Source organism: Salmo salar, chromosome ssa10 (assembly GCF_905237065.1).
Source record: "Salmo salar chromosome ssa10, Ssal_v3.1, whole genome shotgun sequence".
Classification (NCBI taxonomy): Eukaryota; Metazoa; Chordata; class Actinopteri; order Salmoniformes; family Salmonidae; genus Salmo; species Salmo salar.
In genome coordinates, this window is record NC_059451.1 from 20585176 (window position 1) to 20657264 (window position 72089).

The following is a 72089-nucleotide window of genomic DNA, read 5'->3' on the forward strand; positions in this document are numbered from 1 at the left end:
GATGAATGGCACGACAATGGGCCTCAGGATCTTATCCAGGTATCTCTGTGCATTTAAATTGCTATAGACAATGCAATTGTATGGTTGTGCATAGCTTATGCCTGCCCATACCATAATCCCACCGCCACCATGGGGCACTCTGTTCACAATGTTGACATCAGCAAACCGCTCGCCCACACGACACCATACACGCTGTCTGCCATCTGCCCAGCACAGTTGAAACCGGGATTCATCCGTGAGAAGCACACTTCTCCAGCGTGCCAGTGGCCATCGAAGGTGAGTATTTGCCCACTGAAGTCGGTTATGACACCAAACTGCAGTCAGGTCAAGACCCTGTTTAATCAGCTTCTTGATATGCCACACCTGTCTTGGCAAAGGAGAAATGCTCACTAACAGGGATGTAAACAAATTAGTGCACAAAATTATGAGAGAAATTAGCTTTTCTGGGAGCTTTTATTCCAGCTCATGAAACATGGCACAAAACACTTTTACATGTTGCGATAATATTTTTGTTCAGTGTAGTTAACTATCCGGGATCCTTGGGACGTCCCAACTCTGACATTATCCCATTGAAGTTGACATTTAAAATGGTTAGGGTTAGGTAAGGGTTATGGTTTAGGGTAGCGATGTCCCAAGGATCCCGGGGAGCACTAACCTTTTCAGTTGTTTTGATAAATAGCATGACAAAAACCAAGCCACATTGTATATTTTGGGTTATGGCCAATTTGATTGCTATTGTTAGGCAGTTGTCAGGCCTGTCTCTTGGTAGTTACGGTGTCATCAATCACACTACACTGAGGTTGAGCATTTACTTACTGAACAATAGCTGTCAGTTCTGGATTCAAACACATAATATTACACTTTATCATAATATCTGAGTGTGTTTTCTCTGTATTCTGGAGGTATATACACACCTGTTCTGAGAGGATACACCCTTCGGTACCAGCCCAAAAACGCATTACAAAGCAGGGGAAAATGAAGACAGTAAAGCAGTCAGAACAGGTTCAGTCTTAATCTATGGAAAGTGAAAAAGACCCTCGTATGTGAGGTAATTCCCCCACCCCCCCTCTCTCCTCCTGACTTTTTTGGGGAGTGGTATGGGGGACAGATGTGAGAGAGCACTGGCCAATGGTGAGCAAAGGGGGGATGGATTGGACTGCTCTCTGGGTGTCTCTTCTTTTAAAACTCCTGTACTCTGTCTAACTCACAATCCTCATATGACTGGGTATAGGGACAGGAGCAGGCTTCCAAACAGCATCATCCACACCTGAGAACACTCAAAGACTCTGTAGCCGTCCTATTTTGAAAATAAACACATTTTCCTCTTGACTTGGCACTATAATACAGAGAGAAAGAAGTCATCAAAGTTTGTGACTGTGAGAGGGACACCATGTGGGACTTTACAGAGATGACCCTACTCCTGTCTTTCCTGGTGGCAGTGGCTGTGGCTCAAGGTACGTCAAGTTAATGTCCTCACAATGGCATGTTTATTTGAATTAATGATTGATTGCTATAAATTAGCCTACATAAATCCGAGTTTTCAAATATATATACTTTTTTAAATGTAAACTGTTTTAAGATGTTGCTTAATCTATCCCACAAAAAGTAACTTACATTCATTTGTGCACCTATCAGCAGAATATTTTCCACAATTTTTTTAATAATATATGACACTGTGTTTGTATCATTGCCTTTGTTTGGGATGCCATTTAACTGTCACTGTGGTAAGCAATGTCGTTAGTCAAATGAGAGATGAGAGAAGTCCATGAGAGCCAATTCAACCCTGCACCCTGAACAGCTTCATCGTTCTGACACACTGTCAATGACCCACCGTCTCTAGTAGCACACTCTTGGTTCCTACAGTATATGAGGAAAATAGCGACAGCTCTCACGCTTCGATTTAAACGTTTGAAAATGTTAGTAGAATGGTGTTTATGGTAATTCAATACGTGCACAGATGTCTGTCCCCCTGAACGTTAGAAGGTGAGAAAATAGCCTGTCCCAGTGGATGTCAGTGTTGGACCAACAGTGGTCCTGTAAAGGCTTGGACATACTGATGCTGCTTTTCGACTGTAACACTGGTGTTACATTAGTGAATACGCCCTGATGTAAAACTAGGGACGTTTTGTTCCCATAACTAGGGCTGACTGTGAAGAGCAGAATCAACAAACTCTGCATAATCAAAACAGTAGCTTTGTGAGAAGGTGTTCAAGTTCACAGTAAATATGGTATTGGCACTGACTCTGGCCCTGTATATAGCTTACTTCCATTCTTGTGTTCTTATTTTATTTCTCGTGTGTTTTTGTTCTACTTGACTTTTTTGATTAAAACTACTGCATTGTGAAAGCCAGCAAGAAAGGCATTTCACTGTACTAGCGCATGTGACAATAAAAAGAACTTGAAACTTGAAACAGTGAGCTATTGTTATGTAAATGCCATCTGAAAAGTACCAGTGGCCTGGCTTTGGCCCCAACTGAGAGCAGGTCCACCGGAGCCATGACCCAGTGAAACACGGGCGCCGGCCCGCGTAGATGGAAACAGAAAAGTCTGAGCCTTTTGGGTAAAACACTGGGGTAAATTCTTTATGGAAATGCACCACAATAGCTTTTGCCGGCTGAGAGTACTCAGCACCTCCGAACAGAGTGACGGACGTAATTCTGCGAACCGAGTGCAAAACTGATGTGAAAATGTCAGCAGTCAGACATTCACCAGCGGGTGGTCCCTAAAACACAGCGCGCCGAACGATCGGCAGACGAACAGCAGATCAACATTCAGTGTGCTGTGTGTGGTCTTTTAGGTGTTAGTGGTTTGATCCTACTGTAGCACCATAGGGATGCTGTCTGTCCCTGCAGGGTTATCCCACCTCTGGAGGTGTTAATCATGTGGTGTTAAGTAATCATGTGGTGTTAAGAATGCTCATTTTATTAACACGCTGTCATGTTAATGAGAAGCAGATGGATGTTTGGGGCTCGCTCTGGCCTAGTGGCAACACATGTTTCTCTGACGTTGACTGTACAACGTCCTTGTGGCTGTAGACTAGTTAGAGTATACAGTAAGGCCTAGATTCAATCCGGGACCGAGGAAAATTGACATTAAAAAGGTCATTGCCGATTGAGCCCACATATGCAGCGTTTACCGTGAATGCTGTCTCCGCGATGGGATTGAATCTAGCCTTAAATCTGTTAGAATGGATGGATAGCCCTGGGATTCTTTTAGAATTCAGTGCATGTACAGTCTTGTTTGTACAGAAAAAGTCTCACTCTAACTAGGTGTTTGATAGAATGGACAGTGACGAATTCACTCGCCAACACAATGTGGCAGACGTGGTATTTTGTCCCCATCTCACCTCAATACATTAATCAGTAGCTGCAGACTCCTCGTGGGACTCAATCTGCACTCACCAAGAAAACAAGTAACAACTTTTACTTTTAATTTCCCCTCCTGATGCCTCTCTCACTTTCCCTCCATCATTCTCTTCGTCACGCTCAGCATTCAGAGATTTATGACCTGTTTCTCTATTCGAGGAGACAGCTGCTCTGCTCCTGGATGCTCGGCGCTACTGAGGTGCCGAGACGGACCACTGTGACTGACATTACTCAGTCAGTCAGGCTAAACCTAGTCCTAGGTCTTAGTGGAGTGTTTTATATAGCCAAATGCCAAGAAGGCTGCCTGTAATGAACTGTAATGTTCCGTGGCCGTGCCAGTCTCGAGATAGAGGTGGAGGTGGGCCAACTGGGACCATGAAGAAGCCGTCTCAGAGCTCCAAAATCAATGTTGTCCCGGTGCTAATCGGCCTCATTCAGAGGGACTAGCTAATTCTCCAGATGCTGGCCACAGACTGACTGGAGAGCAGTGATCCAGCTAAACCAGCCACTAGGGAGTCTAGCCCATTGACTTTAATGAGAAAGGGAGGGAGAAGAAAGGGATCAAAGTAAGTCCCTTGTATTCCCATCAATCATCACATCAAGGCCCTTCAAATGAAATGACTCTGGTTTCTCTCCTACCGTTTGATCATGCTGATGTCTGCGTTTAAGGAGCTATGTGCACTAGCATTACTTTCTGAGACATAAGAATAGGCTAATGCTCAAGAAGCAGTTATTTCTCAAGCTCCTGTATAGCCACTGTAGAAGTATAGACAAGCACTTGCAGACATACTGTATTACTGGGAAAATACTATTGAGGCCATTAGTTGTTTTTTTTATAGCTCGAATTAGGACATTTAGTACGGTAGAATAAGTTGACGTGAAAAACACAAAGCCTCTGTTATCCTTTTTTAAATCCCCCCAAATGTTGTGGTTGATTTGCATCATTAGTTAATGTCAGGGGAAAAACTGTGTTCAGGATAATGGACCACAGATGCTGCTGACCAATAATCAATCAGTGGCTCCCAACCAGCCCTGCAGCCAAGAGGGAGGGAGGGAGGGAGTGGAGTGAGAGAAGCAGAGAGGGAGCGAAAGAGCAGACCGTCTGATTCTTCCACTACAGTACATCTCAGCCAGAGTATGGGCCAAAGAAACAAAACAGCTTCCACATGTTTGCAAGGCCATGGCATAAACACTCATTCACACAGACACGCACACATCAAAAACCCTTACTTTCTGTTCTGGGCAATCATTTATGTCCATTAATCCATACTGGAAGGCAGAATTGACTTTTCAGCCCAATGGTTTGCCACAAACCCTTTTCTAAATAAAATGCTTTTGATTTTGGACAAATACCTCCTTATTACCTAAATCCAAATAAGGCCAGGCTCTGTAACAGATGTTTCCAGGGCTCTAACGCTTCACTGCACATGCCTGTTATTACACTTAACTGTGGGGCTGAGGCATGGCAAAGCTGCATCAACACTGTGTGGAGAGATGCTCAGCGTTCAGCCCAACGCTCATCCGCCACTCCATCCAAGCCATTTCATAACACAGAAAAGTGTTTTTACATTTTCTTCTTGTAAAGGCTCTGGAATATTTTAAACAGCCTCCAGACCTGCTGAAAAGCCTGTGTCTCTGCCAACCCACATCTGTCTGGGCTGCCTGTCTAATCTGACTGAAGTCTGTCTCTGGGTAATCACACTTCACAAACATGTACTTTTATTTTCCTGAAACGTTTTATTAGCATGAGGCAATGGCCAAGTGTGCATGCTGCTCTGTCGAGGAAAACACCCTGCTGAGCTGCTGAGAAGGCAACAGGAGAATACCCCTTAGAAGGCCCTGCAGTATTAATAGATGGTTTTGTCCTTGTGTACCCTTTATCTAAAGCACAGCACCACATTAAAAGCAGCTTTATGACATGAATGGGAGAATGGTGAACACGCACCTCAAATAGCAGCGCTCCCAGAATAAGGAGCAGAGGCCAGTAGGTACAACAACGCCAGGCATACCAGACATTGGCACCAGGATGGCCAAGCCAAGGCAGTTCGGGTGCAGTGGGTTGCCAGCATTACAGAGACAATACTGAGGCTGGCAAAGAAATTCCAACACCCAGTTGAGAGTCCCCCTTCATGACTAATAGAACATTGCCTGGTATTCAGCTTTATTAAGATAATATAGCCTGTGTGTCTATAGTAAGGGGGAGAAAGAGGGTCTGTTAATAGGTCCAGAAACATACTTGGAGTCGTTGTTAATGTATTGTTTCCATTACATGGGACTATACTTTGACCTTTTCCAGTATCTTGTTACTGGGTTGGTGTTTTACGAGGGTGGTGGCGGGGTAGGAGAGAGGCCTCTATTAGGGAAGGTTAACCAGGAGTATAGACCTCAAACAGAGGAGAAAATCCGGTTAAGTTTAATTGTGTTTCCTCACACATAAGTGTGTTTTAACACATTTTAGATGAAGCAAAGCCACTCACGTACCATTATCATGAAACAGCGCAGATAAAATCAGTGGCTTTTTAAATTCACATATAAAGTGTTAACAAGGCACTCAAAGGAACGTTAACTAGTCAAAGTCAACCACTGGAACCGAGGCCAGTGCACTTAGACACCTGCCATAGCTGAATACAGAACATAATGTGGCCCTTTGATCAAATATGAATTCCTACATAAAATGCCCTAATGCACCTCATAAAACTACTCTTGTAATCTTTTAACGGTTGAGGTTGCATTATGGAACATCTTGAAGTGGTAAGTGTAAGCAATGTGTCCCTGTTGGAGTAGCCACAGCCTGTAATAGTGCAGCTCTCTGTCCAGTAGATTGTTACATCAAAACCCTGCCCCTTCCAACAACAAAAACCAAACAATATCTCTGTTTCTAATTTCCAAAAGCAGGAAGTAGAATAGGCACAACCCCACACAATTAACTAACAATGGCATTGGCACTTACATACACTCCCTGTAACAGACTGCTTTAAAATCGAATCAAATCAATGTTCATTTACTGCGACAAGGTCACTCGGACGTGTGTCCAAACCCAACATGTATCCACTCATTAATGTTGGAGTTGTTTTCCTCCACAGTTCATCTAGTAATGATTAGGAAAGCTACAGAGAGAGAAAGAGAAACTGTTAGAGGTAGTTTGCTGCATGGGCATTCACATCTGCGCTGCAGAGGTTGTGTGGAGAGACATTTGTTTCTATTTATCCAGTCATTCCATCATGTCAATGAAGCAAAACTGATATCAAGTATGAAAACCCCTGTCTATGATCTACAGTATCAAGCTAGATATGAAAAGCCCACCTTGCATTGACTGCAGCCCATTGCTTTCATGTTACAGATACACCTGCCGTATGTAGGCCAATGAGCGTAGCAGTCAGTCTGGTTTAACCAGGCTGCAAAGACTGACCTGGAACTTACTGTACGTAATACAACTTGTAAGACAAGTCATTCACTGGGGTGACCAGCATACTGTGAAAAAATGCTCTAAAGCCATCAAATTGGAAGAGAATCGTGTTGGTGTAACAAAAAAAGAGCCACATTCAGCAATAACAACCAGAGGGACTGGACTGACACGTCCAAAAACTCAGCAGTGTCACTCCTAAAGTGGTAAGCGCTCTCACAGACAGCCAGTCAGGCAGGCCATGAGACAGTCCATGGTGTGAATGGCTTTCTCAGGCCGCAATGGCTTCAGGCACTTGGTTGGGAACCGAAAGAAAGGACACCGCTGTTAGCCCTTTGATGCCTAACGCTGCCGCATATGTGGGGAGTGAATGTAAGTGTGTTTGTGTGTGTAATATCAAAGGGAATGACTGCTGCACTGCTGTCTGTAAAATTCAACCAGCATAATGACAAGTTCAGATGCAGATACAGAGAAGGAAAGAGAAGGCTGTCTTCCCTGTGGCTCAGTTGGTAGAGCATGGTGTTTGCAATGCCAGCATGGTGTGGGTTCGATTCCCATGGGGGGCCAGTAATGAAAAAAAAATAAAAAATGCATGAAATGTATGCATTCACTACTGTAAGTCACTCTGGATAAGAGTGTCTGCTAAATGACTAAAATGTAAAATATAAGGCAGATGTACAGATGACAAAGGGACTGATGGATCTGCTATGGTCAACTGGACCCGGTTCATTGGCTCCTGGTTCTGCTGGTCCGTGCATTCAGAAAGTATTCAGACCACTTGACTTTTTCCCAAATTCTTTACGTTACAGCCTTATTCTAAAACTGATCAAATTATTTTCCCCCCTCATCAATCTACACACAATACCCCATACTGACAAAGCAAAAACAGGTATTCAGAAATCTTGGCAAATTTCTTAAAAATATCACATTTACATAAGTATTCAGACCCTTCAGACTATTTTGTTGAAGCACCTTTGGCAGCGATTATAGCCTCGAGTCTTCTTGGGGTATGATGCTACAAGCTTGGCACACCTGTATGTTGGGAGTTTCTCTTATTCTTCTCTGCAGATCCTCTCAAGCTCTGTCAGGTTGGATGGGGAGCGTCACTGTAAAGCTATTTTCAGGTCTCTCCAGAGATGTTCGATCAGGTTCAAATCTGGGCTCTGGCTGGGCCACTCTGAAGGACATTCAGATACTTGTCCCGAAGCCACTCCTGCGTTGTTTTGGCTGTGTGCTTAGGGTCGTTGTCCTGTTGGAAGGTGAAACTTCGCCCCAGTTGGAGGTCCTGAGCTCTCTGGAGAAGGTTTTCATCAAGGATCTCTCTGTACTTCGTTCCGTTCATCTTTCCCATGATCCTGACTAGTCTCCCAGTCCCGTGCGCTGAAAAACATCCCCACGGCATGATGCTGCCACCACCATGCTTCACCGTAGAGATGGTGCCAGGTTTCCTCCAGATGTGACGCTTGGTATTCAGGCCAAAGAGTTCAATCTTGGATACATCAGACCAGAGAATCTTGTTTCTCAAGGTCTGAGAGTCCTTTAGGTGCCTTTTGGCAAACTCCAAGCGGGCTGTCATGTGCCTTTTACTGAGGAGTGGCTTTTGCGTGGCCACTATAACATAAAGACCGTATTGGTGGAGTGCTGCAGAGACGGTTGTCCTTCTGGAAGGTTCTCCCATCTTCACAGAGGAACTCTGGTGCTCTGTCAGAGTGACCATTGGGTTCTTGTTCACCTGACATGCACTGTCAACTGTGGGAACTTATATAGACAGCGGTGTGCCTTTCCAAATCATGTCCAATCAATTGAATTTACAACAGGTGGACTCCAATCAAGTTGTAGAAACATCTCAAGGATGATCAATGGAAACAGGATGCACCTGAGCTCAATTTCAAGTGTCATAGCAAAGGGTCTGAACACTTATGTAAATAAAGTTTCTAAAAACCAGTTTTTGCTTTGTCATTACGGGGTATATTCTGTAGATTGATGAGAAGAAAATATGTTGTATCAATTTTAGAATAAGGCTGTAACGTAACAAAATGTAGAAAAAGTCAAGGGGTCTGAATGCATTGTATAATATACCATATATACGTATACCAAAACAAAAAAATACTTGTTTTGTGCATGCAGCAAACGGTGAGTAGCATCTTTTTGTTACTTGTATAACTTTATGACCTGGGATGTCTGTCCAGCAAATAGTTTGTCAGAGACTGTATAAAATGTTCGTAATGCGCTCATTATTATTTAGTTAGCATTCTCTATTGGATTATACATGTACTTGTTAGCATTGGTAATCTTCGAATTACAAAGGCTCAGGGGGGGGTATGAAACGAGCGCCCCTTGTGTTCAGTGCCGGTATTACCAAATATCCCGGTATGGTACGACAATTTGGATACCACCCAAGCCTAACACACACACACCTACCTACATCACAACTGCTGCTACCAGACTCTTATTATAATTTCTAAATACTGCACAATTTAAAACACTTGCCCCCAGTCACCCTTTCCCCAAAACAAACGTGTAAATATTGGACTATAAAATGTGCCTTCCTTTATTATACTTATGCTAAAATGTTTATTCTATTCTACTGAGACATTTACTTTATGTTCATATTCTTATCTTTTATTATTGTTGTTGCATTGTCGAGATGGAACCTGCAAGTAAGCATTATGTTGGATCGTGTATCTCGTACATACGACTAATAAAACTTCAAATTTGCTCAAACCCTAGATCCCATTCCGAGCACTCCGTTCCCCCACCTCTGTTCTGTTGACCATCCCACCCCTACATGAGGGCAGCTCCCACTCAGCCCAGTCAAAGCCCTTCTCTGTCCTAGCATCCCAGTAGTGGAACAAGCTTCCCCCTAAAGTGAGAACAGCGGAGTCCCTGCCAATCTTTCGAAAACGTCTGAAACCCTACCTCTTTGAAGAGCATCTTAAATAACTCTCACGGAAATGCAAATGTACATTTGGATGGAGCTTTTCCAGACTGATTGCTGACATTTCCCTAGCTAGCAGGGGCAGTAAAATAGAGTCTGGCTTGTCTTTGTTTTCTGGAAACCCAGACACCCCAGGGGCAGTGTACTGAGATCGGGTAACCCACCCCAAGACTACCCTGTGGCCTTCAACCACGGCCCGCGGAGTGAGACGTAGACATTCCTCTCACATTCACAGACACTCAGATAACCTGATGAGAACATGCCGATCACCCACCATTCAGACACGTAGCTCCGCAAAGTAGAAAACCGTCATGCTTCCGCCCCCATAAATCTGGTTCTCCCTGTTGTAAAACGTGGTGGATCCATTGAACAGAGCTCCTGAGGTCACTGTTACAGTGTTACAGTATGGTAGTGGTGCAGGTAAGGTTGGTGGTCATGATGTAATGGTGTATTCATGGTGTAGTTTTCCCCATCCAGGACCCATCTGGAACAGCTCTCTGTTTAAGAAGTGGAGCCAGACAGAAAGGAGCAGGCAGCTGGCCTACAACACGTCGACCGAGCCACAGCAGACCACAGGTGAGTGAGCTCAATCCTAATGCCACCTGGTTTACCAATAGAACCTGGGAGGAAAGAAAACTCACACAACACCGTCTTCTGCACCAGACAGAGGGGTTTACCCCCTTTGATGTACTGAAACTCCTAGACTTTACACACCCATGGTAAGAGCAGAAAATTGACTGTTAATATGTTCAGTTTTATAACATACTAGTAACATTAATCCATACAACCATACAAAATCAGAGTTATGGGTGAAGTCCAATTTTTAGCAAAGGCCAAGGGTGAGACACCATGAGGTTTTTCCCCAATTTATCAACTGAGTTTGAATTGATTTCCAGAAATGAAATGACCTGCCTGTATTGTGTAATTAATGTTCAGTTCCAACTAGACATTCACATTCCATTATGCTTAGATTCAGTCTTGTTTCTTTGAGCAGTCTGGTGAAAAGAAACAATGGTGTTAACTTGTCAGGATCATAGCAGAGCATGGAAATAAGAGTCTATTTTATATTCACGAGTTCAGTTTAACTATTCATTACAAAGTAAGTACAGGAAATTAAAACTAAGTACCTAATGTCACCACAGGGATTAAAATGCACTGGATTTTGATAACTTTGCAAGTGTTTTTAATTGAACAAAGAGATTAGAGAGAGTTCACTTGGTCTGTGTTGAGATTGTCTACCTACAACAGCACAGAGAACACATCCTGATCATGTCCCTCAATAGATCATCTCACTTCGCTCTTGATCCCTCCCAAGGGTCTCGTTCCAATGAAGCAATCTATTATTCAGAGAAAGAAAGATCCATGGTATGTTGCTAATGGAATGTAGTGAGGTTGTTTCTTCACATCTTTGGAAATCCTCAGAGCTGAACATGTGGCAGACAGCGTGCCTCTATCCCTCCCTCCTCATCTGACTGCCTGAGTTGAGACCGCAGGGCTCGGAAAGAGTTTGGTCAACGCAGGCTCCCACTGGGTGACTCAACTCAGCAGAAATGGCAGTAGCAGACTCTTCTCTCAAACGTTGTGACCTTCCTCCTTGTTGTGACCCGTATCTCCCTGTCTTTGTCTCCCTCTAAATGTATGGCAGGCATGACTGAATGGACGTCCTGGTTCAACATCGACCATCCAGGGGGGAATGGAGACTACGAGCGGTTAGAGGCCATCCGGTTCTACTACAGGGAGAGGGTGTGTGTCCGGCCTGTGACCATGGAGGCCCGCACCACAGACTGGGTGGCAGCAGCAGAGACCGGGGAGGTGACCCACTCCAGCCTGGAGAAGGGCTTCTGGTGCATCAACAAGGAGCAGCCCTACGGACGCATCTGCTCCAACTACCACGTCCGCTTCCAGTGCCCACCAGGTACCCACAGACCACCATACTCCCTTCACGTGGGTTACAAGGGCCACTTAACACAGTAGCAGATGCATGGCTTATGGAAACTAATGATCTGTTTGTCTTTTCCCAAACTGTGAAAGAACTGTGCTTGTACATAGTTAAGTAATAGTTATTCTTGCAAACTTCAGGCCAGCTTACTTGAGTCCATTCTATCTCAAATGTGGAGAACTCACTCACCCCTGTCACTCTGTCTTGTTTCTGTGTGTCCAGTTCAGGCCTACTGGACAGACTGGGCCGCCTGGGGAACCTGCTCTGCTACAGCCTGTAATGACGTGGGCATCCAGGTGCGCAAGAGAAAGTGTATGAGCATCCAGCCCCTGCCCCTGCTGCTGGTGCCCCCATGCCAGGGCCACCACACAGAGAGGAGGGAGTGTGCCACCCCGCCATGCGAAGGTGCCCTCCCAACACAACCTAAACATAGACCTACAGCAGGGGTGTCAAACTCATTCCATGGAGGGCAGAGTGTCTGCTGATTTTTGGTTTCTCCTTTCAATGTGTCCAGTTAAGACCTAGACAACCGGGTGAGGAGAGTTCCTAACTACTGTAATCAGTGACCTTCAATCATGTACAAGGGAGGAATGAAAACCCGCAGACACTCGACCCTTCGTGGAATGAGATTGACACGTGACACCATGCCAATCTTTAACATCAAGTCAATCATTATCATGGACCTTTTACCTAATTCATCCTCTGCCAAGAGACATTCAGCTGATCAGAGTCATCACTGACATGAAGACAATCAGTATCATTCAACTGTAGCCAACAGATCTGAGATGTAGCAGTAGGTACATTAGCCGTTCGGTTGTTTAATAAGTACAGGGACTACGCCCACAGTAGAGCCTTTGGCAGCAGTATAGTTTCTCACACATAAAAGCCTCTTCTCTCTAGGTGTCACATTTTTCCTAACTTCTCCCGAACAGGGGCTTCTTTCAATTATCTGTCACTGTCGTAAACACACCTGTTGACGTTTTTAAAGCTCCAAGGGCTTTGATCAGGAGGAGGCTGTCACTGTGCACTTTCCTCGCTAAGGGGAATCAGTAGCAGCACTGTCTCTGCTCTATCCCATAGAGAGGAGGAAACTACCTGACATGTAACACTTTCATCAGTTGACCAGTAGCCTTGCAAAAGTACTGTGATAATACTTTTACAGTGCATCTTTCCTTCCTGCTTTCTTTAAAGCTACAGTTACAGTTCAGTTACAGTTGTGTATCATCTGGATCGTTAATGTTTACTTTCTGTTATATGACTAGCCAAGTGGACTCATTGGAGTCCATGGGGAGCGTGCTCGGTGACCTGTGGCAAGGGTCGCAGGATCAGGAGGAGGACCTGTGTGAGAACCTCTGTGACAGTGCAGTGTGTGGGACGAGCGGCGGAAATCCAGAAATGTGGGAAAAATCCATGCCCATGTAAGTTGTAAATATAAAGAGACAGAGAATATGACTGTGAAATCAAAATAACAATTCTAATCTAATGTGTAAAAGTATACTGAATGTATTGTGTGTGGGTGTTTATGTGTATGTCTGTGTATCTGCAGCCAATTGTAAGCGCGAGTGTCCCAAAGGTCGGCCCAGTGAGGACTGCAGTCGCTGTGTGTGTGAGGGCCACGTGCTCCAGGGAGAGGTCCTCAGTATGTCCGGTGTCCCTGTAGCGGGGGCCAGGATAGCGCTGGCCAGCCAGCCCAAGATCATCCACGCCCGCACTGACTCCAAGGGCCTCTTCAGACTCCCAGGGGTCTGCTCCAGCTCCCCCACCCAGCTCTACATTCACAAGGAGAAGTTTGCCCCCATTACCGCCTCCACCTCCAGCAACAGCACTGGGTCATCCTGGGTACGGGCGGTCCTAAAGTCTGCAGGCGAGTCACGCTTAATAAAATTAACAAACAAAAGGCCAATGATAAAGTATGTTCTCTGTGATCTTACTACTGGGTTGAGCCAGTCAGTCTGTCTGTATAGCCATCCAACCACTAGAGTCAAACTAGGGGAAGGACGTGTAAATCAACATTCTGGACCACTAGAGGACAGTCTGAAGTAGTTGAGACCATTACACGCAAATACACTATATATACAAAAGTATATGGACAACACTTCAAATGAGTGGATTTGGCTATTTCAGCCACACCCATTGCTGACAGGTGTATAAAATTGAGCACTCAGCCATGCAATCTTCATAGACAAACATTGGCAGTAGAATGGTCTTACTGAAGAGCTCAGTGACTTTCAACTTAGCACCTTCATAGGATGCCACCTTTCCAACAAGTCAGTTCGTCAAATTTCTTCCCTGCTAGAGCTGACCAGGTCAACTTTAAGTGCTGTTACTGTGAAGAGGAAACGTCTAGGAGCAATAATTGCTCAGTCGCGAAGTGGTAGGCCACACAAGCTTACAGAACGAGAGCGCAGAGTGCTGTAGCATGTACAAATCGTCTGTCCTCGGTTGCAACACTCACTACCGAGTCCCAAACTGCCTCTGGAGGCAACGTCAGCACAATAATTGTATGTCGGGAGTTTCATGAAGTGGGTTTTCATGGCCAAGCAGCCGCACACAAGCCATGTGCAACGCAAAGCGTCGGCTGGAGTGGTGTCAAGCTCGCCGCCATTGGACTCTGGAGCAGTGGAAACATTCTCTGGAGTGATGAATCACGCTTCACTGTAACGTATGGTGGAGGAGGAATAATGGTCTGGGGCTGTTTTTCATGGTTCAGGCTAGGCCCCTTAATTCCAGTGAAGGGAAATATTAACTCTACAATGACATTTTAGACAATTCTGTGCTTCCAACTTTGTGACAACAGTTTGAGGAAGGCCCTTTCCTGTTTCAGCATGACAATGCCCCCACGTACAAAGTGAGGTCCATACAGAAATGGTTTGTCAAAATTGGTGTGGAAGAACTTGACTGGCCTGCACAGAGCCCTGACCTCAACCCCATCGAACACCTTTGGGATGAATTGGAATGCCGACTGCGAGCCAGGCTTCATTGCCTAACATCAGTGCCCGACCTCACTAATGCTCTTGTGGCTGAATGGAAGCAAGTCCCTGCAGCAATGTTCCAACATCTAGGGGAAAGCCTTCCCAGAAGAATGGAGGCTGTTATAGCAGCAACGGGGGGGACCAACTCCATATTAATGACCATGATTTTGGAATGAGATGTTCGATGAGCAGGTGTCCTCATACTTTTGGTCATATAGTGTATATACAGTGAGGTCCGGAATAATTGGATCCATTGATTAAATATGAGCAAAAAACTGTATAAAATAAATATTGCAAATGTATGCCAAACAAAAAACAATGATTGCAAAGTTAAACAAACCATAGAACTCATCAAAAAGACCCCTTCTAACAATATCCGTTGAACATTTTACAAAAACATATTTACTTGAAAAACTGTGCAGATGCAAAGTTTGATAACAGAATGACTGTACTAACAGCACAAACCAGCATTCTGTTACCAAACTCAGCAGTGTTGTTCAAGTAAATGTGTTTTTGTAAAAAAAAATAAAAAAAATCTGGAAACTATTAAAGGTAGTCCTTGTGCATAGAGTTGCATGGTTTAACTTTGCAATCATTGTTTTTTCTATTTGACAAACATTTTAAAGTGAAAAATCTGAGTCTCAGCATCACTCCATAACCGTGGAATTGCCTTACGCTATATTGCATGCACATTTAATTTTTTTGAAATTATATTATTTTATATTAATAAAATTGCTAAGAGAAAGAGATATTTTGTTTATCAGGTAATAAAAAAAATCTCTCAAAATGATAGGGGTCAAAATGATTGGCTCCCCTGTTATCAATATTCCAGCACCCTTCCATTGCGAGGATAACGAGGGATCATTGGGAGGGATCTCAGACTGTTCCTCCATACAGAATCTTTCCAGATCCTTGATATCCTTCATCTGCTCTTATGGACGGCCCTCTTCAATTCAAACCACAGGTCCAGAAACTGAGATGGCCATTGCAACATTTTTATTTTGAGGGTCAATCAACAATTTCTTTGTGGAATTTGATGTGTTCTTGGGGTTTTTGCCTTGTTGGAAGATTACCTTGGGGCCAAGTTTCAGCCTCCCCTTGTTTAGGTCAACGGGCATCATGAACTTTACCAAGTACCAGGACATTTGAGCCAAACACCTGGTTGCCTCTGCCAGGAGGCTGAAAATTGGCCGCAAGTGAATCTTTTAGCAAGACAATACCCAAAGTACACATCAAAATCCACAAAGATATTGATATTTGACCACAAAATCAACATTTTGCAATGGCCATCTCATTCTCCAGACTTGAGCCCCATTGATAACCTGCGGTATGAAATTGTATTAGTCACATACACCAAAAACAACAGGTTTAGACCTTACAGTGAAATGCTTACTTACGAGACCCTAACCAACAGTGCAGTTTAAAAAAAAAACATAAGAGATAAAAGTAACAAGTAATTAAAGAGCAGCAGTAAAAAATAACAATATATACAGGGGGCTCGTAAGAGTCAATGTGCGGGGGCACCGGTTAGTTGAGGTAGTATGTACATGTAGGTAGAGTTTAATTAAAGTGACTATGCATAGATGACAACAGAGAGTGGCAGTGATGTGGGGGGGAGAATAGTCTCGGTAGCCATTTGACTAGATGTTCAGGAGTCTTATGGCTTGGGGGTAGAAGCTATTTAGAAGCCTCTTGGACCTAGACTTGGCGCTCCGGTACTGCTTGCCATGTGGTAGCAGAGAGAACCTTGTATGACTTGGGTGGCTGGAGTCTTTGACAAATTTTAGGGCCTTCCTCTTGTAACAGTGTAGGTTCCGTCCCTCTCTTCGCCCCAACCCGGGCTCGAACAAGGACCCTTGCACACATCAACAACTGACACCCACGAAGCATCGTTACCCATCGCGCCACAAAAGCCGCGGCCCTTGCAATGCAAGGGGAAACCCTACTTCAAGTCTCAGAGCGAGTGACGTCACTGATTGAAACGCTATTAGCGCGCACCACCACTAACTAACTAGCCATTTCACATTGGTTACACTCACCCCCCTTTTGACCTCCTCCTTTTCCACAGCAACCAATGATCCGGGTCAACAGCATCAATGTAACAGTGTAGGTTCCGTCCCTCTCTTCGCCCCAACCCGGGCTCGAACCAGGGACCCTTGCACACATCAACAACTGACACCCCACGAAGCATCGTTACCCATCGCGCCACAAAAGCCGCGGCCCTTGCAACGCAAGGGGAAACCCTACTTCAAGTCTCAGAGCGAGTGACGTCACTGATTGAAACGCTATTAGCGCGCACCACCGCTAACTAACTAGCCATTTCACATCGGTTACACTCTGACACCACCTGGTATAGAGGTCTGGATGGCAGGAAGCTTGGCCCCAGTGATGTACTGGGCCGTTCGCACTACACTCTCTAGCATCTTGCGGTTGGAGGCCGAGCAGTTGCCATACCAGGCAGTGATGCAACCAGGCAGGGTGCTCTCGATGGTGCAGCTGTAGAACCTTTTGAGGATCTAAGGACCCATGCTAAATCTTTTCAGTCTCCTGAGGGGGAATAGGTTTTGTCATTCCCGCTTCAAGAACGTCATGGTGTGCTTGGATCATGTAAGTTTGTTGGTGATGTGGACACCAAGGAACTTGAAGCTCTCAACCTGCTCCACTGCAGCCCCGTCGATGAGAATGGGGGCATGCTCGGTGTTAAGTTCATGTTTTAAGTATCCCTATATTTCTGTTATTACGGGGCTATCACTCAGTCAAGAGTGCGCCTGCGCAGGAAATTAGTTTGTGGATGGACCTAGCCGTGAGTGTAATGGCTACCTTGTAGTGTGTTCATACAGTATAGTAAACTTTGTTAAACTGTAACCTTGTCCGTTGTGTCATTTCGAGTTAACATTGGTAGCAGAGGATGGCTAATAACTACAATGTGCCACCTCGCTTCGACGAGAAGAGGTCGTATGAAAGTTGGAAAAATGAACTTGGAATCTGGACACGGGTTACTAATCTGGACGCGAAAAAGCAAGCACTTGCGGTGGTATTATCGCTCGAGGGAAGAGCAAGAGATACAGCACTGGAAATATCCGTTGAGGATTTGAACAATGATGATGGTATGGGAACTTTGATCAGAGCACTGGATTCTGTATTTCTTAAAGAAGAGAAAGACCGTGCCTACGAGGCATATTCAAACTTTGACAGTGTTTCGAGAGATATTTCGGTTGCAATGACGGACTACATCATTGATTTCGAACAAAGGTACAATAGGATGCGCAAGTACGACATGGTTCTCCCGGATGCAGTGTTAGCTTTCAAGTTGCTAGATACTGCCTGTCTAGATGGTAGGGAGAAACAGTTGGCTTTGACTGCTTGTACTGTACTGACTTTTGCATCAATGAAGTCGGCACTAAAAATAATAATTTTTGGTGAAAAGACGTCTGTCGCGCCGTTAACAGACGGAGCATATTACACTGAGCAGCAGAGAAAAGGCGCCAAAAAGTCACGTTCTCAAGACAACCTGAAGAGGGCGCCATTTCCCGGAACAAATCCACTGGACAAATATGGAAGGAGATCAAAATGTGCTGTTTGTCAAAGCACTTACCATTGGGTTAAAGACTGTCCTCATAAAAATGAACAAGTTAAACTAACAGAGGAAAATGTAAACACAGATATAGAGCAGTGTAACATTACACTTGTTTTCAAATGAATCTGCTTCTGATACTGAGATTTTTATAGTTGAATCCTTAGGATCTGCTGTGATTGATACTGCATGTACACGGACAGTGTGTGGTGCAAAATGGCTTGATAGCTATGTTAGTGAACTAAATATGAAAGAAGTACAAAATATGATTGACACACCAAGCAACAGAGCTTTCAAATTTGGAGATGGGAGAATTGTCCATTCTACCAAGAGAGTTAAGATACCAGCAAAAATTGGTCAGACTAAGTGTCACATTGAGACAGAGGTGGTCCCTACAGATATCCCCTTACTATTAAGCAAAGCTTCCCTCAAGAAGGCAGGGGCTGTACTAGACATAAAAAATGACAAGGCAGTGATGTTTAAACAACCAGTGACTCTTGAACTTACTACCTCAGGCCACTATTGTGTAAACATTTTAGACAAAGACATCACACAGAGTCCATGCAAAAATGAGATTCGGACAGACACAGAGCACATGGAGATTCTGACAGTCACAGAGAACATGAACACAAAAGAAAAACACAAAGTGTTGTTAAAGCTTCACAAACAGTTTGGACATGCTACAGTTGACAGACTTCAGAAGTTACTCAGCATTTCAGGGAATAATGATGATGAGAGTATTTCCATTCTACAGCAGATAGTTAACAATTGTGAGACATGTCAAAAATACAGTAAACCTAAGCCCAAACCAGCTGTTGGTTTGCCACTAGCTTCCAAGTACAATGAAACAGTGGCTGTAGATCTACATGAGTTAGCACCAAGTGTGTGGTACCTTCACATAATCGACCACTTCACACGCTTCAGCGCTGGAAGCATTGTGAATACAAAGAAACCCAGTGACATCGTCAGGCACTTCATGCATTCCTGGGTAAGTGTGCATGGTCCTCCCCAGAAATTGTACAGTGACAATGGAGGAGAATTCAATAATAATGAAATAAGAGAAATGGCAGAGAAATTCAACATGGAAGTAAAGACAACTGCTGCATACAGTCCATGGAGCAATGGACTTCTGGAGAGACACAATCAAACACTCACAGAGATCATGCTGAAAGTGAAGCAAGACAATGGATGTGACTGGAACACAGCCCTAGATTGGGCTTTGATGGCAAAAAACTCAATGCACAATGTTCATGGTTACAGCCCATACCAACTAGTGTTCGGGCAGAACCCTAATCTTCCCTCTGTACTGGTTGACAAGCCACCAGCACTAGAAGGGGCCAGTGTGAGTGCATGGGTGGGACAGCACCTGTCAGCACTACATGCAGCGAGAAAAGCGTTCACTGAAGCAGAGTGCTCAGAAAGAATTCGCAGGGCTCTGCGTAAACAGCTACGACCCACCGATGAGAAGTACGAAGCTGGAGACAAAGTGTACTACAAACGAGTTGACTGTCAAGAGTGGAAGGGACCGGGAGTAGTCATTGGCCAAGATGGTGTGGTGATATTTGTGAGGCACGGAGGCATCATTGTCAGGGTGCATCACTCAAGATTGCGGAAAGTAAATAATCAACAAGATAGAGGGGCTGTTGCTGAGAATCATCCTAATGAAAAGGAGACAGTAACAGACACAAACCTACCAGATGTCACATCCAATGATATGGACACTGAAACTGACACAGGAAATGGATCAGAGACCTTCAACCATGCCACAGATAATACTGTTGAGCGTTCAAATGAGGAAAACATTCAACAACAGCCACATGTGTTAAGAGAACATGGTTGTTCCAATCTGAAAACTGGACAAACTGTTAAATACATGGACAGAGAAAGTGGTATTCCACATACAGCAACCGTCATTGGACGAGCAGGAAAAGCCAAAGGAAAACACCAGAACTGGTACAACTTGCAGTACTCTGAACCAGTTACACTTTCTGGTACAACAGGGTCAGCTGACCTGTCACTTGTAGATCATCTCAGAATTGAACCAATGGAAAATCGAAAAAAACAGAATGACATTCAAAATGATGATGTACTTGAAACAAAGGACGTGTCATTTGACTCAGCTAAGCTAGATGAGCTCAGTAATTGGAGGAAAAATGGAGTGTTTGGGGAAGTTACAGACATTGGCCAAAAATGTGTCTCAACAAGGTGGGTGTGTACCCTTAAAGAGTCCTTAACTGGAATAGTGCCTAAAGCACGTCTAGTGGCTAGAGGTTTTGAGGAGCTGGCTGCTAAACAACTCCCAAAAGACTCACCGACATGCGCCTCAGAGTCACTCAGATTGCTGATGTCCGTGATCTGCCAGAAAAAATGGAAACTTAATTCCATAGACATCAATTCTGCATTTTTGCAGGGAACAGAGCTGTCAAGGGACATTCACATCCGACCTCCACCTGAAGCTAAATGCGAAGGAACACTGTGGAAACTAAAGAAGTGTGTGTATGGACTGGCAGATGCATCACTCTACTGGTACAACAAAGTCAAGGCAACAATGCTGAGTACAGGTGGAAAACTGTCACAAGTGGATCCTGCTGTCTTCTATTGGCTTGATCAAGACTGCAGTGTGACTGGAGTACTTGCCTGTCATGTTGATGACTTTATCTGGGGTGGCTCACAGACCTTTGCTACAACTGTGATTCCACACCTCAAATCTGTTTTCCAGGTCGGCCGTGAGGAGCATGATAATTTTTGTTATGTTGGCATAGAGTTTATTACAGTTGATGGGACAATACTGATGCAACAGGAGAGCTATATCAAGAATCTTCAACCCATTCACATGGATTCTTCAAGAGCCGTACAAAGGAATTCCCCTCTATGTGGAATTGAAGCTGATCAATTGAGGTCAAAGATAGGACAAATTTTATGGGTTGCTAGACAGAGTAGACCTGATGTAATGTTTGATGGTTGCAACTTGGCATCTAACACAAAACACGCCACTGTACAAACCATTCATGAGGCAAACAAAGTTGTTCGTAAACTGAAATCACAACAAGTGACTTTAAAGTTTCAGCATGTTGGAAAAGATGACTCTTTGAAACTAGTTGTCTTCAGTGATGCTTCGCTAGGGAACCTTACAGATGGAGGCACACAAGGTGGACATCTAATCGTGTTAATGGATGAAGGAGGAAGATTCTCGCCTATCTGTTGGCAGTCAAAAAGGATCAGAAGGGTTGTCCGAAGCACACTTGCTGGAGAAAAACTTGCTCTTGCGGATGGAATTGACAATGCGATCTTTCTTGCAACTCTGTTCTCAGAGCCTACCACTGGTGAGACAAAACGGCACATTCTACCTGTAGTTTGTGTCACTGACAACTACTCATTAGTTGATGCTTTGAAGTCAACCAAGTCTGTCACAGAGAAAAGACTTCGTCTTGAGATTAGCAGCATCAAGGAACTTATTCAAGCACAGAGAATCCAGCGGATTCTGTGGTCGACCACAAAGGAACAGCTTGCTGACTGTCTGACTGAAAAAGGAGCATCCGGTCTTGTGCTCCTACAGGCTCTCAGTAATGGAAAGTGGCAGCTTGAGTAATACAAATAAAAACTGTCACACAACCCATTTGTAATGGGGAACTTAAATAATACTTGGACATTTAATTATGTTGTTGATGTTTAATTTGTCTTTAAAGAAAAGGGGGAGATTGTTAAGTTCATGTTTTAAGTATCCCTATATTTCTGTTATTACGGGGCTATCACTCAGTCAAGAGTGCGCCTGCGCAGGAAATTAGTTAGTGGATGGACCTAGCCGTTAGTGTAATGGCTACCTTGTAGTGTGTTCATACAGTATAGTAAACTTTGTTAAACTGGAACCTTGTCGTTGTGTCATTTCGAGTTAACACTCGGTCCTCTTTTTCCTGTAGTCCACAATCATCTCCTTTGTCTTGATCACATTGAGGGACAGGTTGTTGTCCTGGGACCACATGGCCAGGTCTCTGACCTCTTCCCTATAGGTGGTCGCGTTGTTGTCGGTGATCAGGCCTACCACCATTGTCATCGGCAAATTTAATGATGGTGTTGGAGTCGTGCCTGACCGTGCGGTCATGAGTGAACAGGGAGTACAGGAGTGGGCTGAGCACGCACCCCTGAGGGGCCCCTGTGTTGAGGATCAGAGTGGCGGATGTGTTGTTACCTACCCTTACCATGTGGGGGCGGCCCATCAGGAAGTCCAAGATCCAGCTGCAGAGGGAGGTGTTTAGTCCCAGGGTCCTTAGCTTAGTGATGAGCTTTGAGGGCACTATGGTGTTGAACGCTGAGCTGTAGTCAATGAATAGCATTCTCACATAGGTGTTCCTTTTGTCCAGGTGGGAAAGGGCAGTGTGGAGTGCAATAGAGACTGCATCATCTGTGGGTCTGTTGGGGCGGAATGCAAATTGGAGTGGGTCTAGGGTTTCTGGGAATTGAAGATGGCCGTCCATAAGTGCAGATGAAGGATATCAAGGATCTGGAAGGAATCAGTATGGATGAATGGTCTAAGATCCCTCTCAATATGTTCTCCAATCTCATTAAACATTGTGACAACTGCTGATGTAAAAAGGGCTTTATAAAATACATTTGATTGATTAACATTTGATTGAAAAGGCTCAGTTTTGTTATTCTCGCAATGGGAGAGTGCTGCACTATTGAAAACAAAGATTATGATTTTTTTTGTATTACTTGTTAAAAATATTTGTAAAAATCTATGTTTTTGAGCATACAATATAGTTCAGTATTTGTATTTATTTAATGCAGTATTTTTTGCGCATCTTTATCAAGGGATCCAATAATTCCAGACCCCACTATGTGGAAACTAAATAAACACAGGTGCAGTTACAGGGGCAGTATTTTAACCATAATCACACCCCAATCATTTTTCATAAGTACGGAGACCAACAAGAGTTTAAACTGTAGGCCTGAATAAGTTTTATGGAATCATGATGCCAGGTTTTTAAGGATTTGTTTCCTACTGCTTTGCAGAGAAGCCATATGTTGTAAAGCACCCGGAGGACAAAGTGCGCTACGAGGGACAGCGTGTGATGTTGTGCTGCAAGGCAACAGGGTCGCCTATGCCAGACAAATACTACTGGTAAGATAATGCATTTACTTTTAAATGCCGGAAAAATCCTCCAAGTTTTATTTTAATCATGGCTAGATGCCATTATTTAAAATTGCAAAATAGCTTATTAGAATGTTCTGTATAACTTTTGAATGGCATGTTCTCCTTTCCAGGTACCATAATGGGACCCTACTGGATAGGAATGTGTTTAAATACGAAGAGGATCTGGTGTTGAGAGGCCTAAAGCCAGAGCAGACTGGACATTACTACTGTAAAGCCAGCAGCCAAACAGGCAGCAGCAAGTCTTCGCAGGCATTCCTCACTGTTATCGGTATGTATAGACCTTATCCATCAAATCCTATACTAACTGTACCTATACTGTACTTGTAGAAATGGACAGTATGGGAAGGATGCTGGAGTAAACTGAATGAGAAAGATTAAAAAAATGAATTTAAAAATCTGCAAATTTTACTGTATCTGTTACAACTAAAACAAAATACACCCAAGGAAAATAAGATCATTAAATATCAAGGGCCCCAGAATCTGGCAGCACGTGGAACAGTAAGGTTTTATGTTTACATTGGTCGAAAGCAGCCTTGTCTAAACAAATATTCTTTACAGAGAGATCCTGGACACAGTAAAAACCCAAATCCCAGTTCTCCAGAGCTCCCCGTATTGAAGTGAAATCCAAGATTGACAATAAATCCGGTTCCTTTTTTTTGTCAAGTCAGAGAAGTATGCGTTTCCACATCCGTGCGGGATAGATACACATTGTGCATATTCCCCAGTTGCTTGTTAGCCACGATATAGATTCACAAATAGGGAGTGTGCTAAAGCAATCAGCCCCGGGCTACAGCCTGAGAGATTTGCCCCTGTGACTAGAACAACAACACCTGGAACATCAAGGCTCTGAGTGGAGAATGATGAACCTGCTTCACACTACCAGCCCAGTGTGGTTCCCTTCACTAGGGAACATTAGGCTACACTCCAGTTAATTAATAACACATTCAATTCAATCATATTAAAAGACAGGACTACAGATGTAGGATCTTCATTTGATCCCCCCCGTTGCAGGAGAACTTTCCTGAAATGCAGGAAATGTCAAACTTGTAGTGTATTTCAGGTTTAAAAAAGCTTCTAAAGTTTGTAATTTCCACTTTGAAATGTCAGACTTTCCATTATGAAAAATGTATCAACCCCTACGAAAATGTCCATTAATTATAATCCACATAATTCAAATATTTTATTGCTGCAGGATTATTTTCCTGCTGTAGCAAACTGTCTCAATTTAAGATCTTACATCTGTACCATTTTCTTATCGTTTCTTTTAGTTGTTGTAATTTTAATTACTTTTTGAAAGAACGCAAAGGGACCAGGGACGGAAATTACACATTGGGCTAATCAGACTGTTCCATCTGTCTGCAATAATCTTCTTATTTGGAGGATGGGGAGTTTAACAGGAACGCTGGAGCGTATACTCAGCCATGATGTCATGCTGAGTATACATTTTGCCAACATTTGGGTAAACAAAAATATTTTCTTTCTAATTTCCATCTGGATGGTTGGTGAACAAATGTTCTCCTGAAGTTCACATCTAATTACCTCATTATGAATGATTTGTAGTGCAACTTGGCTAATCATGGTTGTCGCTCAGCATGTGGACAGAGAGAACGTGTGTTTAAGTGAACACTTTACATTGCGTATCCTTTACCATGTAGTTACCTGCATTGTACCTTGATAACCACAATGCAATTAAAAAGAATTACATAACCTACAGCCTATAACCTATAAGAACAACACTACTCTTTTTTCCACCGATAATAAAGGAAACCTCTAAATGTTGTTCATATTACCATAGTTACAGGTATTGTTATTGCATACTAATTACACTAATGCTCCCTATGAAAATGAAATTCTAGGTAATTACATGTTAATGTGAAGTGTGACAGAGTGGGCCATTTGCATAAATGTTTTGTATGAAATAAGTGAATGAGTAAATGTACTGCTATATGCGCATATGTTTACTGCCATTAAACATAAGTGTATTCTCATTGCTAACTCTATGTGCTGTGTATTCCACAGCTAAAGGTACACCGGCATGCAACCCCACTCCTGAGAACCACCTCATCAGACTGCCCATGGACTGTGTTCAGCCTGGGACGGACTCTAAGTTATACAACGCCGGCCGCTGCCCCCACAATAAGTGTGCAGGCTCCCTGGACTTCGACCTGCGCTGCAGGGATGGAGGTGGCTACTGCTGTGGGGTCCAGAAGATGGAGAGCCGGGTAATAGACTGTGGGAGCTACAGCCTGCCCATCAAGGCTGTAACTGAGTGTGGCTGCCAGAAGTGTGTAGTGCCCAAGGTGCTAGTACGTGGCAGGGTGGTCACAGCAGACAACGATGAACCACTGCGTTTTGGGCACATGTACATTGGCAAGGAGAGAGTAGGCACCACAGGGTACAAAGGAGGCTTCACACTCAATATAACCCCAGACACAGAGAGGCTGGTAGTCAACTTTGTGGATCCCACGCAGAAGTTCATTGACACTCCTAAGGTGTTTATCTTCGACAGGAGAGGGGGGTCTGTTTACCATGACGTGAAGGTGATGAGAAAGCAGGAACCTATTGATATCAATGCTGGAGAGACAAATACCATTGACTTAGGAGAAATTAAAGGGGAGGACCCTATTGGACAGATCGTCATACCTCCAAATTCTTTCCACAAGAATAATGGGGAGGTTTACAAAGGTACAGTGAAAGCCAGTGTCACCTTCATTGACCCCAGGAACATCACCACAGCTGCTGCAGCTCCTGGTGACCTCAGCTTTGTGGACGATGAGGGTGACATGCTTCCACTGAGGACATATGGGATGTTTTCCGTTGACTTCAGAGATGAGGCGAACCAGGAAGTCCTGGGGGCTGGACCGGTCCAAGTACTCCTAGATACGCAGCACGTCAAAATGCAAGCTCACATTCCCAAAATGAAACTGTGGTCCCTCAACCCAGACACAGGCATCTGGGAGGAGGAGAGTGACTTTCACTACACTCAGGCCACATCTGGTGGTAATGGGAGGAGCAAGCGAGAGGAGCGTACTTTCCTTATAGGTAACATGGAAATCAGGGAGCGTCGACTTTTCAACCTGGACGTGCCTGAGAACCGCCGCTGCTACGTCAAAGTGCGAGCGTACATGAATGACAAGTTCCTGAACACTGAGCAGCTGGAAGGTGTGGTCATCAGCCTGATAAACTTGGAGCCCAAGCCTGGCTTCTCCTCTAACCCCAGAGCATGGGGTCGCTTTGACAGTGTGATAACCGGACCTAATGGAGCTTGCCTGCCAGCCTTCTGTGATGCCCGGGTGCCTGATGCTTACACAGCTTATGTCACAGGAATTATGGGTGGTGAAGAGCTGGAGGCAGCTCCCTCAACCCCCAAGATGAACCCAAACATCATTGGAGTGACTCAGCCATACTTAGACAAGATAGACTACCAGCGTTCAGACCACGATGATCCAGCTCTCAAGAAAACAGCCTTCAGAATCAACTTGGCAAAACCCAACCCCAACAATGTGGAAGAGACCAATGGACCAATATACCCCTATCAGAGTTTAATAGACTGTGAAAATGCTGGAGTCGATGCCAACCACTTCCGATTCTTCAGAGTGGAAAAGGACAAATACGAATACAATGTTGTGCCCTTCCAAGAGAACGACTTAACATCGTGGACGGGTGACTACCAATCCTGGTGGCCCAACCCTCAGGAGTTCAGGGCTTGCTACATCAAGGTCAAGATCCAGGGGCAAAAGGAGGTCATGATAAGGTCACAGAACCATGGAGGCACCCACCCTGAGACCGCAGGTCAGCTGTACGGTATAAGAGACATCCGCAGCACCCGTGACATGCATGTGGCCAACACCTCCGCAGCTTGCCTCGAGTTCAAGTGCAGTGGCATGCTCTTCGACCAAGCCGCAGTCGATAGGTCCCTCATATCAGTCCTCCCACAGGGCAACTGTCGGAGAGTGGACATCAACAGCCTGCTAAAAGAGTACCTGACCAAGCACCCCCCTACCTCACCGAACAACGAGTCCCATGCCTTCAACATGCTGGGCCCTGTCGACCCCTTGGGGCACAACTATGGCATTTACACGGTCACAGACCAGAACCCTAGGGTGGCAAAAGAGATCGCCATCGGACGCTGCTTTGACGGTACCTCTGACGGGTTCTCCAGGGAGATGAAGTCAGACACTGGAGTTGCTCTGACCTTCAGCTGCCCAGAAAGGACTGTGACCAGGGAGAGTCTCTTCCAACGCCTCCAGACGAACCCCAGCCAGACTCTTTCTCAGATGGCCCGGGACATGCGGGAGGTGCAGGGGCTGCAGGTCCGGGGAAGGTCCTCCCGGGTGGTGACCTACCCCTCTGGGTCCACCAGCCGCAGATCCAGCTCCTCTCCCAGGAGGAGATCGACGATGCGGGCACAGGACAGGCAGTAGATCTGCCGTTAAGTGAGTTACAAGTTTAAGTTGAGCCACAGAATAAACATTGTTAGTGAGTGTAAAGTTTTCCTAACACCTTTCAATCTACTCTTAGGTCTTTGGGTTGGAAATAAAGAAGATGGCATCCTCACAACCAAAGAATTAAATGTCAAGTTGGGTCAGCTTGGTGATGTTGGATGTGAACTTTCTTTGAACAGCAAGGTACTCTATTGAAACAGTAACCATTCCAGCAAAACCACACAGAGGAGAGAAATTAAGACATGCATTTTCTCTGAAACTTACTTGAAGGGTTTGGCAATAAATATCAGTACTCATTTTATTCTTTGAGAAGAACAAAATTTCTTTAGCTTTCATCAGCCCAGCAAAGGATGTTAATTTAATTGCCGTTTAATAGGCTTTTATGAAGGAAATGACAAATTCAATTTCTGAGAAATCAAATTTATATTTGGATTTGTAGCGTTTCACATTAACCATTGTGGCCGTCTTTTCGGATGTCTATGATCGCATGAGTTATAACCAACTGTAAAAGCCAGTCTAAATGCTAAACACTTCCTAATTGGCCAAAGCTTCCATTGTACTCATGAGTCCGTCAAAATCAGAGGAACATCAGGTCCTAGTGATCCAGTCTGTTTGTAATAGACAGTGGGCCCCTTTTCTAGAAACCGGGAAGAATTCTCTACCAAGAAGAGGCTTATTGAAGTTGCATTGGGGTGCAAGGAATTATCGCGTCCGTGGAACAGAGAACGCTTTTTAGTACCCTTGTTTCTAGGTTTAAAAAAAATGGTTTAGCATGTCACATTGCCAACTGCGATCTAGACAAACCTTACTGTAACTTAACTACAACATGCATCAGGACCCTAGCCAAGACAAGCATCCCTTAACAAAACGGATCTCACCAGTAGACTAAACAGAGCCTGCGGTATGGGACCTGGGAGAAGAGATTGTGAGGAATGAACCAATTACCTTCAGCCCTCACTTCCCACAGAGTTCCCAAGTACTCATCCAACACACCTCTCTGTCTGTTTTTCAACATCCCTTTTACGTTACTGTCAGGAATGTAAAAAACAAAACAAATAAACAACAGACATGAAAACCCTATTTATACATAGCAGAGAATTAGCTAGACTAATTCTGAGACTGTATTGTTGTTTGGTGAGGGGGTGTCCGTCTTTGTCTCATGAAGTGCAATAGCTATATTCCATTTTGACTTGAGAGACATTGCAAATCACCATGTGACAAGCCAATATACTGCACTTGGTACTGCTGGTAAATAGGATAAATCCTTCAGTATACAGTACATTCTGAAAGTTTTCAGACCTCTTGACTTCTTCCACATTTTGTTACGTTACAGCCTTATTCTAAAATTGATTAAATTACATTTTTTCCTCATCAATCTACACACAATACCCCATAATGACAAAGCAAAAAGGGTACCAAAAATGTTATGCAGCATTGAAGGTCCCCAAGAACATGGCCTCCATCAATCTTAAATGGTTCCTCTGTGAAGATGTGAGAACCTTCCAGAAGGACAACCATCTCTGCAGCACTCCACCAATCAGGCTTTTATGGTAGGGTGGCCAGAAGGAAGCCACTCCTCAGTAAAACGCACATGACAGCCCGCTTGGAGTTTGCCAAAAGGCACCTAAAGGACTCTCAGACCATGAGAAACAAGATTCTCTGGTCTGATGAAACCAAGATTGAACACTTTGGCCTGAATGCCAAGCATCACATCTGGAAGAAACCTGTCACCATCCCTATGGTGAAGCATGGTGGTGGCAGCATCATGCTGTGGGGATGTTTTTCAGCGGCAGGGACTTGGAGACCAGTCAGGAACAAGGGACAGATGAACGGAGCAAAGTACGGAGAGATCCTTGATGAAAACCTGCTTCAGAGCACTCAGGACCTCAGACTGGGGCGAAGGTTCACCTTCCAACAGGACAACAACCATAAGCACACATCCAAGACAACACAGGACTGGCTTTGGGACAAGTCTCAGAATGTCCTTGAGTGGCCCAGCCAGAGCCTGGAATTGAACCCGATCGAACATCTCTGGAGAGACCTGAAAATAGCTATGCAGCTACGCTCCCCATCCAACCTGACAGAGCTTGAGAGGATCTGCAGAGAAGAATGGGAGAAACTCCCCAAGCTTGTAGCGTCATACCCAAGATGACTCAAGTCTGTTGAAGCACCTTAGGCAGGGATTACTGTTTTTTTTGTAATACATTTGCCAACATTACTAAAAAACTGTTTTTGCTTTGTCATTATGGGGTACTGTGTGTAGATTGATGAGGGGGGAAAACTATTTAATCAATTTTAGAATAAGGTTGTAACATAACAAAATGTGGAAAAAGTCAAGGGTTCTGAATACTTTTCGAATGCACTGTACTTAAACAATAAGGCCTGAGGTGGTGTGGTATATGGCCAATTTACCAGGGCTTGGGCTGTTCTTAAGCACGACGCAACGCAGAGTGCCTGAATACAGCCCTTAGCCGTGGTATATTGGCAATAAACCACAAACCCCTGAGGTCCCTTATTGCTATTATAAACTGGTTACCAAGGTACTGTAATAAGAGCAGTAAAAATACAAACCCGCGGTATACAGTCTGATATACCATGGCTTTCAGCCAATCAGCAATCAGGGCTCGAACCTCCCAGTTTATAATACGGATATTTGTAAGGGAGCTTGTAGAGGATTCCTTTGCATTACAGTGAATAACCATAATTCAAATGTTAGGTCATCGTTTTACATAGTCAATGTCAAGTATATTTCTGCAATCTGCTATGATAACTTTTTCATATCTTGCTGCATGACTCATAAACTTTTAGCATTAATTGTACAATCATATTTTCAGCTACAGAGAACACAGTATATTTCCAGAGGGAAAAATAAATCTCAACTGTACTGTTTTCCAATAGCAACTAAACAACAACTTATTACTAGAGTTAAGTTGCAGATACACCTTAGACTATTACAGGACCAATTCCATGTGTTTCCCAATGGGAAAATACATTCTGGAAAAATGAATCTTTATTTAAACAATCCCTCAGTAGAACCAATACTGAGCATAACATCTTTCTACCCCTCACTGAGTATGAGTTTTAGAGGCTCTCCAGTGCTTTGGCAGTACAGTGGCAAGATGTTCAAGGAGGCCTATTTAATTGGATTCCCGTAATTGGAGGAAAGTTCCCCATTGATAATAGGTCCAAACTTGTTTATCTATGTAGTGGGTGGCTGGGGTCCCTTCAGACTGTTGGAGAGCTCCTAGAGCTGAACTAATCCAAACCCAAATGAGTGTCTATGGACTACAGAAGCGGCAAACAGGTCTGGCACGTTATTATCAGCCCAGTCGTTAATTAGGAAATAAATGACAAATACTCTTGGGGGCACTTTGAAGAGCTTGACCAAGTCTTTCATAAAAAGCCAAACAAGTTGATTTCCAGACTGCTGTTGGATATAATTTAGGCCCAAGAGGTTGAGTCCATTCAACATTAAAAATTACCCTACTGTTAAATTAGCTGAAAAATCAAGGTGTTCTCTTACATTTCAGTCAGCAAAACATAAGCCAAAAATAGGACAATTAAATAGATGTGCCACATGTACTTTGAGATCAAATAGATTATACAAATATATTGGAAATTGCCTATGAAGAGCAACATGTGGAAATGATTGTTTATGGTCCACTAGTCATTATCAATGACTTCTGCCATCATGGGCCTGTTAAGCCCTCTTAGCATGGACAGTCCAGCTAAGCAGATTGTTGCAGCCGAGCTGGGTCATCATGTGAGATGATAACTCCCAACTCCTATTCACCACAGAATGGTGTGAGAGCTATTGGACAACTGGAGGACATGTAATACCAAAGATATCCAGAGGAGTCATTTGTGAGAGAAGGATTGGAGAGAAAGAAACTGAAAAAAATAAGTGTTCTTCGACCTTGCTGTCAATCACTTATTTGAAGCGGTCTCATATGGAAGTAGACCATTTAAAGGCAAAGTGCACTGTCAAGTTGAATGGTAGATGTTTCATAGAGAGGCTACGGGGGGGAGGTTGAGATACAGAGTAAGTCTAACTGCCAATGTTACGTAACACATCAAGTGAGAAAAATAGTAAAGAATATCCAAACAGTCTCTTTGTCTTTCAGAGGATTTCAATGTAGATATGTAAGAGCTGGATGACTTTGTTTAATGAGTTGAAAATAATGTTGGGAGTTTCCTAACTCATAACAAGGAGAAATAAAGTTTTCCCATTCAAATTTAGAAACTTGACAATTTGTGGAATATTTCTTTTTTTTTTAATAAAGAAGTAATAGCCAAACGACATGATCCCCTATGACTCCAGACACTGTTTCAGGTTCTAACAATTCCAAGACAGGCCCATGCTTCACAATTCACATAAGTGATTAAATAACAATTCACATTTTCTCCCGGTTTTCACCACTTCTCCATTGTAAATCAGCAGTCTCGTATTACTACTCATCCTGTCGAATACTAGACTTGTAGACTGACTGACACTATACAGCCCTGCCTTGGCCTCACGTTGTTTTCCGAGTGTGCTTGTGCCATCAGCATGATGAGTGCATGCATCTGTCCTCTCCTGTACTGTCTGGCTGCTCTGAGGGAGACTAACTTATTTGGGAATATCCTCTGGTGAAACGAACAATGGATATTTCCACCATTGCCTAGCCTATAAAGAGAGACTTGTATAGTTGCCACTGTGCTCTGGGAGAAGTCTTGGGCCCCCATAAACGCATTATATAAATCAATTCCTGAGAATTCTCTGTAAATCATTATGTAACATGTATTGCATGGCGTTGCCCATTTGTTTTTCATATGGTTTTTATGTGTAAATTGTGTATTGTATGACATTTACTAAATGTATGAGGAATTGTAAATAAACCTTTAATGTAGACTTTTCTGGTGATATGATGTCCTGATTTGATATGTATTAATGATCGAGCTGGAAACATATTTTATTTTGAAAAAAGTAATCAGCAAAAGGACATATTCCATTTTACTGTAGTACTAAGACGTGACGTACCGTGAGATTAAATTGAAATAAAACACAAAATGAAGGCATAACTTAGTTTGCATAATTCATAACATCCACATCAATAACAAGACAGTCATAACAATTAATATAAAATGGTATGAAAAACCATATAAGCAGCTTAATGACAGGCATATACATTTGAAACAGTAGCAAAAAAAACGAAATATAGAGCTTTGCATATGAGAGACAAACATTATGTAATAGCCTACATTGCAAAGTTCTGACATCAACGATGGGTCCTCTAATGTCTAAGGACAACTTGTGAATCCAACACAATAAACAGATTATTCGGAAACGTCTGGATCCACAAAATGTGAAAACCATTCTTGGACTGTGCACGCCAGACCCAGTGATTGTTCTACCAAAACACACAATGGCTGCATCTCAATTGTCAGTGAATATTACCCCTCTGGTGATGAATAATTAAACACGAGGCACAGGTCCTATCCACACAGCACTCGACGCCAATGGAAATACTATTGTACAAAGTCGCACAACAGGGGAGGCTATGAGGTGGGAAAACTGGAATGGCAAGCCACACTTTTACTGACACCTTTTTGGCAATCTCTGTAATGTCAGAGTGAGAACATGTAGTGGATAGAAGATGTAGTGAATGTTGTTGCCAGTGTAGGCGAAGAGGAGGCATAAAAAAAAAACACAAGTAGCTACAATAACACATTTCTCTTGACTGAATAGTGCAATTCAGTCCTGAGCCTGCTCTGAAGCCTGTTGACCAGTCTTCCCTTTGCCATTGCGTCAGTAGGGAAGAACACGTCTGTGCATCGGCCAAAGGGGAAATGCTGACAGGGCTTTAATAAATACTTATTACTGGACCATAACCAGTAATAATTACAGGACCCTTCATGTGTGTTCCCTTGGATCTCAGCTAGGTACTACAAATGGCAGTCACCAGTTTAGGTGGGGGTCATATAGCTGAGCTGTGGTTTCTATTCTCTCTCTGGGCTACTGCAGGGATCACTTCATTCCATTCAAAACCTCACCACTCAGCAAAATGAATAGATGTTTTACTGTAGATGTAACGTTACAGTAGCTATTAATAGCTTCTATTATCCTTCACCTGAGGTGAACCAAATGCATTGACAGAATGTATGTGAGGTCAGATACTGGGCAGTGTTATGTTCGCAGTTAAACGGTTGAGGTAAAATAATGTAAAGCTTTGCATATAAGGGCATTTCAAATTTGGGACCATGTTTTGAACCTCAATTACCTCACATCAGTTCCAGTAATTATACTCTTCCACCTTACAGTAATGCATTTTACATTTACATTTTAGTCATTTAGCAGACGCTCTTATCCAGAGCGACTTACAGTAGTGAAAGCATACATTTCATATATTTTTTTGTACTGGCCCCCCGTGGGAATCGAACCCACAACCCTGGCGTTGCACACACCATGCTGGCGTTGCAAACACCATGCTCTACCAACTGAGCCACAGGGAATGAAGATGGGCTGTTTACACTTCTCTACTAAAAGTATCTATATTCCCAGTAGTCCTTAAAGCGCCAGTCAGATGTACATATTGGACATATCATTTAGAACATACAATATTTGTAAACCTCCACAGATTCCGTAAGAGCCAGTTACTGTGAGGATTTGTGATATATTGAGGGAGGGAAGAATGAAAATGTACTTAAGTTGAACAGTGGCTAATACATAATGTCTGTTGAATGTCTGATCGGTTATCAAGATCAGCAGTGGCCCTTCAACCTCTTCTCTATTTCACTGCCAGCGGATGGCTGATGTCCCAGTGTCTCCGACACCAAAAACCTCAAACAAAAAGATGATGTCATATCTCTTCCCTTCAGACCATCCTCTTGATAATGACCCAGAGTACAACATTGCCAGAACCGAGTGGAAAAAGGTCTGTGATGATCATATAAGGCAAGGAATGCCTCAGATGGCTTGGGTTTGTAGAATAAATCTTAAAGAATTGCCAGGATCGCTACAGGCCATTCCATATGGATTGCCTAGGCTTGCAACAGGTTTTAGGCAGCAGTTCAGCTCTTCTTGACCAATGGGAAGGTCTGTAATGAGAGAGGGCTTGCGTGCTTCACATACACACTGCCATCCTCCAATTTGACTTTGTAAACTTGTTGCTAAAACAGATAAACACATAAAACAAGGATATGTCACAGCTGGAAAAATTGAAAACAAACACAACACCTTGACTGTGAGCTTTACCATGAGCAGAGAGCACACTCAGGGCAGAACGTATCACAACACTCAATATTTCTGTCACACTTGTTAGTGTAGCCTGGGCCAATTTTGTTTTTCCACACATTGCACTGATTAGGAATACACATTTTGAAATGTTGAGCAAGTCAACACAAGAACATACCAACACAGAGCTATTGGCGGTTTAAAAAGGCAACAGACATGCAGTCAGACCACCACTGTGAGTGGTTCCAACATCCAAGAAACACCCAAACACCTCGTCTGACAGCTATGTTAACTTTGGACATTGGATCATTACCCCCATTGTAATTGTAAGAAATTAATTTATAACATTCACAGGCAATTTGATCCTTGTTTTTGCTCCTGCATGGAATTATAAAGAGAAACAAATTGCTTGTATTTCCAGCAATTACCGTAAATTACGGACTATAAGCCGCAACTTTTTTCCCAGGCTTTGAACCTCACGGCTTAAACAATGACGCGGCTAATATATGGATTTTTCCCGCTTTCAATTTTTTTTTGCTCCAAAAAAACACATTCTGTGACGTGCTCAGTTTTTTGGCGGCATGAAGCTTTCATTAGACCAATGAAATTGCCGAACGGGTTAAGGTCAAACAACTTCTTTGTTTACTGTTTAGATTAAATCGAGCGCTCTCAAACTTCCCATCATTCTGATTACGGTAGTCATTTTGTCACCCTCATCATGGCAAAGACACAGAGAAATGCATATGATGCAGCTTTCAAGTTGAAGGTGATTGATCTGGCTGTTGGAAAAGGAAATAGAGCTGCTGCACGGGAGCTTGGTCTTAATGAGTCGACGATAAGACGTTGGAAACAGCAGCGTGAGGAATTGACTCAGTGCAAAAAGACAACTAAAGCTTACTGCTAATTTTTTATTTTTTGTTCCAAGCCGTGTTTCGTTAAAGTCTATTTATTTTTGTTACAAGCCGTGTTTCGTTAAAGCCTATTTATTTTTGTTACAAGCCGTGTTCCGTTAAAGCCTGTGTAAAGTTAATTTGTTTCAATGTACCGGTAGGCACCTGCGGCTTATAGACATGTGCGGCTTATTTATGTTAAAAATAATATTTCTTTTTAAATTCAGTGGATGCGGCTTATAGGTGCGCTTAATAGTAGAGGTGCGCTTAATAGTCCAGAAATTACGGTAATTGACATGAAGGGGTGGTGAGAAATTGATTGAAAAAGTGACGTCCCTTTTGGAACATTATAGGAAACGCAGAACTTTCCCTCCCTCCTTGAATTATTGACCAGGATAGTGACCGTGAAAAGCTCTCCGTCACCACTTTCTCCTATCCATTCATGCCAACTGAATTTCAAGGAGGAAAGGTGAGGGAGGGAAGGGAGACTATTGTTGTCATGGATCGTGTGCCATATAATAGGCTAAGCACATAGGCTGCAGATCTTGGTCAAGGCTTAGAGAAGTGTTCATTGCAACTGCGGTGAAGTTTGTTTCATTTTTAGTTTAATAGCATTCTGGGTTTGTAGAAGTGTAGGTTGGTTTATTGGTTGGTCTACATTAGTTGGTAGACTCACCTGTAAACCAGTCCCTGATTGTCCTGTCCTGAGGTTAAAGTCATAGTCATGCCAGGGGCAGAAGACCTGCAGGATACCATCTGCATCCTCAATGTCTCCATCACACAGCGGACCACCTGTCAAAAACAGCACACCACATGAACAACAGTTCCTCTGGAAATCGATTCAAGTGATCTGATGTCATACTTCATTACGTAGAAGAGCAATTTCATCAAAGAGAGTTTAACTCCAGAAATGTTGACATTACTGGAAAAAAGGCGAGTTGAAATGCAATACACTGTAACATCTACATGCAGATTATTTGTTTTGTCTGGCCTTTTGATACTCTACTTTAACTCATTTCATAACATAAATGATGCTTATGAATGAGCACTTGCCTTCCATGCATTTTTCGACTCTTTCAGTATCTTACCATTTTATACTCAAAATGAATGTACCAGTTTTAATCTATTTCCTACGAAAACAGTTTTAGTGTTTTTGTTATTCATAGCTTCAAAAAAGTATGATATGCATATGGCTAGTGATTTCTATAGAATTCCAGCGCATTGTGTCTAGCCTATAGCCCTGAGATATAGCGAGTGGAATGTAAAGTGAGGCATATGTGGTTACCGGAGTGAGCGCAGCGAGCATCCATGGCGAAGAATTCCCCTTTCACGTAGAACAGGCAAACATCGGAACCGTAGCCGAGGGAGGAGTGCATCAAACGGCACTGCTTCTTGGAAAGCTCAGAGACTGGGCCTATTAGCCTCCATGAAACGCTACCCGCACTTTCCTCTTCATTCCCAGACGCCATTTAAACAAATTGGGAATATCCGTTATTTGCGCTACTCGTTGTAAAGTCCCTTTACCGCCTACTGACTACGCATTTTAGAATTGATTGTTTTATGTGAGAATATTCAATAACATAAAACTAACTGGCATCGGGATCCGGTAGTCTTGTCATGTCATCCGCGTTCATCAGAACATTAGAACAGCCAATGATTTCAAGACGTAGGTCAAGCGATTGGCCAGAGATGACAGATTATTTTTAATAGGGTCAACTGAATCTCAGGTCATTTATTTTTTGCACACCTGTTCAGTAAGGCTACTACATTTAAAAAAAAAAGGCGTTAGATTTTAATCAGACTGCCATAGGTTACCATATGTTTTGTGCAAAACAATATGGAACAGGTGCTACAGTTGTTTTTATTTCCCTCTAGCACATTAGCCTAAATTTAACTCTAATTACAAACGCAATAACACTGGCTCTTAAAATGTGGGAATATCATACATTCTAAATCAGGGCAAGACAACGAACAGGCACACAGGGCATGTGCCCTGGGGCCCCACCTCCAGGGGTTCCCCAACCAAAGATTATTTCAATATTTTATTTTGGGGGGCTTCTGGGGGTCAGGGCACCCCATATAGCATATGATAGCAAAATATGTAGAATTGCAGGACATTTGCTTTAAAACGCCAAAATTCTCTTTCAGCCTCATGGTAAATGTGTAGAATAGCAGGAACTTAGCATGATGTGAGCTATAAAACAGCACATTTTTATCTCTGACCCATGGCTAAAAGTGTAGAATTGCAGGAAATTAGCTTTAAAACTGCAACATTTTCTCATAACCTCATGACAAAATGTGTAGAAGCTGCAAGCTCATGGTATAATGTTTCAGGTAAAACCCAGATGCAGACAACGTCGAAGTAACAACAGTTTATTAATCAAACAGGGGCAGGCAAAAGGTATGTCCAGGGCAGGCAGGCTCAGGGTCAGGGCAGGCAAAGGTCAGTAATCCAGAAAGGTGGGGCAAAGGTACAGGACGGCAGGCAGGCTCAGGGGAGGCAGAATGGTCAACACCGGGAAAACTAGGAAACAGGAACAATCAAGAGACAGGAGCAGAGGGAAAAACGCTGGTAGGATTGATGAAACAAAAGAACTGGCAACAGACAAACAGAGAACACAGGTATAAATACACAGGGGATAATGGGGAAGATGGGCGACACCTGGAGGGGGGTGGAGACAATCACAAAGACAAGTGAAACAGATCAGGGTATGACAACTGGACTTCCTGACGGGCCGCCCCCCAGGTGGTGAAAGTAGAAACAACACCTCCACTACGCTGATCCTCAACAGAAGAACCCCACAAGGGTGTGTGCTCAGCCCTCTCCTGTACTCCCTATTCACCCATAACAGCGTGGCCACACACGCCTCCAACTCAATCATCTAGTTTGCAGACGATTACCAAGCAGACGACACAACAGTAGTATGCCTGATTATCAACAATGACGAGACCACCTACTGGAGTGGTGCCAGGAAAATAACCTCTCCCTCAACGTCAACAAAACGAAGGAGCTGATCGTGGACTTCAGGAGACAGTAGAGGGAACATGCCCCCATCCACAACGATGGGACCACAGTGGAGAAGGTGAAAAGCTTCAAGTTCACCGACGTACACATCACTGACAATCTTAAATGGTCCACCCACACAGACAGTGTGGGTGGAGGCTGAAGAAATTTGGTTTGGCCCCTCACAAACTTTTACAGATGCCCAATTGAGAACATCCTGTCGGGCTGTATCACTGCCTGGTACAGCAACTGCACCGCCCGCAACCGCAGGGCTCTCCATAAGGTGTTGCGTTCTGCCCCCACCAGGGGTACACTGCCTGCCCTCCAGGACACCTACAGCCCCCGATGTCACAGGAAGGCCAAAAAGATCATCAAGGACATCAACCACCTGAGCCACAGCCTGTTCACCCGGCAATCATCCAGAAGGCAAAGTCTTTACAGGTGTATCAAAGCTGTGACCGAGAGACTGAAAAACAGCTTCTATCTCAAGGCCATCAGACTGTTAAATAGTCATCATTAGCCGGCGTCCACCCAGTACCTTGCCCTGAACTTAGTCACTGTCACTAGCCGGCTACCTCCCGGTTACTCAACCCTGCACCTTAAAGGCTGCTGCCCTATGTACATAGAGATGGAATCACTGGTCACTTTAATAATGTTTATACTGTTTTACTAATTTCATATGTATGTACTGTATTCTAGTCAATGCCATTCTGACATTGCTTGTCCTAATATTTATATATACTGCTCAAAAAAATAAAGGGAACACTTACACAACACATCCTAGATCTGAATGAAATAAATAATCTTATTAAATACTTTTTTCTTTACATAGTTGAATGTGCTGACAACAAAAATCACACAAAAAGAATCCATGGAAATCCAATTTATCAACCCATGGAGGTCTGGATTTGGAGTCACACTCAAAATTAAAGTGGAAAACCACACTACAGGCTGATCCAACTTTGATGTAATGTCCTTAAAACAAGTCAAAATGAGGCTCAGTAGTGTGTGTGGCCTCCACGTGCCGGTATGACCTCCCTACAACGCCTGGTCATGCTCCTAATGAGGTGGCGGATGGTCTCCTGAGGGATCCCCTCCCAGACCTGGACTAAAGCATCCGCCAACTCCTGGACAGTCTGTGGTGCAACGTGGCGTTGGTGGATGGAGCGAGACATGATGTCCAATATGTGCTCAATTGTATTCATGTCTGGGGAACGGGCGGGCCAGTCCATAGCATCAATGCCTTCCTCTTGCAGGAACTGCTGATACACTCCAGCCACATGCGGTCTAGCATTGTCTTGCATTAGGAGGAACCCAGGGCCAACCGCACCAGCATATGGTCTCACAAGGGGTCTGAGGATCTCATCTCGGTACCTAATGGCAGTCAGGCTACATCTGGCGAGCACATGGAGGGCTGTGCGGCCCCCCAAAGAAATGCCACCCCACACCATGACTGACCCACCACCAAACCGGTCATGCTGGAGGATGTTGCAGGCAGCAGAACATTCTCCACGGCGTCTCCAGACTCTGTCACGTCTGTCACGTGCTCAGCGTGAACCTGCTTTCATCTGTGAAGAGCACAGGGCGCCAGTGGCGAATTTGCCAATCTTGGTGTTCTCTGGCAAATGCCAAACGTCCTGCACGGTGTTGGGCTGTAAGCACAACCCCCACCTGTGGACGTCGGGCCCTCATACCACCCTCATGGAGTCTGTTTCTGACCGTTTGAGCAGACACATGCACATTTGTGGCCTGCTGGAGGTCATTTTGCAGGGCTCTGGCAGTGCTTCTCCTGCTCCTCCTTGCACAAAGGTGGAGGTAGCGGTCCTGCTGCTGGGTTGTTGCCCTCCTACGGCCTCCTCCACGTCTCCTGATGTACTGACCTGTCTCCTGGTAGCGCCTCCATGCTCTGGACACTACGCTGACAGACACAGTAAACCTTCTTGCCACAGCTCGCATTGATGTGCCATCCTGGATGAGCTGCACTACCTGAGCCACTTGTGTGGGTTGTAGACTCCGTCTCATGCTACCACTAGAGTGAAAGCACCGCCAGCATTCAAAAGTGACCAAAACATCAGCCAGGAAGCATAGGAACTGAGAAGTGGTCTGTGGTCCCCACCTGCAGAACCACTCCTTTATTGGGGGTGTCTTGCTAATTGCCTATAATTTCTACCTGTTGTCTATACCATTTGCACAACAGCATGTGAAATGTATTGTCAATCAGTGTTGCTTCCTAAGTGGACAGTTTGATTTCACAGAAGTGTGATTGACTTGGAGTTACATTGTGTTGTTTAAGTGTTCCCTTTATTTTTTTGAGCAGTGTATTTCTTAGTTCCATTCTTTTACTTTGAGATTTGTGTGTATTGTTGTGAATTGTTAGATACTACTGCACTGTTGGTGCTAGGAGCACAAGCATTTTTCTACACCCACAATAACATCTGCTAAATATGTGTATGTGACCAATAAAATTGGATTTTATTATATTTAGAATAGTATTATAAAACAGAGAACCGTGCCCTGGGGCCTCAAATGCGGTAGTCTGGACCTGATTCTAATCTCATTCATTATGCCTGGGATCAGTGACAGAACCTACTACTGCCTTTTCTGTTTATAGCTGAGTTAAAAATAGTTTAGGCCTACATGTCATATGTAACATATGTGGTCATTTTATGTCTCAGATTAGAAAACCCCATATAGTTGTCATTCAGTAATGTATCTGGCCACTGAATACAAAACAGCTGAGGACAACACTATTTCAGGGGTAGAAACAGCACATTGGAAGTCATTTTGTACTGTCTGGCATGTTTTATATAGTGAGCAAATAGTTCAAAACAATTTTCTCAATTATGGTGCTCATTATTCTCTTTGGATTTCAGACTTTCCATAATTTGGTAGAAGCCAGACTGGCTCTCAATGAAATGTATTTATAAAGCCCTTCTTACATCAGCTGATGTCACAAAGTGCTGTACAGAAACCCAGCCTAAAACCCCAAACAGCAAGCAATGTAGGTGTAGAAGCACGGTGGCTAGGAAAAACTCCCTAGAAAGGCCAAAACCTAGGAAAAAACCTAGAGAGGAACCAGGCTATGAGGGGTGGCCAGTCCTCTTCTGGCTGTGCCGGGTGGAGATTATGTCCAGTATTTGGCAAGGGGACATACCGGGTGGAGATTATGGCACTGTCCAGTATTTGGCAAGGGGACATCCTCAGGTTGACTTTCCCACACCATGGACTGTTAACATTTATTAATGTGCTATTGCTGTGTTTTTTTTTATATTCCAAATGCTTTGTTTCTACCCTATGACATATTAGTTATGAAGAGACTATAACTATGTCATTAGATCAAATCAATCAAAAATGTTTTGTCACATGCACCGAATACAACACCGTGAAATGCTTACTTACAAGCCCTTATCCAACAACGCAGTTCAAGAAATAGAGTTAAGAAAATATTTACTAATAAACTAAAGTTAAAAAAAATCAAATCAAAAAGTAACACAGGAAAATTGCATAACAATAACAAGGCTATATACAGGGGGTACCGGTACCGAGTCAATGTGCGGGGGTACAGGTTAGTCAAGGTAATTTGTAAAGTGACTATGCATAGATAATAAAGAGCGAGTAGCAGCAGTGTAAAAACAAGGGGGGGGGGGGATCAATGTAAATAGTCCGGGTGGCCATTTGATTAATTGTTCAGCAGTCTTAAGGCTTGGGGGTAGAAGCTGTTAAGGAGCCTTTTGGTCCTAGACTTGGCGCTCCGGTACCGCTTGCCGTGTGGTAGCAGAGAGAACAGTCTATGACTTGGGTGACTGGAGTCTTTGACAATTTTTTGGGTATTTCTCTGACACCACCTAGTATATAGGTCCTGGATGTCAGGAAGCTTGGCCCCAGTGATGTACTGGGCCATACACACTACCCTCTGTAGCACCTTACGGCCAGATGCCGAGCAGTTGCCATACCAGGCGGTGATGCAACCGGTCAGGATGCTCTCGATGGTGCAGCTGTGGAACCTTTTGAGGATCTGGGCACCATGCCAAATCTTTTCAGTCTCCTGAGGGGGAAAATATGTTGTTGTGCCCTCTTCTCAACTGTCTTGGTGTGTTTGGATCATGATAGTTCGTTGGTGATGTGGACACCAAAGAACTTGAAACTCTCGACCTGCTCCACTTCAGCCCCATCGATGTTAATGGGGGCCAGTTCTGCCCTCCTTTTCCTATAGTCCACGATCAGCTCCTTTGTCTTGCTCACATAGAGGGACAGGTTGTTGTTCTGGCACCACACTGCCAGGTCTCTGACCTCCTCCTATAGGCTGTCTCATCGTTGTCGGTGATCAGGCCTACCACTGTTGTGTCGTCAGTAAACTTAATGATGGTGTTGGAGTTGTGCTTGGCCATGAAGTCGTGGGTGAACAAGGAGTACAGGAGGGGACTAAGTACGCACCCCTGAGGGGCCCCAGTGTTGAGGATCAGCATGGAAGATGTATTGTTGCCTACCTTTACCACCTGGGGGCAGCCCGTCAGGAAGTCCAGAATCTAGTTGCAGAGGGAGGTGTTTAGTCCCAGGGTCCTTAGTGATGAGCGTTGTGGGCACTATGGTGTTGAACACTGAGCTGTAGTCAATGAACAGCATTCTCACATAGGTGTCCTTTTGTCCAGGTGGGAAAGGGCAGTGTGGAGTGTGATTGAGATTGCGTCATCTGTGGATCTGTTTGGGCGGTATGCGAATTGGAATGGGTCTAGGGTTTCCGGCATGATGGTGTTGAAAGCACTTCATTGCTACCGACGTGAGTGCCACCTTCCCTTTCTTGGGCACAGGGACTATGGTGGTGTGTTTGAAACATGTAGGCATTACAGACTACTTGTTCAAGGAAAGGTTGAAAATGTCAGTTAAGACACTTGCCAGTTGGTCCGTGCATGCTTTGAGTATATGTCCTGGTAATCTGTCTGTCCCCGCCTCTTTATGAATGTTGATCTGTTTAAAGGTCTTGCTCACATCGGCTACCGAGAGCGTGATCACACTGTCGTCCAGAACAACTGGTGCTCTCATGTATGCTTCAGTGTTGCTTGCCTCGAAGCGAGCATAAAAGGCATTTAGCTCATCTGGTCGGCTTGCTTCACCGGGCAGCTCGCGACTGTGTTTCCTTTTGTAGTCCGTAATAGTTTTCAAGCCTTGCCACATCAGACGAGCGTCAGAGCCGGTGTAGTAGGATTCAATCTTAGTCCTGTATTGACGCTTTGCCTGTTTGATGGTTTGTCTGAGGGCATGGCGGGATTTCTTATAAGAGGACTGGCCACCCCTCATAGCCTGGTTCCTCTCTAGGTTTCTTACTAGGTTCCGGCCTTTCTAGGGAGTTTTTCCTAGCCGCTGTGCTTCTACACCTGCATTGCTTGCTGTTTGGGATTTTTGGCTGGGTTTCTGTACAGCACTTTGTGACATCAGCTGATGTAAGAAGGGCTTTATAAATACATTTGATTGATTGATTGATAAACGTACGGATTAGTGTCCCGTTCCCTGAAAGCGGCAGCTCTAGCCTTTAGCTCGGTGCGGATGTTGCCTGTAATCCATGGCTTCTGGTTGGGATATTTACGTACGGTCACTGTGGGGACGACGTCGTCAGTGCACTTATTGATGAAGCCGGTGACTGAGGTGCTATACTCCTCAATGCCATTGGATGAATCCTGGAACATCTTCCAGTCTGTTCCAGAAAAACAGTCCTGTAGTGTAGCATCCGCGTAATCTGACCATTTCCTTAATGAGCGAGTCACTGGTACTTCCTGTTTTAGTTTTTGTAGGCAGGAATCAAGAGGATATAATTATGGTCAGATTTGCCAAATGTAGGGCGAGGGAGAGTTTAATATGCATCTCTGTGTGTGGAGTAAAGGTGGTCTAGAGCTTTTTTTTCCTTTGTTTGCACATGTGACATGCTGGTAGAAATTAGTTAAAACTGATTTAAGTTTGCCTTCATTAAAGTCTGACTGGGATTTGGGCCTTGTCTCGATAAATTCAGTACATCCTTCGCATGGACTCATTAAAGATAATGTATAATTTCCTGCATGGCCCAATGTAAGATCTAATCCATGTAATTTAATTATGGTATTTAAATAAAGAGTCTGCTGGATGATAAACTTTAATATAGTTTTCTGGACTGGACAGAGACATGATTATGATGTGATTGAAACGCTTGGAGGATGTCACTTCATAAAGACCACAGTTATTATATTTTCTCTTATAGCCTAAGCAGGTCTACTCCGGATTACTTTTTATATAAAGTGTCCAGTATGGAGAAAGTCATTCATCATCAAAAAATCCAAAGACCCAAAAGAAATTAGTCATGAATACATAAAACAGACGTTATGGTTTTCCTTTGGTACCAAGATACAGTTTTACATCTTCTTATGCTAATCACAATTTTATGTGTGTTGTCCAAAATGTACATATTGGCTACTTCTTGTGATCTGTGTTTCTTCAGATTTTATTCACTCTGTTTCCATCTCTATAATGGTAATAGCCCTACGGTATGCTGGCAGTAGCTAAGTGATATTAGTCGGTAACTGTCTAGTAGCACAACCCAAAACAGAGGCCCCTTGTTCTGACCTCTTAACTACTTCCACAGGCAGGCCGGTTTGACCTCAATGAAAGCACATGCATTTAGTAGTAATTCTATATGCTGTGTGGAGAAAAATATGCATGGAAAGAATAAATCAGTCACCATATCCCAGAACATGCTGTGCAGTAATAACCTGTACCGCTGGCGCCCATAATGACAGTCATTGCCCCACCTCAGGTGTTTGACGATGCTAGAACGTGTAGTCAGATTTATGGAGTATAAGTAAAGTACGGAAGAGAATTAGACAGTAGAGCTTTTTATTTGCCCATCATACAGCATTCTAGCTGTCTGAGAAGGCTGAATCTGGGCTTGTCAGTAGAAGCTTTATGCCAGCACTGGATATTGACTCAATCCATAGAAGGAAAGTAAATGTCCACTTTTCTCCTTGTTAGATGAATTACTATTAAAGGAAATGGTGTCAGAACACATTCATAATAACTCATAAAACAGTCCTAAAAATCCCATTAGGTATATAATGAAATATCTGTTATGGAGAATAAATTATTGTCTTGGAGACTAATTTGGAAGCCAAAGGCATTTATATTAGCTGTGATGCAACGCAGCCAGACTGGAATTTCACAACTTTGCACAAAAGGTGTCTCATTTGTTTTCATCAACCTTACCCGCTGTTCTAGCTAAGCACTCTGCGTAACAAGGTAGGGTTCTGAATTCATCAGTCATAGAGCATTCTTCAAATACATTCCTCTGGTTCCCAGTCACCCACAATACAATGTTGTGAAGTGGGTGAGGTGTCTTTGACACCATGACAGGCTCCAGTCCAAAGCACTGGAGTGAAAAAATGTAAAGGTCCAGACTGTGGCTGAGTAAGAACTACTAAGGCTAGAAATGTTCTATTCAGAAAAAAAGATGAAGGCTGAGGTTAAAACAAAATGCATTTTAGAAAATGGAGAAAGCAGTCCAGAACGTAACAATAAAAGTAAATATAGGTGCAAGCAAGGAACAGCCTCCGAGGTCCAAATGTATCACAAGAGCGTAGCAAGTTGTCTATAAATTAACTTGGCTTCTACAAGCAAACAACTGTCGCTGCCACTGGTCAGTGTAACTTTGTTTTCACAGGGCTAAATTTGGCCCAAATAGACCCCTGCTCAGACAAGATACTTGGCAGCTAGCGAGGCCCAAACTCATCCATCATTAGCCTCCTAATGTTCCCAAAAACACTGTCGTCATCCCAGCAAACGCCCTCAAAAGTCTCCTAACTCATTGGCCAACCTTGGAGTGGGGGACGGTTTTCCAGCTAATATGGTTTTCATTACTTCAGAGCACCAGCTAAAGGCTAACAACAGTACCTGCTCTACCAGTAAATATAATACCTCATTCTCATTATTTACAATTGGCTATGTAGATATTTTTCAGTTTTCAACAGGTGAGATGAATTTGAGGTACAAGTAATAAACATGTTTGGGTGAGGTATGTCCACTTTCCTTATGGCCTGATCACCAGAGTTCTGGAGGTAAATATCCATCCTCCTTTGTCGCTCCTATTTTCTGCCAGACATGACCGTGACATAGTGGGAATTCAACACGAAACTGAACCCTACGGTGAACTCTCCTGTAGCTAGTTCCTCACCGCTCCTCTGGAAATAATAGTGTGTCCTGAGAGAGCACATTGATTAGGGCTCACTTACAGTCCACTTGTACTTGTTTGGGTTCAGGACAGATCAAACTGTATATCAGATAATAGTAAGACCTGTTTTGCAGTGTCAACCTGACACTGTACCTTTGGTATTCAATATCCAAAACTATAATAAAAAGGATACACTCATCCACAAGGTAATCACGGGTTCATCTGCACTCAGAAATGAGAAAATGCTTAAAAAATGACTTTTGTTTGGCCTTGCTCCTCATATATGCTGGATGACAGAGCTACTGTATGTGAATGCATAGCAATAGGCCACATCACTGCTATAGAAGGTGCTGAAATACAACACTGAACACATACTTCCATCTCCTCTATCTAACTACTTGACCTGTCAACGTAGCCGTCTCCAAACTGTTTGTTGGAATCTACATGTTCTCTATTGACTATGGCTCTCTGTGTACAAATGTTAACGCTGAAAGGTGGAGATATAATTTGACACAGAAAACAAGTGAACTTTATGTTACACAGCTGTCATTGCTCGCTTGCCAACAGCTGAGATGGAGTGTAAGAGAATGAGAGAAGAGGAATAATCCTCCCCTGATGTAGAAGTGTGGATCCAGTCTAGAGGAAAGTGTTAACATCTCAGATGTGTATGTACACGTATCCATTAGGTTCTAGGTTAAAAAAAAAGAGAAGAGAAGAGGAATAATCCTCCCCTGATGTAGAAGTGTGGATCCAGTCTAGAGGAAAGTGTTAACATCTCAGATGTGTATGTACACGTATCCATTAGGTTCTAGGTAAAAAAAAAAGGGCAAGTTGAATGCAGACAACATCACATTTTTGGGGTGGGCTATAAATCAGAGTGTTCCAGATAATTGTGCTCATGACATGAGTAAGGCTGTAACTAAGGCCAAGTGTTTTCCACAGTCAGGTCTTATGGTCAGGAAAAACTACAACTCATTGGGCATCAGAATGAAGGTATTGTAGCGGGTGTAAAGACTGCATCATTCCTACGGTTATGTCTGAGCCCTGTCTTTACCTCTCTCCGTCTCTGCTGCAGGTCTACAGGAGCGATCAGATTCCCCTGCATTCCTGTCTCGACATCTCCTCACTTATGATCATATCCAGACACAATGCGCCTTGTTCTCCAAGCTGCTGTCTGCAGGGCCCAGCAAAACAGAAAGGAGGGAAGTGAGGAGTGAAGGAAGAGGAGGGGAGAAATCACCATGTAAAAACAGAGGGAGACCTAAGGAGCCATGTTGGTCTGTTTTGATGCTTTCATGGTGTGGCATATAGGTTAGGTTGGTCCATTATTGGTGGAGTGTAATAGGCTACATAAAATATGCATTGTATGAGTTAGAATGATTGTTAATGCCATTTTGGCCTGGCATATACAGTGGCAAGAAAAAGTATGTGAACCCTTTGGAATTACCTGGATTTCTGCATAAATTGGTCATAAAATTTGATCTGATCTTCATCTAAGTCACAGCAATAGACAAATACAGTCAGCTTAAACTAATAACACACAAACAATTATATGTTTTAATGTCTTTATTATGCACATGGTGTAAACATTCATAGTATAGGGTGGGAAAAGTATGTGAAACCTTGGATTTAATAACTGGTTGACCCTCCTTTGGCAGCAATAACCTCAACCAAACGTTTTCTGTACCTGCACAACGGTCAGGAGGAATTTTGGACCATTCATCTTTACAAAACTGTTTCAGTTCAGCAATATTCTTAGGATGTGTGAACCGCTCTCGAGGTCATGCCACAGCATTTTAAAATCGGGTTAAGGTCAGGACTGGAGGTGTATTTTCTTCTGTTGAAGCCATTCTGTGGTTTGGTTGATTTACTTCTGTGTTTTGGGTCGTTGTCCTGTCCATCACCCAACTTCTGTTGAGCTTAAATTGGTGGACAGATAGCTTTATATTCTCCTGCAAGATGTCTTGATAAACTTGGGAATTCATTTTTCCGTCATGATAGCAAGCTGTCCAGGACCTGAGGCAGCAAAGCAGCCCCAAACCATGATGCTCCCTCCACCATACTTTACATTTGGGATGAGGTTTTGATGTTGGTGTGCTGTGCCCTTTTTCTCAACACATAGTGTTGTGTGTTCCTTCAAAACAACTCAACTTTAGTTTAATCTGTCCACAGAATATTTTGCCAGAAGGGCTTTTGCGAACTTCAGATGTGCAGCAATGTTTTTTTGGACAGTAGTGGCTTCTTCCGTGGTGTCCTCTCATGAACATGATTCTTGTTTAGCGTTTTACGTATTGTAGACTCGTCAATAGAGATGTTAGCATGTTCCAGAGATTTCTGTAAGTCTTTAGCTGACACGCTAGGATTCTTCTTAACCTCACTTAGCATTCTGCACTGTGCTCTTGCAGTCATCTTTGCAGGACTGCCACTCCTAGGGAGAGTAGTAACAGAACTGAACTTTCTTCATTTATAGACAATTTGTCTTCCCGTGGACTGATGAACATCAAGGCTTTTAGAGATACTTGTGTAACCCTTTCCAGCTTCATGCAAGTCAACAATTCCTAATCTTAGGTATTCTGAGATCTCTTTTGTTCGAGGCATGGTTCACATCAGGTAATGCTTCTTGTGAATAGCAAACTCAAATTTTGAGGGTTTTTTATAGGGCAGGGCAGCTTTAACCAACATCTCCTATCTCATCTCATTGATTAGACTCCAGGTTAGCTGACTCCTGACTCCAATTAGCTTTTGTAAAAGTCATTAGCCTAGGGGTTCACATACTTTTTCCACCCTACGCTGTGAATGTTTAAATGATGTATTCAATATGGACAAGAAAAATACAATCATTCGTGTGTTATTAGTTTAAGCACACTGTGTTTGTCTATTGTTGTGACTAAGATGAAGAGCAGATCAAATTGTATGACTAATTTATGCAGAAATCCAGGTAATTCCAAAGGGTTCACATACTTTTTCTTTCCACTATAGGATCTCTATGAGGAAAAGGTATCGTGTTAATGCCTGTGTTCCTGATTATTTTATCATTATAATGAGTTGAATTTACAGTATACATACTGTCTAGCAGTTTCAGGTGCTTAAGGGCTTACATTGTACGGGATAAATTCACATCCCCTACACAAGTGTAGCACTCTCCAGGGTGATCACTCACCCTAGGATGAGGCCACTGAATACATTCATAATTTTTCAAAACAAAATGTTAAAAGTTTCCCACATTTCATGTTTAAAGTGTGTTCAAGCAAGCACAGAAATACAGTACTGAACGTTCTCATCCTTCAAGACAGATTTGGCAGACATGTCTCAAACATAATTCTTTTTCAAACTCACAAAAACATGAAACTTGTGAAGTCTCGGTGTCACTTTTCCTTGCAGAGCTAAAAGTGTCAGGTAGTCCATAAAACAAGACAGAATAGTACCGTGTCATCCATCTTCTTTTGAGGAACTTGAAGGCAGCGGTTGGAGAGACATGGCAGTAAGGTGGCCATTGCACAAAGCCCTGTATAAAATGGGAAGCAGTGGATAGCAAAGTGGCCCGTGTAGGGGTGTTAAGAATGTTCCAGTCTGTTACATACGCTCAGGGTCAGCTGCAGTTGCCGAGGACCCAGCCCCCCCCCCGCCCCTCACCACTGCCGACTAAACCATGTTAGGCCCACGTTCAGGCCTCCACAGTCTCAAGCCACGGATCGGAACCACAGGCAAGCTCTAAACACCTCCTTGACTCCAGGCTGGGCCTGCCTCTGGATGCTCTTACCTTTGGCTCCAGCACAAAGTCAACTTAAATGAACAATAGGCTGTCTGTCTGTGGGGATAATGCATTAGACAAAGATGAAATGTTGTGGTTTACGTTCAATTCCAATTGGAGTGCATTAAAACCCCCAATGTTTACTTAAGTCTTCATTTGAATCGGACGGGCTCCACTAGGTCCATTTCTTACCCACTTGAGTCACACGTCAAAACAAGTCTGTCTTCGGGAATATGGACACGTGAAGACTCCATAAATATTCAGAGGCAAGCTGACATGAGAAGGTTTTTCCCCCCGTTAATTTTAAGGCTGCGTGCCATCATACCTCATCATGGCCAGCCCAGGAGACTAGCAAGAACAGTACGCTGAGATACATTACAGCATCGACTTGTCTCACTAGTCTCACATACTCTCCAGTTCTCACCAGGGGGAAACATGGTGAGGAACAGAGCTCCGTCAAGGTCCAGGAGACTATACATATCACCCATAAAGATGCTTTGGTGGGAGCAGACTTATTTCTCCATTCATACATTTCCCCTCATGTAACTGTGTTATGGAGCTGTCTCAGAGAGGCTTATGGGAATAAATGTGTGTGTGGTAGACATGTAATGGGGGTTATAGTTGCAGGTTGATCCCTCCATCTGGGTAAGTAAGCATTGCTTAGGACCAAATGGCAACAGAGAATGAAGCAGAGAAATTAAATAGAAAAGGAAATGCAGCTTGTGGCCTGCCATCTCCACAAAGGGCATGGGGGAGTGCAAGCATTAATCATAGCAATAATATTTCTCTCTGATGCCAGTTCTCCCTATTTTTCTATGCTAATGACCCAGTCTGTTGGTGCTTTTGAGCCGAGGTCTTTGGAAGGTCAATAAGTCATGATGATTTGAAAATATTCTTCCTATGAAATTCAGATTAAATGTTTTGAGCATGTCTAGATTACGTTCTACAGGGTCATCAGTGTAAAGTGACAAGTCAGCAGTATCCTGGTCAGATATAGAAGACTTATGGATATGAATGATAACAGTGTTTGCCACACAGAAAACATGCCCGCACCTCGTTAAAAAACAACATGCCTCTTTTGCCTCTTGAAGCAAAGGTATTTATGGTGCATGTGCCCTTCAAAACCTCCATTACAGAGTGCTAGCACCTGTTGAAAATAGGTAAACTCACAGGGCAAGGGTGGCTGAGGAGTCTGAGCATTGTCCCAGAGAATCTTCACCTCAATCTGACATTCTTCTGAGAAAGCTGAAGCTAGAGCGTCTCTGTGGAGTCAGTTGATGAGGTGCTGAATGGCTTTCCAGCCAGAGACCTTCAGAGTCCAGCAGCTCTGTTAGCTCCACTGAGAGGCCCGGCCCGGCCCTGCCAGCGCACTGCAGTCTGCAGGCACAGGGAAGGGACACCTCCACCTCCCCATCCTGAGGTTCTCATGACCTTCTCAGCTTTTCATCTATTTCTGTTTCTGATGGCTCAGGTCAAATCATAAATAATTGTTGCAGCTGCTCTGACACTTTAAGATGACCCCTTACGTTGTCACGAGAATTTACAATCCCAATGATGATAACTAAACAATTATGTCATGTCCTGACCAGTAAAGGGGTTATTTGTTATTGTAGTTTGGTCAGGGCGTGGCAGGGGGTGTTTGTTTTATGTGTGTCGGGGTTTGTGGTTAATGTTCTATGTTAGTATATTTCTATGTTCGTTCTAGTTTATTTCTATGTGTAGTTTATTTGGGTTGACCTTCAATTAGAAGCAGCTGCTCCTCGTTGCTTCTAATTGAAGGTCCTATTTAAGAGGGGTGTTTTTTCTATGGGATTTGTGGGTAGTTGTTCCTTGTTTAGTGTTTGTTGCACCCGACAGGACTTTCGTTTTGGTCTTTTTTGTATACGTATTGTCACGTCCTGGCCAGTATAAGGGTTAATTGGTATTGTAGTTTGGTCAGGACGTGGCAGAGGGTATTTGTTTTATGTGGTTCAGGGTGGTGTTTTTGTAGTAAAGGCATTTGATTTAGTATTCCGGGGTTTTTGGGCACTGTTTGAGATTCACATATTTCTATGTTGATCTAGTTAGTTGTATGTCTATGTTTGGTTAATTGGGGTGGACTTCCAATTGAAGGCAGCTGTGTGGTGTTGCCTTTGATTGGAAGTCCTATATTAGTTGGGTGTGTTTGTCTGTTTGATTGTGGGAGATTGTTCCGTGTTTAGTGTGTGTAAACCTAACAGGACTGTCAGTGTATCGTGCGTTCTTTTTTATTATTTTGTATGTTCGTTTTGGAATTTATTAAAAGTTCAAAATGAACCATCTCAACTCTGCTGCATATTGGTCCTCATTTTCCGATGATGATTTCGCCATATCGTCCTCCGACGAAGAAATCCCTGACACGTATTTAGTTGTTTCTCCTTCAAAATAAAAAGAAGATGAGTATACATATTCCCGCTGCCTTGGTCCAATCCTTACGACAACCGTGACAAATCATTTAAGCTTTGAACAATTCCCCGAGGTTTGTAAGACCCTGGGTTTAATAATAATAATAATAATAATAAGGCAACGTCTCAGATTCTGCAAAAGGTTAATTCTTTATTCAGAGAGTACTCTGATGTCAAAAATGCATACACAGTCATTTTATAACTCCCACCCCCACACACCCACCCACACATACAGTTTAGCACTTTTCTACCAGCCTAAGCCTCCCTAGATTAGAGGGGCCTTGAAAAGGCCCTCTTTCCTGTTATCAGTTTTTCAGAGTTACAACCAGGTCATGTGTAGTTCAATTGTCCTTTGTTTTCTCAACCATACTTTTCTCACCCTTAACTTGTCTCACACATACATTATTGGATTATAGTCTTATACTTCTAATACATTTCACAGTCTTATACATTTCAGGGTGGAATTCTTTAGTCGTTACTTTAAACATATAAATTCCTTTATCATACGTTCACTCTCATTCTTCTTTCTGCTGGATGGTTGGAAATGGACAACATTCTATTTTTTGTTGTTGTTTTATTTTACCCTTGCCAATGATAACCATATTTGTCTTGAGAGTTTCTGCACCTGGATATGAAGTTAAGGGACTTTGATTTGTGTTTGGTGAGTACTTTAATGGTAATTGTTTTAAAGATATATAAGACCTTCTATGAACAAATGTCCATTACACAAAAAAGCCCCTATAAAATCAAAAGCAAATATATCAAAAGGACCTCCTTCCATCCCCTTTCAGATGAAGCCAGTATAAATCCAACATGGTTGCATCACTAGCAGCATGTCCTCAGAAGACAGCAGGGAGTTTAGAAAAAACATCTTCATAGCCAGTAGCACAGCTATGTAGTGGGCTGTTTTTCCATTAGTTGATAAATCCCCTGACTGCTGAGGGGCTTGATTATTACTGTGATTAATTAGTTCATCATAATCTCACTCACTAGGCAGGAAATTAGCAAAGAGCCACCCATAGACCCCTACGGTGCTTCCCCTAATCCTCTCTAAATATTACATTCTTATGTCAAAGTGACAGCTGTTGATTTCTACTCCGTTCCTCCCAGAGATATATCACATGCCTGCCTCGCTGCCCTCCTATTACTCAAAAAAAAAAATCTGTCATTCTGTCTGGGAGCTGTGGTCGTCAGCATCAGCAGTGTGACATTACGGAGCAGACGCCTTCCATTTCACTTCTGTCATGTCCCTAGCCGAGCACACTCTCGTCGGATCCCATTCCTCAACTCCAGACAGCTTTCCCACTAGAGAACGCTTTTCCACATACAGGTCACATATAAGTGCAGTTACACCACCGGCCCCCTCTCTTCCTCGTCCATCCCTCCGCCCAATCAAAGCTTCAGCCCCTGTACCAGGTATTTCACGAATGTTTCCCACATTACTAGCGAACTGTAATATCAAAAACTCCTTGTCCATCCTCCATAGGAATATCATATTAGTGTTGTTGCTAAATGCCAGTGGTCAGAAGCATGAATCATTCAGGCACAGCAGAGTATTGTTCCCAAAAAAGTCAGTGAAAATAAAACAATAATGCCAATAGGAATAATACATTTCTTCTCCGGAACTCACAGTCCTCTCTTCCTGGGCTTATGTGAACACTTTTACAGTCCTGAGGATCAGGCTATATTTCTCTCATGGCCCATATAACTTAATCGATTCTCCACTGTCCCTCAACGTGAACAACAGTTATTATTTTGGTCATGGGTTTGGGGTTCACTGGGAGCAACAAAGTTATGAATAAGAATACCATCGAAATTGAATCCAAGGGCACTTATACACGGTGACAGACAGTCGCACCAGAAGCTAGCCTCAACATTACCTCATCCAATCCCACCGCTTCCACAAACAGCACCTGACCTCAGTCCCACTTCAAAATACTACTTTCACTTCAAAGATTGCTGAGTCGAATTTGGAGTATATACTATTAGTAACACTCAGCCTGTACAGAGTTGTAGTTTATGTGAGGAAATGACTTCAACAACATGGCATTTATGTTGGAATGGAACAAGCGCTGCACACCTTTATAGTTAAAAGAAAAATATATATACATCCTCCAGTCCCAAGGAAAAGGAACTGCTACCATAAGACTGTCTGGCCTTTCACAGCTAGTTTACTCTGAGCTCCCGGGCCCCTAAACCCTCCAGTCTATGCACCTTTCACTGAGACCCTTCTTAAATCAACCTCTGGAGTGCTGAGGTGAGTGGAAACGGCTCTCATCACCGGGGTCCAAAGAAAGCACTGTCCTCAGTGTGAAGGAATAGACACCATTCTCTTGCTGAAATATGGAGTACAGGGGACCAGGGTGCTTACGTTAAGACCAGCGATGGGGACGGACCGACGGCCAACTAGCAGGAGAACTCTGAACCAGACAGCCACCAAGGCCCTGATCAACAGCATTTACCGCGGCTCCAGGAAACACTGCTGAGAACACCAAGGCCCCGCCATCTGCTCTCGCCGATGGATTCGCCATCTTAACTCAGACCACCTCCCATCTTCTCATGTTGGAGGGCCTTCTATAACAACGGGAAGATTTAGACAGTATTCTGTGTCCTCATTTAAGCCAGAACAGCGCTCAAGCACATTTGCACATTGTTTGTCATGGCGTCCGAAAGAGAAACCAAATATAAACCATCTCAGAGAACGGGATAAACACTGCCAATGTAAATCTAAAAACCTTACCTGTTCTTGTAACGTGGGTCGTATAAAGGGGACCAAGGCACAGCGTGTAAAGTGCTCATATTTCCTTTTAATGATAACACTTAGACAAAATAACAAAAACGACAGCCAACAGTTCCATCAGGTACATAGACAAAACGGAAAACAACTACCCACAAAACCCCATAGACAAACCCCAACTTAAATATGATCTCCAATTAGAGGTAACGAGGACCAGCTGCCTCCAATTGGAGATCAACCCCAACATAGAAATAGAAAAACTAGAACTAAACATAGAAAACATAGAAAAACACAAAACACCCCCTGTCACGCCCTGACCTACTCTACTATAGAAAATGACATCTTACTAGGGTCAGGACGTGACAGTTCTTTAGCACTTCCCTCTCTATTTGGTTCCAAATGGTCCCAAGTTACCAAGTTACCTGCTTGCTGCAGTCAGATCCAGGTCAGCTTACAGCAGGTGTGATAGTGAAATATAGAAGTCATTGCGCAAAGTGTGGTGAAGCTGTTTATATAATTCAATTCACTTCCAAAATATGGTAAGAAGAAGAAAACAAGAACAACGGTAATCAAGGAGAGCTCCTCAGTGAGTAAACATTAGAAAACACATTTTGACTGATGAGAGTGGTTAACTCAGGAGAGCAGACAGACTAGTACTACACAAATGAAGCAATGTAGTGCATATTACAGTGTTATTATTGATGATAACATCCTTAATCAAATAGTGGAGCCCATATGTGGGATGAGAGATTGTTTGGGCATGGGGAGGGGGTGAGACACACAGTGTTCTCCCCGTCTCACCCTCCCCCCTATAGCTCTGGGAATCTTCAGCTGAAATCCACAGTCTGTTTTCTCCATCCTCTAAAGCAGGGTTTTCCAAACTCGGTCCTGGGCCCATGGGTACACGTTTTGGTTTTTGCCCTAGCACCACACAGCTGCTTCAAATAACCAACTAATCATCAAGCTTTGATAATTTGTCCTGATTCTAGTCCCCGTCCTGGGTCCAGGCTTCCCATGTCCAGGCTTCCCAAGGTGTCCACACCCTATAGAACAGAGGTCAGTCTCCATTGCTTCTGCCGGAAGTACGTGAGAGAAGGTAAGGAGGTGGCTCGGTGCAGGAGATGCGGCAAGCATTTTCATGTGTTTTGTTTGTGTCACGCCATCAATATGCATTAATTTGTCTGTCCATCGTGTCCGTCGTCCGTCATCTGTTTTGTCTGATCTTGTTTTCCCACCCTTGTTGTCACTGCTTGCCCGGCTCCCCACCTCAAGACGATAGGTATTTTACTACATTACATCTTGTTGTAAATTGTATGTTATTGTAAAAAACCTTAATCATGTTTTAATAATAATGTTTTAATTTGAATAAAGATGTGTTTTCTTGCAGACATTGGCCATGAAGTTGGTAAGTTGTTTGGTAAGTATACAGTACATGTAATTGTCTTGTTCTGCAAATAACGCTAAAATATTTATATATTTTGTCTGTGAGTTGAACGAGTCTGCTTGCTGGTAAATATTTGAAACTTTCCCGAATTGGCTGTAGATTTGTCAATTTGCATACTAAATGTATTCATTGCTAGTAAAATGTTCTATTGACTGAAATTGACTGTTCAGTTCCTTACTGGTCCTTACCCCTTCTCCCTAGCCATTCATCTTTTGTGCCCAATTCCAAATTAAACTTTAGGCCAGGGTTGGTTTGGATTTGGACATTGGTTTCTCGTTAGTGTTTGCATATTTGGTGGTTCTAGATTTGTCAGTAATATGGCAAAAGTGTCCCGGAGCCCATTACACAGCAGTGTGGAGTCATCACCATATTGATACACCTATCCAAGCCCCATCAAGTCAAACACTGAAAAGATAGAGTAGGGAGTTAAAGGCCTTAATTAAACTGGGTAAAACAAAACCTTCTCTCTGCCTGTACCTTGATGTGGTGAGAGGGTTTTCAACTAAACCAGGCCCATGTTATTGAAAATGAAGTAACCTTTGTTTGGTTTTTCACCCCGCTACCCCTGACTCCTCCCCTTTATCCTTTACTCTGCTGTTGATCTCAAGACGACAACCAGCTTGAGCAAAATGTTAGCCCCCCTTCCGCAACTGGCTGCCTGTCGAGGACAAGTGACAGGAAGAACTAGCTGCAGCACCTCCTTTCTCTTGATTCTGCCTCTTCCCTCTCTCCTCATCCTTTAACTCTTTCTCTCCCTCCGGATGAAATTCTACATCTAGTGACATCTGATTGCCCAACAATCTGCCCACTCATCTCATCTCCATCTCTGGAGACCTCCTCCCATTCCTTACCGCCCTCATCAACCCCTCTGATGTCACAAATTACAGACAGATATCCTTTCATTCTTTTCTATGTCTTCCATTAACATTATTGCATGTCTAATCGAACATTTCATTTAAATTAAATCAATAAATAACTGTCTTTTTTAACCTGTGTGTTTGCTTGTTTACGTCTATGTCTCCTCCCCTGTTCCCTTTAACTCTTCTCCTGTTCTCCAGGATATGTGAGATACACAGATTAACTAAAAACACTAGCACTGCAAACACTCAGCAGCAGTCCCTGGACTTCGTAGACTCCCTCTTCAAGTCCCCCTTCTGAGACTGGCTGCCTGTTGAGAACAAGTGACAGGCAGAACCTCCCACCCACACAGCACCCACCTCCTCTCTATTCCATACACCAAAATTCAGTATATGATTGCCCTGTAAGTCTACAACAAATCTATAAAAAATGTATTAATGACACACCTGTACCACAAAAATCTAAGTTTTTATATTTAAATCTTAAATATTGCCAGGTTGGTTTTCACAGCTGTTTCACAAGGAGTTCCTTGCTTTAAACTGTAACTGTATCCCTTGATGGTATTTGTTAAACATTATTCATTGTTGGAGCCTAGGACATACAACAGGTACAAATATATTTAAGTGATAATGCCCTCCGAAGCCGGTGTTTGGAGGATATATTGTCACGGGCCCGTGTCAATATATCCTCCAAACAGCTTTGAGGGCATTATCACCTTTATACAACGGCTTACCGACATATTCAAATAATGATTGACATTCTCATTAAAAATGTTATTTTGATGAATTTATTCATACTATTTCATCCTTCCACAAGATATAGTCCTGACACAATTCCAGGGTTGCTACTCAAGCCGGCTGTCCTTTCGTTCTATCGGCTCGGTTGCCAGTCGTTCAGTCTTTTTGTTCTGTGTCTATGGACGCAACCTAGTCGTTCGTTCTAAGTGTTCCATTGCCATACTGGCTGGCAACGTTCTTATCCCTTGTTTGCTTGCTAGCCAACTACTGCTAACTTACAGTCACGTCAAAACGTGCAGCCAGAATAACAGCAAGGTAGCTGCATTTGCACTTGTTTAAGCTGTTTTCTTGTGACATTTATTTTGATACATCCATAACAATGAGCTAATGAGGCCCGATTTCGCCTGGCATAGAAAATGTCTTCACTCGTCAGGACACTGTGTGTTGTTCAGAGGAACTTGCCAACAACACAGCTAACACAATCACTTCAAACTGAAGCTGGAAAGACTGCAAACTAGCTGCACTTCGTTTCGCTGTCTGTCTCGTCCCGACTCCCGACACGTTCATTACTATGGGACAGCTGGAGATCGAATTTAAATATTGAAACAATGTTGCAAATGTCGGAGACAGACAGCAAGGTTTATACAAATCTCAGCTGTTGAAAATCAAATGTTAGTCTAAAAGAAATGTGAGATAATATCTAGATGCTTTTTGTAGTGGAGATTAAGTTTAGAAATTGCTTGGCTGGGCTGTTGAGACAGATGCAACAGAGTAAATAGGCATTTTAACGTCATAGATTTAGCCAGTGGTAACTTGTGGAATAGACACTGGCTGGAATGCATTTTTAACCAATCAGCATTCAGGATTAGACCCACACGTTGTATAACCAACCACAAGGGTATACTAATGAGCTATGTGAGTAATAATAAAAATCATAATAGAGGTCTACTGAAATAATATTAGACAAGACAAGGGAACAATACAAGGGATGCTCAAAATAAAAACATGCCAGCCAGACAAGCCAGTGTATGAATTGGATTTGCATATGAATGCAGTGGAAATTAGTTGACTTGGTGATCTGTAAGGTAAGTAACATTAATGTGTCAAGCAGATTACATGTGTTATTTGCTATTTCCGAAACGTAGCAACGTTTAAGACATGGATTTCATGTTGTTAAACTATTAACAAGGTACCCAAAAGTAGTTTTAAATGATGTTTTCATGATATTAGCAATAAAAAAAAAACGGCTTTTAAAACAGCAAAATTGTTGAAGATATCAGCTTTGTTTGAAAAGGTAATTTTTGTTGTAATTATCTCCAAAATTCGACGCATTAGGTCATCACACCATTGACATAGCAACGGAATTGAATCCCATTGTGAATCGAATCCCACATTTTTGCAGGGGGACACTATTTGGCATGACAGGCCCCAGGATAGAGTTAGGGAAACCCTGCTCTAAAGCGCTATAATGACCAACACAGACTGTCTACTCTGCTGTTTCAACCCCCTAACAGGACCTAAAGATACTCTTTCTTTTGTTCCCCTCATTCCTTCCCTCTTCCATTCTCTCTGTCTATCTACACTACTCCTAAATATCTGCCTCTCCTCTCAGTCACAGCCAAATACCCAGAATACCAGTGTGTGTGCTGTCTGTGTTGAGAGACAGCCTCCCTCAGGTGGTACCACTGAATTCAAAGTTCTGACTGCCTCTAAGGTGAACCCAGGGGATTCCGCTACTCAGAAATCCAATCCCAGTCAAAATATCTACATTTCATAGGCTGCAGTTTTCTTTTCACATTTCAAATGCAGATGTGATATCTCCACTTCATTTTAAATCTAGAGATAAACATTGAAATGGAAAAAAAACATATTGCACAATCTTGTCATGAAAGCTTGAGGAAGTGTGGAGCGGAAATATAATACATCTCTAGCTGTCTACAGAAAAATTATTATATCGCTCTAGAAAATGAAAATATAAGCACTCAACATAGCTCAAGAGGGTGCCACACAAGTGGCCTGTCAAATGAGAACATGTAGTCAGAGTAGGGTCTATATTGCTAGGAAGTAGCAACGACTAAACCCATTTAGAACCGGGGAAAATGTGACTGTCATTCTCTCATGTAATTCAATTTGGGTTCTTTAGAGAAATGCCGGCAGAGAAAATCTAACATGTTCCGGCTGATAAGCTTGCAACACATCAGCGTGAGAGGCTGAGAGGCTGCCTGGTTGTCTGTCACTCCACGTGGCAGTGGGAATGGGAACGGTCGGTCACCTGTCTCCATGATTGCTCCCTCATTTCCTCCTCCGACTGCCCAGCAGCCAGAATAAACAGGAGTTAAATTTCTATTCACTCAACCACAGAAATGAATCCTCTACAGAACAAGTTTCATGGAGAAAACCCTTGAGCCAATACGACATTTGTCCACAACTGGACTAGCTAGGCCTACATCTGGATGTCTGTTTATCCCCCTTGTCTCAACTGAGGATCAAGGAAATGTCTAAATATAGGTATCAACTTTCTGTGCCTATTAATTACAAACGACCCCTACTAAATGACTAATACATTGGAGTCTCAGGTCCCCACTTGCCTAATTAAATAAAGGTTAAATAAAAAAGAAAGAAAGAAAAATGACAAACTTCATTGTCTTTCAGTGAAAATCTATACAATAGGTCTGTTTTCCTTTTCACACTGTTTGGCCGCCACATTAGCATTTCAGGGCCCTTGTCTGTAGTCATGAACACTCAATATGTCTACAGACAAACAGGGAGACAGTGGACTCTTTAGAGTATCCACTGTGGGTCTATATCCCATGGTAGTTCCCCTGGGACTTTGTATTCCTCAGACAGAGCTGACTTTAAAGAAGATTTAATTTCATGATGCGCATGTATTTCTGTCAATAGAACGAGCGGGGGAGTGAGGAGGGGGCCCTAGCTCCTCTAACACAACCATTATCTTGTGGTTGCATGATGAATCTGTTTCATTTTCGCTCCGATTGCTTTAAAACCGAAGTGCAAAGTTTGGCAGCCAAGATCCCTGATATGGTTTATCTTCTTGTATCTCTGACTTCTGACAGGGCTTCACCACTGTTAGTTTCTTGTTTAATCAGTGGCAAGTTTATTTTTCCCTCCATTTCCTTTTTTCTGAGTAGCCACACAGGAGATGAAATCTCAAGTGTACGATGCTTTCAGTTTGACATTCTGTTGCTATTCTCTGCATGGTCTCACTGACAGAGTTAGAGGAACCTCATTTGCAGAAATGTTCCCCATCTCCTATTATTCTGCTGTGTATCTGATACCTTGGAATATGTACACCATATGTTTTGCGGATCACAATGATTCAAGCAGAACACCAAAACATCCACACGGGCCGACATAATTTATATCCTTCAGGCCCCAGACAAGGCTATGATACCTCTATTATTTCTCTTCTAAGCATGGCATGACACTTCAGACCGAGTCAGTTCTGTCAGACAGACAGTGGACATTCTTCACACTGCGGTTGGATTTTTTGGTCACACTTCATTCGGATTCTGCAGATTTTCCATCTGTAGATGCTCTACAGATGGTCATACTATCAACAAACTGTTGATAGCAACTGCTTGCTAAGGTTACGGTTAGGCTAAGGTTTAGAATAAGGTTTAGGGTAAGGGTTAAGGTTAGGGCTATGGTTAGTAGATAGTTGAAATGTTACTGAGTCTGTAGATAGTTTGTAGAGCATCTACAGATAGACTATCCAAATAAAGTGTTACAGTTTTTTTCAAATGATAATTTTTTTGTCAGACTCCTATAACCCTTAAAAAAAACATTTTGCCATTTTGTTAGGGTTCCCTGATTCATGTGGAATAGGGTAGGTGATACTGGTCGTTCAGTCATTTTGACCAATCAGACACATCATAATACCCATAAAACCTAGCGGTCAAACACAGAAATGGTTCCCATTGTTTTTCACCATTCATTTTTCACATTGTGAATTTCACAAACACTTCAAACTAGGTATGTGTTGGTGTAGGCTTACCTTGGCGTGATGTTTTGATAACCGTGTAATTCTCTCTCGAACAAGGTGAGTTTTAACAATATATTTGCCTCAATTTACTCAAAATAATGTGAAATGCTAATTAGCAACAGACAAGACCTCAGCAAGACTACAATTCCTGCAGGAAACTACCGTTCACCAGCGTGATCAGAGACCCGTGCTCAATCCATGATGAATCCATGTGCTGTATTGAAATTCATTTAATAAAGCGTTGAACTTCTTCCGTCCCCTTTCTCTGTCTTAGTTAGCCACTGACTACACTTTAGCTAGTTAGCAGAGCAGTAGATCAAAAAATGATGTTGTATTACTTAGCCTAGATAATTGTTTGTACAATATGTCGACTTTGGTGTCTATTTCAGAACTTTTGGCATTTTTCAAGGATGAGCATTAAAAGTAGAGAAGACCGCTATAAGTCTGGCCATGTGGAGAAGTATATATTATATAGCACATTTCTTACAACAAATACATTTCAAGGTGTTCAAGGTCATGCTTTGAAAGGCATGTGGCACTTAACATCCTTCCTCTTGGCAGGTTTCTGTAGGTGACCAGGGGATTCTCTCTACTACATGCGAATGTCTCCGTGAAGCTCATAAGTGTAGCCATGCAGCCTATTTTGGTGGTTCACAATATTGGCCGTACGGATGTAGAATGCGAGTGGAGGAAGCCAGCCGTGCCCAACCAGGTGCAGTCAGTGCAGGACCTGTACCGGCCCAAAGACTACAACCCTCTGTCCTGAGAGCCCACAGAGGAGGATCTTCAGTGGCTAAGGAACTGTCTCCGGGGTAGGTAGAGTAGAATGTCTCATTGAACCTGAGCAAGAACATCCGCTATCCTCCCTGTCATCCCTGTCTGTACTGGACATTGCTAAAACACAAGGGCACCTAGGGCATGCAGTTATCCTGGCTGGCATGGCACTGTCTGAGAAGCAGCAGAAGGCTATATGGCAGGCAACAGTTGGACAGCGCACCAACCCCAACTGGCACACTACGACGAGAGGGAAGTTGACGGCCAGCAATTATGGAGCAGTGGTTATAGGGCCAAGCGCATTACTCCGTCGCTGCTAAAAAGGGTCCTCAGATCACAGTTGTTGAATGGGGTGTTCTGTAAAGTGGAATACAGATAACGAAGAGGAGGGCATCAAGGCATTCAATATGGCTATAGGGATGGATGTGCAGGAGTCAGGGCTTTGGGTCACAGGGCCTGGGATCCTGGGTGCCTAGTGGGCACCACAGCAGTTGGGGAGGTCAAGTGTCCCTACGGTGCAAGTTACATTACCATTGAGGAAGCAGTGACGTCAAAGGATCTGGATATCAAGGAGGGAGGGTCATACTGAAGATCATCCTTACTGGCAGCAGGTCTAATGTCAGCTCAACATGACTGGGACACCTGCCACTTCTCGTTGTGTGGACCACAAAGCCTCCAACACCATCCCCATTCAGTGCGATGACCTCTGACAAACTTATATTGCGCCTCCTGTCAGTACCTGTTTCCAGGGAAGCCAAATGGTACAAAAATATTCCAAATATTCCACATCAAATCAAATCAAATTTATTTATATAGCCCTTCGTACATCAGCTGATATCTCAAAGTGCTGTACAGAAACCCAGCCTAAAACCCCAAACAGCAAGCAATGCATGTGAAAGAAGCACGGTGGCTAGGAAAAACTCCCTAGGAAAAACTCCCTAGAAAGGCCAAAAACCTAGGAAGAAACCTAGAGAGGAACCAGGCTATGAGGGGTGGCCAGTCCTCTTCTGGCTGTGCCGGGTGGATACTATAACAGAACATGGTCAAGATGTTAAAATGTTCATAAATGACCAGCATGGTCAAATAATAATAATCATAGTAGTTGTCGATGGTGCAACAAGCACGTCCGGTGAACAGGTCAGGGTTCCATAGCCGCAGGCAGAACAGTTGAAACTGGAGCAGCAGCATGGCCAGGTGGACTGGGGACAGCAAGGAGTCATCATGCCAGGTAGTCCTGAGGCATGGTCCTAGGGCTCAGGTCCTCTGAGAGAAAGAAAGAAAGAGAGAAAGAGAGAATTAGAGAGAGCATATTTAAATTCACACAGGACACCGGATAAGACAAGAGAAATACTCCAGATGTAACAGACTGACCCTAGCCCCCCGACACATAAACTACTGCAGCATAAATACTGGAGGCTGAGACAGGAGGGATCAGAAGACACTGTGGCCCCATCCGATGATACCCCGGACAGGGCCAAACAGGCAGGATATAACCCCACCCACTTTGCCAAAGCACAGCCCCCACACCACTAGAGGGATGTCTCCAACCACCAACTTACCGTCCTAAGACAAGGCAGAGTATAGCCCACAAAGATCTCCGCCACGGCACAACCCAAGGGGGGGCGCCAACCCAGACAGGAAGACCACGTCAGTGACTCAACCCACTCAAGTGACGCACCCCTCCCATGGACGGCATGGAAGAACACCAGTAAGCCAGTGACTCAGCCCCTGTAATAGGGTTAGAGGCAGAGAATCCCAGTGGAGAGAGGGGAACCGGCAAGGCAGAGACAGCAAGGGTGGTTCGTTGCTCCAGCCTTTCCGTTCACCTTCACACTCCTGGGCCAGACTATACTTAATCATAGGACCTACTGAAGAGATAAGTCTTCAGTAAAGACTTAAAGGTTGAGACTGAGTCTGCGTCTCTCACATGGGTAGGCAGACCATTCCATAAAAATGGAGCTCTATAGGAGAAAGCCCTACCTCCAGCCGTTTGCTTAGAAATTCTAGGGACAATTAGGAGGCCTGCGTCTTGTGACCGTAGCGTACGTGTAGGTATGTACGGCAGGACCAAATTGGAAAGATAGGTAGGAGCAAGCCCATGTAATGCTTTGTAGGTTAGCAGTAAAACCTTGAAATCAGCCCTTGCCTTAACAGGAAGCCAGTGTAGGGAGGCTAGCACTGGAGTAATACATAGTAATGTAGTTAATGTAAGTTCAATTACAAAGACTGGTCTGAATGCATCTCCTCACAGTTTCAGTCAGTAGTACAACACAATTCATATCACACCGTATCATGGGCCCAGTGGGAATTTATATCTGTGATGTTTAAATTATGTCCTACTGTTACGGATACAGGTATCCTGTATGTGTTTCTTTTCTCTCCTTCTTCCCTCACAGGTGACAATCATCATTCCCCAATCAGTCGCTAATCAGAAGACACCTGCTCCTTTTTCCTCAACCAATCACATCCCTTTCCCTTGGTTTAAAACCCGTCAGTTGTTTTCTCTAGAGTTCAATCTCTCTCTGTAAGCTCATTCTCTCTGTAAGCTCATTCTCTCTGTATGCTCATTCTCTCTGTATGCTCATTCTCTCTGTATGCTCATTCGCTCTGTATGCTCATTCGCTCTGTATGCTCATTCGCTCTGTATGCTCATTCGCTCTGTATGCTCATTCGCTCTGTATGCTCCCTTTTGTATTGCTCCTACATGTCACATTTGTCCGGTTATCCTGTGAGTATTGTTTAGTTGTTTGACTGTTTGTTTGATGGTGGGAAAAGGGGGTACCAAGACAAGTCGCCCATGGGCATACACTACCCGTAGGTAAACCTTGTCTAAGTACACTAGTTAGAACTGGGCGGACCACCCACTGTATTTTATTGGTTAGTGAGCTAGCGGTTGTTGAAGCAGGTAGACTAGCTTAGGGGTGTTTTTGGAATTATTGTTTCTTTCCTTGGGTCCAGCTCAGCCCCTCTTCTCACACCCCTTTACCATGTGTTTAAAAATAAACCTTTAGTGTTTGACGGTAAATTTCAGTTGTCTGTGGTTTTTGTTCTCACTATTCTTTATCACTATTATAATTTGCATGAGTTGTTACGGGTCTCGTTGCCATCCCCCCCCCTAGACTGCAGGGCCAAAGGGATTCGTAACACCTACCCATAAAAGAGTGATTGAGTGAGTACATGCCTCATCCCCATATGTTTTTTCTGCTCTTTTGCACACCAGTATTTCTACTTGCACATCCATCACTCCAGTGTTAATTGCTAAATTGTAGTTAAATCGCCACTATGGCCTATTTATTGCCTTACCTCCTTACTTCATTTGCACACACTGTATACAGATTTTCTATTGTGTTATTGACTGTACATTTGTTTATCCCATGTGTAACTCTTGTTTTTGTCGCAGTGCTTTCTTGGCCAGGTCGCAGTTGTAAATGAGACCTTGCTCTCAACTGGCCTACCTGGTAAAATAAATCAATAAAAATGACAAACTTCATTGTCTTTCAGTGAAAATCTATACAATAGGTCTGTTTTCCTTTTCACACTGTTTGGCCGCCACATTAGCATTTCAGGGCCCTTGTCTGTAGTCATGAACACTCAATATGTCTACAGACAAACAGGGAGACAGTGGACTCTTTAGAGTATCCACTGTGGGTCTATATCCCATGGTAGTTCCCCTGGGACTTTGTATTCCTCAGACAGAGCTGACTTTAAAGAAGATTTAATTTCATGATGCGCATGTATTTCTGTCAATAGAACGAGCGGGGGAGTGAGGAGTGGGCCCTAGCTCCTCTAACACAACCATTATCTTGTGGTTGCATGATGAATCTGTTTCATTTTCGCTCCGATTGCTTTAAAACCGAAGTGCAAAGTTTGGCAGCCAAGATCCCTGATATGGTTTATCTTCTTGTATCTCTGACTTCTGACAGGGCTTCACCACTGTTAGCTTCTTGTTTAATCAGTGGCAAGTTTATTTTTCCCTCCATTTCCTTTTTTCTGAGTAGCCACACAGGAGATGAAATCTCAAGTGTACGATGCTTTCAGTTTGACATTCTGTTGCTATTCTCTGCATGGTCTCACTGACTGAGAGTTAGAGGAACCTCATTTGCAGAAATGTTCCCCATCTCCTATTATTCTGCTGTGTATCTGATACCTTGGAATATGTACACCATATGTTTTGCGGATCACAATGATTCAAGCAGAACACAAACATCCACACGGGCCGGCAAAATTGATATCCTTCAGGCCCCAGACAAGGCTATGATACCTCTATTATTTCTCTTCTAAGCATGGCATGACACTTCAGACTGAGTCAGTTCTGTCAGACAGACAGTGGACATTCTTCACATTGCGGTTGGATTTTTTGGTCACACTTCATTCGGATTCTGCAGATTTTCCATCTGTAGATGCTCTACAGATGGTCATACTATCAGCAAACTGTTGATAGCAACTGCTTGCTAAGGTTACGGTTAGGCTAAGGGTTAAGGTTAGGGCTAGGGTTAGTAGATAGTTGAAATGTTACTGAGTCTGTAGATAGTTTGTAGAGCATCTACAGATAGACTATCCAAATAAAGTGTTACAGTTTTTTTCAAATGATCATTCTTTGTCAGACTCCTATAACCCTTAAAAAAACATTTTGCCATTTTGTTAGGGTTCCCTGATTCATGTGGAATAGGGTAGGTGATGCTGGTCGTTCAGTCATTTTGACCAATCAGTCACGTCATAATACCCATAAAACCTAGCGGTCAAACACGGAAATGGTTCCCATTGTTTTTCACCATTTTTCACATTGTGAATTTCACTAGTTGTGTTGGTGTAGGCTTACCTTGGCGTGACGTTTTGATAACCGTGTAATTCTCTCTCGAACAAGGTGAGTTTTAACAATATTTGCCTCAATTTACTCTAAAAAATTTGAAATGCTAATTAGCAACAGACAAGACCTCAGCAAGACTACAAATTCCTGCAGGAAGCTACCGTTCACCAGTGTGATCAGAGACCTGTGTTCAATCCATGATGAATCCATGTGCTGTATTGAAATTCATATAATAAAGTGTTGAACTTCTTCCGTCCCCTTTCTTTCTTAGCTAGCCACGGACTACACTTTAGCTAGTTAGCAGAGCAGTAGATCAAAAAATGATGTATTACTTAGCCTAGATATTTGTTTGTACAATATGTCGACTTTGGTGTCTATTTTAGAACTTTTGGCATTTTTCAAGGATGAGCATTAAATGTGGAGAGGGAAGTTGACGGCCAGCAATTATGGAGCAGTGGTTATAGGGCCAAGCGCATTACTCCGTCGCTGCTTAAAAGGGTCCTCAGATCACAGTTGTTGAATGGGGTGTTCTGTAAAGTGGAATACAGATAACGAAGAGGAGGGCATCAAGGCATTCAATATGGCTACAGGGATGGATGTGCAGGAGTCAGGGCTTTGGGTCACAGGGCCTGGGATCCTGGGTGCCTGGTGTGCACCACAGCAGTTGGGGAGGTCAAGTGTCCCTACGGTGCAAGTTACATTACCATTGAGGAAGCAGTGACGTCAAAGGATTTTGATATCAAGGAGGGAGGGTCATACTGAAGATCATCCTTACTGGCTGCAGGTCCAATGTCAGCTCCACATCACTGGGACACCTGTCACTTCTTGTTGTGTGGTCCACAAAGCCTCCATCACCATCCCCATTCAGTGCGGGGACCTCTGACAAACTTATATTGCGCCTCCTGTCAGTACCTGTTTCCAGGGAAGCCAATGGTACAAAAATATTCCACATAGTAATGTAGTTAACGTAAGTTCAATTACAAAGGCTGGTCTGAGTGCATCTCCTCACAGTTTCATTCAGTAGTACAACACAATTCATATCACATTTTATCATGGGCACAGTGGGAATTTATATCTGTGATGTTTAAATTGTCTTACCCACAGAGTGAGCAAGTACATACCTCATCCCCATATTTGTTTTTTCTGCTCTTTTGCACACCAGTATTTCTACTTGCACATCCTTATCTGCACATCTATCACTCCAGTGTTAATTGCTAAATTGTAATTACTTCGCCACTATGGTCTATTTATTGCCTTAACTCCTTACTTCATTTGCACACACTGTATACAGATTTTCTATTGTGTTATTGACTGTACGGTCTTCCCTGTGGCTCCGTTGGTAGAGCATGATGTTTGCACCGCCAGCATGGTGTGTGCAACACCAGGGTTGTGGGTTCGATTCCCACGGGGGGCCAGTACAAAAAAATGCATGAAACGTATGCATTCACTACTGTAAGTTGCTCTGGATAAGAGCGTCTACTAAAATGTACAAAAAAATGTGTTTATCCCATGTGTAACTCTTGTTTTTGTCGCACTGCTTTGCTTTATCTTGGCCAGGTCTGTAACGTTGGTTGTAAGGAGTGGACCAAAATGCAGCAGGTATATTTATGATCTTCTTAATTGAAGGAAAAACACTTAAACAAAACAAATGATGAAAACAGTCCAATAAGGTGCACAGACTATACTGGAAACAACCACCCACAAAACACAAGAGAAAACTAACCCAACTAAATATGGCCTCCAATTAGAGGAAACGACAAACAGCTGCTTCTAATTGGAGGTCCTACCAAACCAGACTCCGGGCCGAGGAGCGTCTCTGGAGGCTCCGGGCCGAGGAGCGTCTCTGCAGGCTCCGGGCCGAGGAGCGTCTCTGCAGGCTCCGGGCCGAGGAGCGTCTCTGCAGGCTCCGGGCCGAGGAGCGTCTCTGCAGGCTCCGGGCCGAGGAGCGTCTCTGCAGGCTCCAGACTGTGGGCCGTCTCTGCAGGCTCCGGACTGTGGGCCGTCTCTGCAGGCTCCGGACTGTCGGCCGTCTCTGCAGGCTCCGGACTGTCGGCCGTCTCTGCAGGCTCCGGACTGTCGGCCGTCTCTGCAGGCTCCGGACGGGGAACTGTCGCCGGAAGCTCTGGACGGGGAACTGTCGCCGGAAGCTCTGGACGGGGAACTGTCGCCGGAAGCTCTGGACGGGGACTTGTCGCTGGAAGCTCTGGATGGGGACTGCACACTGAAGGCCTGATGCGTGGGGCTGGCTTAGGAGGCGCCAGACTATTGACACGCACCTCAGGGCTAGTGCGAGGAGCAGGAACAGGACGTACTGGACTGGGCAGGCACACTAGAGGAAGAGTACGAGGAGCAGGAACAGGATACACTGGGCCATGAACCCTCACCGGCGGTCTGATGCTTGCAACTTGCATCACTGGTCCTGGCTCGATGCTGGCTCTAGCATGACACCTGTGAGGAGCTTTCATCAAGCGCACCGGGCTGTAGCTGCGCGCTGGCGATACCGTGCGTATCTCCACATAACATGGTGCTTGCTTAATCCGTCGCTCCCCATAATAAGCACAGGTGCTCCTTCGTGCCCTTTCCGCCAGTACCTCTCTCCGGAATCTCGCGTCAAGCTCCTCGCTTGATTCCTTGACTGGTTCCTTTATGCTCCACGGCTCTCTCCTGTACGCCCGGGAAGGTATGTCAGGGCTCCCCCTGACTCAACTAAACTCCCCGTAAGACCCCCCCCCCCCAAAAAATTGGGGGGCTGCCTCCTCTCCTCCTGAAATGGAGGATATAATGCCGCATACCTCCGTCGTTCCCTTTTAGCTTCCTCCAGCTCCTCCTTCGGGCACTTGTACTCCCCAGCCTGGTGCCATGGTCCTTTACCATCCAATATTTCCTCCCATGTCCATGACTCCAAGTAGCTCTCCTGCTGCTCCTTCCTCCGCTGCTTGGTCCTTCTTTGGTGGGTGGTTCTGTAACGTTGGTCGTAAGGACTGGACCAAAATGCAGCGGGTATATTTGTCATCTTCTTAATTATTGAAGGACAAACACTTAAACAAAACAAATGACGAAAACAGTCCAATAAGGTGCACAGACTATACTGGAAACAACCACCCACAAAACACAAGAGAAAACTAACCCAACTAAATATGGCCTCCAAATAGAGGCAACGACAACCAGCTGCCTCTAATTGGAGGTCCTACCAAAACCCAACATAGAAATAGACAAACTAGATAAACACATAGAAAAAGTAAATGTAGAACATAAACCAAAAAACCCGAACCACACAAAACAAACACCCCCTGCCACGCCCTGACCAAACTACAATAACAAATAACCCCTTTGACTGGTCAGGACGTGACAAGGTCGCAGTTGTAAATGAGAACTTGTTCTCAACTGGCCTACCTGGTTAAATAAAGGTGAAATAAATAAATAAATATCATAACACAAACCCATAATGGACAATGTGACAAGTGGTCCCTCAACA

The 72089-nt window shown here is 43.5% G+C and overlaps 2 protein-coding genes across 2 annotated transcripts; one reads left to right on the top strand and one right to left on the bottom strand.

Annotated features, from left to right (window-relative positions):
- The first annotated feature begins 1192 nt into the window (after positions 1-1192).
- Positions 1193-28089, top strand: LOC106613738 (cartilage intermediate layer protein 1). Its single transcript, XM_014216301.2, has 10 exons — positions 1193-1454; positions 10184-10282; positions 11352-11621; positions 11868-12050; positions 12908-13063; positions 13192-13509; positions 23202-23310; positions 23454-23611; positions 25363-27779; positions 27865-28089. Exons 1-9 carry the CDS (start codon positions 1391-1393, stop codon positions 27765-27767), a joined length of 3762 nt encoding a protein of 1253 aa, XP_014071776.1. The 5' UTR covers positions 1193-1390; the 3' UTR covers positions 27768-27779; positions 27865-28089.
- Positions 28090-32722: 4633 nt separating this feature from the next.
- si:ch211-212d10.2 (Rieske domain-containing protein) lies at positions 32723-37531 on the bottom strand. Its single transcript, XM_014216303.2, has 3 exons — positions 37177-37531; positions 36568-36683; positions 32723-34937 (listed from the first exon to the last, which is right to left on the bottom strand). The coding sequence occupies exons 1-3, from the start codon at positions 37358-37360 to the stop codon at positions 34839-34841; spliced, it is 399 nt and encodes a 132-aa protein (XP_014071778.1). The 5' UTR covers positions 37361-37531; the 3' UTR covers positions 32723-34838.
- Positions 37532-72089: the final 34558 nt, after the last annotated feature.

What these genes read in the sequence shown, in the direction of transcription:
- LOC106613738 (XM_014216301.2), top strand. Translation starts at nt 1,391, where the DNA reads ATGTGGGACTTTACAGAGATGACCCTACTCCTGTCTTTCCTGGTGGCA. An exon ending in TGGGAAAAATCCATGCCCAT is followed by an intron (nt 13,064 to 13,191) that starts GTAAGTTGTAAA and finishes GTGTATCTGCAG; the next exon opens with CCAATTGTAAGCGCGAGTGT. An exon ending in GGCGGTCCTAAAGTCTGCAG is followed by an intron (nt 13,510 to 23,201) that starts GCGAGTCACGCT and finishes ACTGCTTTGCAG; the next exon opens with AGAAGCCATATGTTGTAAAG.
- si:ch211-212d10.2 (XM_014216303.2), bottom strand. Translation starts at nt 37,360, where the DNA reads ATGGCGTCTGGGAATGAAGAGGAAAGTGCGGGTAGCGTTTCATGGAGG. An exon ending in TGCTCGCTGCGCTCACTCCG is followed by an intron (nt 36,684 to 37,176) that starts GTAACCACATAT and finishes TGTTTTTGACAG; the next exon opens with GTGGTCCGCTGTGTGATGGA. An exon ending in AATCAGGGACTGGTTTACAG is followed by an intron (nt 34,938 to 36,567) that starts GTGAGTCTACCA and finishes TATCTGTTTTAG; the next exon opens with CAACAAGTTTACAAAGTCAA.